Genomic DNA, 72,089 nt, shown 5'->3' on the forward strand with positions numbered 1-72,089 from the left:
AAAAAGATGCAGATGTAGAGAACAGACTTTAGGACATGGGGTGGGGGGTGGCAAAGAGGAAGCTGGGTCTAAGTGAGAGAGTAGCATTGACATGTATGTACTACCAAATGTTAAATAGATAGCTAGTCAATGGATAATCAGGTTGCTTCCATGTCTCGGCTATAGTAAAGAGTGCTGCAATGAACACTGAGGAGGCTGTATCCTTTTGAAGCAGGTTTTTCTCCAGATATATGCCTAGGAGTTGGATTGCCAGATCATATGATAGCTCTATTTTTAGTTTTTTAAGGAACTTCCATACTGTTCTCCATAGTGGCTGTACCAATTTACATTCTTTCCAACAGTGTAAGAGGGTTCTCTTTTCTCCCCACCTTCTCTAGCATTTATTATTTATAGACATTTTAATGATGGCCATGCTGACTGGTGTGAGGTGATGTAGTTTTGATTTGCATTTCCATAATAATTAGCACTGTTCAACATCTTTCCATGTGCCTCTTGGCCATCTGTATGTCTTCTTTGGAGAAATGTCCATTTAGGGCTTCTGACCATTTTTTGATTGGGTTATTTGACTTTTTTGATATTGAGCTGCATGAGCTGTTTGTAAATTTTGAAATTTGAAAAACTTTATCTCTTATCCCCACTCTTGGTCTTACATTATTGTTGCCCAGTGTTTTCATTCCACCTTAATTTCTCCCCCACCAGCAGAATATACATTACATTGTTATAATATTTATATAATTAGTTTTTGTTTAGATTTATCTATATATTTATCTATATATTTATCTTTGCCCATCATTCCTTCTAGTATCTCAGTTCTTCCTGTGGTTTCTTTTTTGTTTGTTTCCTCAAAGAATCTCTTTTAAAATTTATTTATGAAGGACTGAGTAGTAAAATTCTAAGTTCATTTTCATCTGAAAATATTTTTATTTCAACATGTTTTTGTATGATGGATCTACTATTTACACAATTATGTATTGTGAATTCATTTTCTCTTAGTATCATTGTCTCAGTATATTTGGAAGACAACATTATGTTATATTCTGGCTTGCAGAAATATCACTTGACAGTCACATTATCTTCTTTGCAGGTAATCTATCTTTTTTTTTTCTCTAAGGCTTTTGAGATCTTTGTCATTACCCTTAACTATATGTCTACGTATGGATTTATCTATCCTACTTAAAATTTCTATATTTCCTGAATTAGAGGATCCATTCCATTCTTTAATTATGGAAAATTCTCAGTCATTATCTCCTAAAATATTGCTTCCTTACAATTTGTTTCTATTCTCCCCTAGAATTTTCAATAGACTTACAGTTTTTCCTTCATATATTTTATTTTTCTGTCTCTGATTCCCTAGTTACTACATGCTTGGTAATATATAGTTCTTTTATATCCATCTTTCAGTTTAGTAATTCTCTTTCATCTGTTCCCAATCTGCTCTTTGAACCATGTATTAAGCTTTCTGATTCCAATGTTTCAATTGTAGAATTTCTATTATTTTTCTGTTTGCTTATTCTAATCTGACTGTTCTAATTTTACATAGTGCTTAACTTTTGAGTTTTTTAATCTTTCTTATGTTTTTAATTATTGCAAAAATTTACTGTATCATTCTATCTAATTCTGTTATTTAATGGGTCTGATGAAGCTCTATGTATTTTTTTAGTTAATTAATTAATTAATTTAGTTAGTTGGTTATTGGCTGCATTGGGTCTTTGTTGTTGTGCATGGGCTTTCTGTAGTTGTGGCAAGCAGGGGCTACTCCTCGTTGTGGTGCATGGGCTTCTCATTGCTGTGGCTTCTCTTGTTGAGGAGCATGGGCTCTAGGCATGCAGATTTCAGTAGTTGTGGTGCATGGGCTTAATAGTCATGGCTCATGGGCTCTAGAGTGCAGGCTCAGTAGTTGTGGCACATGGGCTCAGTTGCTCTGTGACATGTGGGATCTTCCTGGACCAGGACTTGAAGCCGTGTGCCCTGCATTGGCAGGTGGATTCTTAACCACTGTGCCACCAGGGAAGCCCCACTATGTATTTTTTAAATGTTTTATTGTAAACTCACATTTGGAGGGACTTCATTTGTGGGACTATTATTTGGTCTTTATTGGAAATATGTGCTTCTAAAGGATAGTTGTATTTGCTACTGTGATACTACCACTACTATATGGCCCTTTATTAGAATGGAATTTCCTATATTCTTCAGAGATTGTAAATCAAAACACAAAGTCCAGGTAAGAGGAGGCATATGCATTCCAACTTCCAAGGGATATGTTTTATTCTGAATGACAGCCTAACTGACAGCCAGGCTTGACATAGTCAAATTTCTATGTGTCTTTCTACTATCAGATAGATATTTTTAATATATATCTTCACAAAAGTTCATGAGTTCTCTCTTATAGGTGTTGGTCCATCCCACACCTTGTACAGGTCTATGGATTTATTTCTTGACACTCTCATAATAACTATAACCAAGCATTTTTTTTTCCTCAAGATAATGAAATGCTGAATAATATTCCACTGTTTGTGTATACTATCTTTTCTTTATTTATCTGTTGATAGAGAAGAATATGTCTATTATCTTGATTACGGTGATATATAACGAGTATTTGCTTATGTCCAAATTCATCAAATTGCACATATGAAATATGCAGAATTCTTTGTATGTCAATTATATCCCTATAAAGCTATTTTTTTGTTTGTTTTATTTTAAGATGGTGATATGCTCCCAGGGAAGCTAACTTATCTCCAACAACTTATCTCTGGATATGGTTTTCTTTATTTCTTTTATATTCTTTTTTTTCCTATTTTTATTTTATCCTTTCTTTCTTTATGTTTAGCCTAAGCTTGTAATTAAAAGAAGTTGCTAAAAAAAAAAAAAAAAAGATGCTGCTTAGCACAGGGAGATCAGCTTGGTGCTTTGTGACAATCTAGAGGCGTGGGATGGGATGGTGGGAGGGAGGCTCAAGAGGGAGGGGATATGGGCATATGTGTATACACATAGCTGATTCACTTTGTTGTACAGCAGAAACTAACACAACATTGTAAAGCAATTATAATCCAATAAAGATGAAAAAAATGGATACTTGTTATAGTTCAACTGGTAATTCTAGATATTTTGCAACAGGAAGTGTTTCAGGAAGTTTTTAATTCTCCATATTGCCATAATGATAATTTATATTTTCATATAAATTATATAACGTTTTAGGACATTTTAGGGATCAAATAGATGTTAGCAAATACCTGAAAAGAAAAAAAAAAACACATCACTGTCTGGGAGGCATTAGCTCTTTCATTTTATCTCATCTGTAAAATGGAGCTGATGTTGATGCCCATCGCTTTTTTATTTGAGGTAAGATTAACTTATGATATTATAGTAGTTACAGGTGTAAAACATATTGATTCAATTTTTCAAAACTTGAATTTTTCAATTCAAAAATTCAATTTTTATTCATTACAAAGTGATCACCACAAGTCTAATTACCATCTGTCAGCATACAAAGTTATTACAATTCTCTTGACTATATTCCCTATGTTGTACATCGCATCTTCTTGGCTTATTTATTTTATAACTAGAAGTTCGTACCACTTAATCCCCTTCTCCTTTTTTACCGATCCACTGAGAACCCTTCTCTCTGGGAACCACCAATGTGTTCTCTGTATCTATGAGTTTGTTTTATGTTTGCTGGGGTTTTTTTTGTTATTTTTTTATATTCCACATATAATTGAAATAAATCTGGTATATGACTTTTTCAGTTTGACTTTATTCACTTAGCATAAAACCTTCTAGATCTATCCATGTTGTCAAAAAGGCAAGATATTATTCTTTGTATGGCTGAGTAATATTCCATTGTATATGTATATATATATATATAACAATTTCTTCATTAATTTATCAATGGACACTTAGGTTGTTTCCATATGTTGCTGTTATAAATGATGCTGAAATGAATATAAGGCTGCATATATCTTTTTGAATTAGAATTTTTGTTCTCTTCAAGTAAATACCCAGAAGTGAAGTTGGTGGATCATATATATGGAAATTCTATTTTTAATTTTTTAAGGAACCTCTATATTGTTTTCCATAGTGGCTGCACCAATTTAAAATCCTACCAATAGTGCACAAGTCTGCATTTTTCTCCCCATCCTCTCCAGCATGTATTATGTGTTGTCTTTTTGATGATAGCTACTCTGACAGATATGAGGTGGTATCTCTTTTTTTTTTTACTTTTTATTTATTTATTTATTGTCTGCATTGGGTGTTGTTGCTGTGCATTGGGTGTTGTTGCTGTGCACTGACTTTCTGTAGTTGTGGTGAGTGGGGGCTAGCCTTTGTTATGGTTTATGGGCTTCTTATTGTTGTGGCTTCTCTTGTTGCAGAGCATGGGCTCTAGGCATGCAGGCTTGACTAGTTGTGGCACACGGACTCAATAGTTGTGGCTTGTGGACTGTAGAGTGCAGGCTCAGTAGTTGTGGTGAATGGGCTTAGTTGCTTTGCAGTATGTGGGATCTTCCCCAACCAGGGATCAAACCCGTGTCCCCTGAATTGGCAGGCAGATTCTTAATCACTATGCAACCAGGGAAGCCCTGAGGTGGTTTTGATTTTAATTTCCCTGATGATTAGTGATGTTGAGCATATCTTCATGTGTCTGATGGACACCTGTAAGTCTTATTAGCAAAAATTTCTATTTAGGTCCTCTGCCCATTTTTAATTGGGTTGTTAGAATTTTTATGATATTGAATTGTATAAGTTCTTTGTATATTTTGGGTATTGACCCCTTATCAGATATCTCATTAGCAACTATTTTTTCCTATTCAGTAAGCTGCCTTTTTGTTTTATTGATGGTTTCCTTTGGTGTGATAAAGCTTTTCAGTTTGATGTAGTCCACTTGTTTGTTTTTGCTTTTTGTTGCCCATGCCAGAGGAGAAACAGCCAAATAACTGGTGTCAGAGAGCATACTGTCTATGTTTTATTCTAGTTTTATGGTTTCAGTTCTTATAGTTAAGGCTTTAATCCATTTTGACTTTATTTTTGTATACGGTCTAAGAAAGTGGTCTAGTTTCTTTCTTCTGTATACAGGTGTCCAATTTACCCAACACTATTTGTTTATTTATTTTAACATTTACTTATTATTTATTTATTTATTTGTGTGTTTATTGGCTGTGTTGGGTCTTCATTGCTGCACACAGGCTTTCTCTAGTTGCAGTGAGCAGATGCTACTCTTCATTGTGGTGCACAGGCTCCTCATGGAAGTGGCCTCTCTTATAGGGGAGCATGGGGTCTAGGCACACAGGCTTCAGTAGTTGTAGAACACGGGCTTAATAGTTGTGGCTCAAGGGCTCTAGAGTGCAGGCTCAGTAGTTGTGGCACATGGGCTTTGTTGCTCTGTGGCATGTGGGATCTTCTTAGAGCAGGGATCGAACCTGTATAGCCTGAATTGGCAGGCAGATTCTTAACCAATTTGCCACCTAGGAAGTCCCCCCAACACTATTTATTGAAGAGACTCTCTCTTCCCCATTGTTTAATCTTGCCTCCTTCATCCTAAATTAATTGACCATATAAGTGTGGATTTATTTCTGGGCTCTCTATTCTGGTCCATTGTTATGTGGCTCTGCTTTTGTGCCAGTACCATACTATTTTTTACTTTGTAAAGTAAGTATAATTGGCTTTGTAAGTATAATTTGAAATCAAGGGGTGCAATACCTGTAGCTTTATTATTTCTCAAGATTGCTTTGGGTAATCTAGGTCTTTTGTGGTTCCAGACAAATTTTAGGATTATTTTTTTCTAGTCCTATAAAATGCTATGTGGTACTTTGATAGGGATTGAATTGAATTAGTAGATTGCTTTGGGTAGTGTGGACATTTTAACAGTATTAATTCTTCCAATCCATGATCATGCAATATTTTCCCCTTTATTTGTGTCATCTTCAATTTCTTTCATCAATGTTTGATGATACATCAATGTTTTAAGAGTACAGATCTTTCACCATCTTGGTTAAATTTATTCCAAGGCATTCCATTTATTTATTTTTGATGCAATTGTAAGTGGAATTGCTTTCTTAAATTATCAGAGTATTTATCAAGAATGTTGAATATTTTGTAGAATGTTGAATGGATGTTGAATTCTGTCAGATACTTTTTATGAATCTATTGAGATGATCATACAAATTTTATCTCTCATTTCCATAATGTGGTGTATCTCACTGATTAATATGAAGATATAAAAACATCCTTGCATCCCATGAATAAATCCCCCTTTATCATGGCATATCATCCTATTAATGTATTACTGAATTTTGTTTTCTAATATTTTATTGAGGATTTCTGCATCTATGTTCATCAGAGATATTGGCCTGTCTCTAATTCTTTTTTGTAGTGTCTTTGTCTGGCATTAATATTAAGGTAATTCTGGCCTGATAGGATGAATTTGGAAGCATTTCTTCCTCTAAATTTTTTTTGAAATAGACTGAGAAGGATAGGCATTAATTCCTCTTTATATGTTTAGTAGAATTCACCTGTAAAGCTGTGTGGTCCTGGACATTTTTGTTTCTTGGGATTTTTTGGATTACAATTCAGTTTTATTTATAGTAATAAGGTTCTTTGTGCTTTCTATTTCTTCCTGCTTTGGTCTTGGAAGATTGCATATTTCTAATAATTTATCCATTTCTTCTAGGTTGTACAATTTGTTGGAGAATTATTATTCATAGTAGTTTCTTATGATTCCTTGTTTTTCTGTTGTATCAGTTGTAACTTCTCTTTCTTTTATTTATTTTTTAAAGCTCTTTATTGGAATATAATTGCTTTACACTGTTATGCCAATTTTGGAGATACACCAAATTGAATCAACTGTATTTATAGATTTATCCCCATATCCCCTCCCTCCCACAACTCCCTCCCACCCTCCCTATCCTGCCCTTTAAGTCTTCACCCATCATCAAGTTTATCTCCTTATGTTATGCAGGAACTTCCCATGAGCTATCTATTTAACATTTGGTGGTGTATATAAGTCACTGCTACTCTCTCACTTCTTCCTAGCTCCCTGTTTGCACCCCCCAACACCCTGAGAGCCCAGAGATAAATTCACACACATATGGGCACCTTATCTTTCACAAAGGAGGCAAGAATATACAATGGAAAAAAGACAGCCTCTTCAATAAGTGGTGCTGGGAAAATTGGACAGCTGCATGTAAAAGAATGAAATTAGAACACTTCCTAACACCATACAAAAAAATAAACTCAAAACGGATTAAAGAGATGGATGTAAGACCAAGCACTATAAAACTCTTAGAGGAAAACATAGGTAGAACACTCTATGACATAAACCAAAGCAAAATCCTTTTTGACCCTCCACCTAGAATAATGGAAATAAAATGAAAAATAAACAAATGGGACCTAATGAAACTTAAAACCTTTTGCACAGCAAAATAAACCATAAAAAGACAAGAAGACAACCTTCAGAATGGGAGAAAATATATGCCAATGAAGCACCTGACAAAGGATTAATCTCCAAAATATACAAGCAGTTCATGCAGCTTAATACTTAAAAAGCAAATAACTCAATCCACAAATGGGTGGAAGACCTAAATAGACATTTCTCCAAAGAAGACATACACATGGCCAACAAACACATGAAAAGATGTTCAACATCACTAATCATTAGATAAATGCAAGTCCTCTCTCATTTCTGACTTTGAGCTCTTTCACCTTTTCTCTTGCTGAATCTTGCTAAAGGTTTTTTGATTTTGTTTATCTTTTCAAAAACCAGTTCTTAGTTTCATTGACCATTTCTTTTATTATTCAGTTTCTATATTAATTATTTCTGCTATCATCTTTATTATTTCCTTTTTATACTAGTTCTTTTTTCTAGTTCCTTAAGTTTAATGTTAGATTGAGATTTTTCTTGCTTCTTCAGGTAGGCCTTTATCACTATGAACTTCCCTCTTAGAATATTTCTGCTGCATTCTAGAGGTTCTGGGAAGTTGTGTTTCTATTTTCATTTGTCTCAAGGTATTTTTTGAATTACTCTTTGATCTCTTTTTGACTGGTTATTTAGTAACATGCCTTAGTTTCCATGTGCTTGTTTTTTTTTTTTTTTTTTTTTTTTTTTTTCCAATTTTCTTATTGTGATTGATTTCTAGTTTCATGTTATTGTGGCCAGAAAAAAATGCTTGATATGATTCCAGTCTTCTTAAATTTATTGAGACTTGTTTTGTGGCCTAACATATGATCTGTCCTGGACCATGTTCCATGTGCACTTGAAAAGAATGTATATTCTGATATTTTGGGGTAGAATGTTCTTTATATATTAGACTTCTACTTGGTCTAACATTTCTTTGAAAACCAGTGTTTCCTTATTGACTTTCTGTCTGGATGATCTGCCCAACTGATGTAAGTGGTGTGTTAAAGACTCAATAGTTATAAATTTCTTTCTTTCTATTAATAATAGCTTTAAATATTTAGGTGGTTCTATGTTGGATCCATAAATCTTTACAAATTTTATATCTTCTTCTGGCATTGACTCCTTTATCATAAGGTAATGTTCTTCTTTGTTGTTTGTTACAGTCTTTGTTTAAAGTCCATTTTGTCTGATTTGAGTATTGCTACCTTGGATTTCTTTTTGTTTTCATTTCCATTTCTGCATCCTTTGTCTCTGTGTGTCTTTATATCTGAAGTGCTTCTCTTATAGGCAGCATATAGGTGAATCTTCTTTTTTAATCCATTCAACAACCTTGTGTCTTTTGATTGGAACACTTAGTTCATTTACATTTAAAATAGTTATTGATAAGTATGTACATATTGCCATTTTGTTAATTGTTTTCTGGGTGGTTTTGTAGTTCTCCTCTGCTTCTTTCTGTGGGAAGACATTCAGGAGTCTTTCTGAAACCTTATAAATGTTACTAAAAGTAATTAAAGTATGTGGGCCGAGTGACTGGATGCAGAATGTCCTGCTTGAACAGTGGAGGAGCTAAGGGTGCTGGGCAAGGAGACTATGGGGTCATAGGCTACTGTGGAAACAGAACATTGACCTTCTCTGGGGGCACAGCCCCTTTCTCACTTGCACACCTCATATCACCCTGTTTGGCCCTGGAAGATGGCTGGTTAGCCAGAGACAGGTAAGATTCCTCAGGGGAGGAACAACCTAAGACAGGCACAGTCACAGAGGGGCCAACAGGGGTGGGGCACAGACCCCTAATCCTTCTGAGAGAGGTCTCCTGCCCCCAGGGCTGCTTTGCTCTCCACGCCCAGCTCAAATCTGCACCCTGCTCAGATCCACACCTGCTCAAATCGAACCCAGGAGGCAAACAAAGATCATTGCCCCAGTCATGTGAGGCCTTTGTGTGTTTATTTCAAAGATAGCCTTGTTTATGGGACTAAACTGGAAGCGTTAGACCCTTAGGCTATGCCAAGAACTCAATAAAAGCAACGTGGGATCAATCAGCAAGGCTCTTGATCCTAGAGGTCTTGAGTCCCCCAGTCCCATCTTTCTCTTAAATCTGTGTCTGTGTTTTCTTTAAGCTTGTGGCACCTGTCACTCACCTCAAGTTGCTGAGCTGGTCTTGGCGTCTTTCTTTCTTTCTTTCTTTCTTTCTTTCTTTCTTTCTTTCTTTCTTTCTTTCTTCTTTCTTTCTTTCTTTCTTCTTTCTTTCTTTCTTTCTTTCTTTCTTTCTTTCTTTCTTCTTTCTTTCTTTCTTTCTTTCTTTCTTTCTTTCTTTCTTTCTTTCTTTCTTTCTTTCTTTTCTTTCTTTATTGGCTGTGTTGGGTCTTTCTTGTTGCACACAGGCTTTCTCTAGTTGCAGTGAGTGGGGGCTACTCTTCATTGTGGTGTATAGACTCCTCATTTTGGTGGCTTCTCTTGTTGCAGAGCATGGGCTATAGGCACGTGGGCTTCAGTAGTTATGGCACATGGGCTCAATAGTTGTGACTCATGGGCTCTAGAGTGCAGGCTCAGTAGTTGTGGCACGTGGATTTAGTTGCTCTGCAGCACGTGGGATCTTCCTGGAGCAGGGATTGAACCCAAGTCCCCTGCATTGGCAGGCGGATTCTTAACTGCTGTGCCACCTAGGAAGTCCCTCCTTTGCTCTTTTCTTCCTCTCTTGGTATCTTCCTTGTGGTTTGATGTTTTCCATTAGTGTTATGTTTGGTACTTTATTTTTGTGTATCTGTCATAAGTTTTTGGTTTGTGGTTACCATGTGGGGTGTGTGTGTGTGTGTGGTGTGTGTGTGTGTGTGTTTTAACCTGGCAGTTTCTTAAGTTTGAACACATTCTAAAAACACTGCATTTTTACTCCCCACATCCCATGTTGTGTTTTTTGTTGGGTTTTTTTTTTTTTTTGACATATTTTCAATCTTTTTATTTTATGTGTCCCTTAACTACTTACTGTAGTTATACCCGATTTTTTAAATATTTTGTCCTTTAACCTTCAAACTAGCTTTTTAAGTGGCTGATTCACTGATGTTACTATATATTTGCCTTTACTGGTTAGTTTTTTCATATATTTTCTTATTTCTAGTGATGGCATTTTCTTCCCTTTAACATTTATTCTAAGACTAGTTTAATCTTAATGGACTCCTTTAATTTTTCCTTGTCTGGGAGGCTATCTCTCCTTTTAATTCTGAATGAAAATTTTGCCAGCTAGAGTATTCTCTTGTTAGGTTTTATTTATTTCTTTTTCTTTTCTTTTTTTCTCTTTTTTAATTTTTTCTCAGCACTTTAAATATATAATGTTCTGCAAAGTTTCTAATGAAAAATCATTTGATTTTCTTATGGAGCATCTCTTGTATGTGACTAGCTGTTTTTCTCTTACTGCCTTAAAATTCTCTTTTTCCTTAACTTTTGCCATTTTAATTGTGATATATCTTGGTATGGATCTCTTTGGGTTCAACTTTTTCAGGACTCTCTGTGATTCCTCCACCTGGATATCTGTTTTCTCCTCCAGGTTAGACAGTACTTCAGTCATCATTTCTTCAAATAAGCTTTCTACTCCTTACTTGCTCTCATTCTGGGCCCTCTGTGTGCAAATGTTAGTATGCTTGATATTACCTCAAAGATCCCATAAACGATCCTCATTTAATTTTTTTTTTTCCTTTTGCCATTCTGATTAGGTGATTTCCAGTATTCTGTCTTCCAAATCACTGATCCATTCCTCTGCACCAACTAATTTGCTATTGATTCCCTCTGGTTTATTTTTCACTTCAGTAATTGTATTCCTCAGTGCTGACTGGTTCTTTCTAATATTTTCTAGTTCTTTGTTGAACTTCTCATTGTGTTCCCCCATTCTTCTCCTAAGTTTGGTAAACATTTTTATGATCAATTTTGACCTCTTTATCTGGTTAAAGACTTGTCTTTGCTTATCTATCTGTAATTAGGGATTTTCTTAAGGTTTTATATTATTATTTTAGTCCTCTAGCTTCTCATTCTGTCTAACTTTCTGCATTTATTTCTATGTATATGTGTTTATTTCTACCCCTCCCAGTCTTGAAGGTGTAGCCTTGTGTAGGCAACCCCTGTTTTGACTGTGTGTACCATGGGGCTTGGCAGGCCAGCTGGAGCTGAATTGGATGTGGTCAGGGGCATCCTGGTGTGTGCTGTGTCAAGGCTACCTTACCTGGACAGCTGGAGCTGGAGCAGGTATGGGCTGGGAGGGTCCCAAAGTGTACTGTATCAGGGCTGCCTTAATGGGATGGCTTGAAATAGAGTGGGCATGGGAAAAAGCCAGGGGTACTTGTACATACCATGCCAGGGTGCCTTGGTTGGACTGCTGCAGCAGAGTCAGGTGAGGCTGGGTGTCCCTCCTTGGGGGAGTGGCTGGAGCTGGTGTGGGCCAGGGGCCTGGAATTTGCTGGGTTGGCTCATCAGAGCACCTGGATTATGATATTGCCTGCACTATCAAGGTGGAGAAGAGTATAAAAAATGACACTCTCTCATGCCTCTGACCCCAGAGAGTGTTCCAGCAGTTCCCCACCCATCTGGTAGATGTTCTGGGGTTAGCATATGGATTTTCATCATGTTTTGTCAAGGTACCATTTAAACCACTATTTTTTGCTGTGCTCCTGTGCACATATGTCTGTACATGAGTCCCTCAGTGATATCTCTCCCTAATGTAAGTCACCAGAGGTGGATATCTTGTCTTTGTCTCTCCTACCTGTCTCCATGTGGTGCCTCTATAGTTTGTTGTGCTGAAGCTGTTTAATCAGCCCTCATTTCTTCTTCATGAGGAATTACACTATATGTAGGTGTAGATTGAGTGTGTTTGTGGGAAAAGTTGAGTTCTGGGTCTTCCTACACTTCCATCTTGGACCAGAGCTCTAGCCCTATCATTATTTCTGCCACTATTTCAATATTAAATGAGGTAATACATGGAAAGCACTTAGAATGGTGTCATGTATATTGTAGATACTGAATTAGTGCTGAGTATTATTATTATTATTATTAACATTATTATTTAACTGTCTAGTAACTCAGGGATAACTTCACTAATTAAGTTTAGCTCTGAAAGAGAAGTAAGAGTTAACTTTGTAAATATTGGTTATTATTGCTTTGTAACAAACTTATACCTCCTCCTGACCCTGAATTAAAATAAAATGTAATGGGTTAAAACAATAATAACTTATTATTTTTTTGTAATTCTATAGGTCAAGAATTATGGCTGTGGAGATTATTTGTTATGCATGGTATTTACTGAAGACTATCAATTGATTGCATTTAGTTGGCACCTAGATTGGGATAAATGCTCTAAGTAGCCTTCACTCACAAGTTAGGTGCAGTGGTGTTCCTTCATGTAATCTCTCTCTATTCAATAACCTAGGCCAAGCTTCTTTACAGCATGGTGACTATCTTCCTCAGAGAGTGTTCTATGAGGACAAGTTCTAATGTGCAAGAACTCATTATATCTTAGCTTGCTAATGTCTCATTGGTCAAAGGTAACTACATGACTCATCTAGAATCAGTGTGGGAAGGGGCTACAAAAGGTTGTGTATTTTAGCTCTCTGATTTATGTGTGACCACCAGGTAAGAATTTGTCACAGTGAATAAGCTGAAATAATGTTTCACACACTTAGAAATGTATGTACAAGTGCTTGCAGACAGAGTAAAGATCAAAGAACATGAAAGAAGGCCAACACCCTGAAAAGTGACATTTAGAGAGAGTGTGGGTTATGGAGTGGAGCTAGAATACAAGGTAAGACCCACACTTTGCAAAGCTGTTAAGCATATTAAAGAACTTTGTCTTTATGCTAAGAGCAATGGGAAATCATTAGTGTGTTTTAAACAGGGAAATGATAAAATTATCAATAATAAATATCACTTTTTCTGTGATTTATGAAATATAGTGGAGGAAAGTGAAAAGAGATTTTCTGGTTTATAGAATATTTCAGTATTTCAGGAAAGAGGTAGAATTATCTTGGTGTGGATAGGAATAGATGAATGTAAGATAAATTTTGAAAGCTGTATTGAGAAACCATGGTAAGAAAAAATAAGGTCTTGCTGGTTATTTCTAGCTTCTGTCTGGAGTGACTAGATGGGTAATATTGATATTCAATGAGACAAGAAATATGAGAATAGACCAAGTTTTGGTGTAAAAATGTAAGTTGGATTTTGGACATGCTTATTTTAAGGTGACTTTAAGTCATCTGTGTAGAGATATTAAATAGAAAGTTTGAAATAAGAGTTTTAAATAGATCTCAAAAGAGAAGTTTAGACAATGGATAGAATTTTGTTATACTTTCATATATAAATATTACCTAAAAATGAATATAGGTAAAATTTATTTAGAAGAGAGTATAAAGAAGAAAAAATTTCCTTGAACTGAGTCCTGGCTGAAGCATTGCAACTTTAATTGCTAGGTTGAATTTGTGCAAAACAGTAAAGGAGGGAGGGGTTTGAGTGTTTACAAGGAGAATTAAGAGAGTTTTGTGTTATATTGATAGAAGACAAAGGAAGAGAAAGTTTCATCATTTTTGATGAGAACATAATTCAGCAAAAATAAGCAATACACAGATAGGAAAAAATATATATTTATTTCAATGTCATGAAAGCCTTTGGTGACTTAAACTGAGCTTTTCTGATGATAGCAGTGTTGGAAAGGATTGAAGTTGGAGAAGTAAAAGATTACTCCTTAAATTCTTTTGAGATATTTAGTGGTCGATGAAAATGAATAAAACAATATCTGAAAGGTGTATGGCTTTAAATGAGGATTTTATTTTATTATTAATGAGAGGTAAATGAGAACATTTAAAAACTAACTGAGTTGAGGGAGTGTGTATAATTACATGAGAGATCATGTAAGACTCCTAAAAAAAGTGAAAAGAATGTGGTACACTGTGAGTGCCAAACAGAGTGTATTTATCAACATTGCCATCATCATTGTAAGCATTACATTAAGAAAAAAAAAATCTGTGGATGGAAGCTTACTTTTGCAAGATGACAGAATGAGGGTGGGTGCAGGTATAGGTGCTATGCAGATGAAGAGTTCCAATCAGATGATTTCTATTTTCTGTGTAAATTTGGATACAAGTTTATTTACTAATAATTCATAATAGGAGTATAAATATTTAGGAAAGCATAAGAACATTGTTATCATACATTCATTTAGTAAACATTTACTGGGCACATATTATATATCAAGCATTAGTCACTGGAGATATCAAGATGTGTAAAACCATATCTCTAGTAAAGTTTCATAAACACACATCAGATCAAATTATTTGTGATACATATACTTGAAGGAAGGACTGCTATAAGTGTACATGACAAAAGACCTAACACAATAAGGGACGGTGGTGAAGGCTCTGTAAGTGTGTAACATTTGAATTGAGATAAAATTAGGAATTAGCAAGATGAAAAGATTTATTTAGTATTGATCCATTTTTCTTCAAACAAATGCATATTAAACACCTAATCAGTGCCAGATATAATGCTAGGCATTGGTGATAGAGGAGAGTGGAAAAAACATCACAGTATTCTAAGCTCTCATGCAGATTTTTATATAGTAAGGTGGATGGAACTTTGAATTTACTAGTTCCTCTCCTTGGAATATTTTTCTTCTGAGTATCAACATGGCTTGTTCTCTCACTTCCATCAGGTTTTAACTTAAATGACACCATTTTTAGTAAGTTTTTTCTAAATACTATATACTTTTATTCTCCATCTTTCTTGTGTTTATCCGCATTTACCATTCAATGTATTTTGAGAGGTTGCCTTGTTTATTGTCTGTCTCCCCTTTCAGAATGAAAGACTCATGAGAATAGAACTTTGTTGTTTTACTCACATTTATATATCTAATTTATACAAAAATGGTGGACATAGAGTTGATATCAATGAATGTTTATCGGGTGAATAAAGTAATTGCGAATACACAGTGTATTCTATCAATAAATGGTAGAAGTAATACAAAGAATATCTTCACATGTAATCTTTATTTTAATTATTGTCATCATGATACCATATTAGAATAACTCTAATACTCTTATATTATTATTTTATTTTATTTTTTTTTTGGGGGGGTACACCAGGTTCAATCAACTGTTTTTATACACATATCCCCATATTCCCTCCCTTCCTTGACGCCCCCCCCTCGAGTCCCCCCCACCCTCCCTGCCCCAGTCCTCTAAGGCATCTTCCATCCTCGAGTTGGACTCCCTTTGTAGAATAACTCTAATACTCTTAAAAAATATCTACTGTAGTAAAACTTTGGCTTACCCTTTCCTGCCCTTCCTCTTGCCATTTTATGAGTACTTTAAGTTTAAAGGTGGTAATTTAATTAATGGAAAAAACACATAATGAACTTTACATCTGCAGAATATACATCAAGCCTAAATCATAGAGTCCCATTATTACTCTATTTACACATCTTCATAAAACACATGGTCATTAGAAAGAAAAAGGAGAGATAGACTTCTTATCGTAGGAGCTGCCATGTTGATCCCTAGAGAATTATCAGCTGTAATCACTTATAAATGACAGTGCATTGCCCAAGTACTCTGGTTTCATAGCAGAAAACCTGAATATTTCATGGCAGAACCTCTCTGCTTTGTTCTATGGCTGCTATATTCTGCGTGTTCTGCAAACTTTAGCATTCTCTTAGGAATGCTTCTCTTAGGATGTTCTAGGATCCAAATTTCCAACCTGTGTGGGGAGGTTCCCCCCATCCCAGGCTGGATATCCTGCAATTGAATTCAATTCTACCACTATCTACCCAGGAATAGCCTCAGATCCCACATGTTAATGGTTCAATCCTACAAGACTACCTCCATCCCATGTCAGATGTTAATCACAAGCCCAGATTGTCACCTGTACATCTTTGTTATATATCAGAGGTTCCCATGACACAGTGCTTGGGTTCAGTTAACTCGCAGAACTCAAGAAACCCATTAACTCACTAGATTACTAGTTTATTATAAAAGGCTATAACTTAGGACTATCCAGATGGAAGAAATACATAGAGCAAGATACAGGGAAAAGGTGTCAAGCTTTCATGCTCTCTCCAAGCATTCCACTCTGCAGATCTCCACTTGTTTACCAACCTAGAAGCTCTCCAAACTCTGTCTTCTTTGAGTTTTTATGAAACTTTATTACATAAGCATGGTTGATTAAATCACTCATCACTGATGTTTAAACTAAATCTCTAACCCTGTTCCCCTCTCTGGAGCTCAAGGGGTGGAACTGAAAATTCCAACCCTCATAACACAGTTGTCTCCACTGGCAAACAGGCCCCATCCTTAGGTGAGATCCAAAGGCCACCTCATTAACAAAACAAAATACATATTTTATCACTCTCCACATTTAGGAGACTCCAAGAGTTTTGGGAGCTGTGAATAAGGAACCATGGAGGAAGTCCAAATAAATATGGAAATGTACTTTGGTCATTCGGATGACCAAATATATATTTTTATTATAAATCACAATTTGCAGCTTCTTTTGCCTACTTTTATAGAATTTAAAGTTAAAAAATAAGCAAAAATACAGACTACTTTCAATAGGCAAAGAACATCAAGGACTCTATTTCCATTATGTCCCAAAACACTTCAGTTACTGTAAGGTTTAGGTGCAATATCATATTATTTCCATCTCCTCAGCCCACTCTAGCTCTGGGTGAAATGATCCAATAATCATTTTGTTATTTTTTTCTCTTTAAATTTTATGTCCAGCTATATGTGTTTTGAGTGTATTTTTATAAGTGTACTATGGATGATATCTTGTTTAAAGCCCTTTGTATAATAATAAAAATAATACATTTTTATACAGTTTATAATAGAAAATGTTTGTTATGCTCCTCTTTATTAGCCCATGGAAGCAAGTTGATTCCTCATAATTTTCCTCTGGCCTTGGTCCTTAGGAGTTCCAAAAGTAAGTTTATCTCAAATACAGTAATGGTACAACATTTGATATAACTCAAAAATGTCCTCCCATATATTGTTCAAATTCTCTTTTCAATTTTCTGCTTACAAATGTCTTGCCAATTCACATCTATTCTCTCCAGTCTTTGACATGTATTCTATTATTTAATTCTCTGAGGAAGAGTTTAAGAAAGCTCTTTTTACCAATAAGAACATGTATGCATAAATATTGATAAACATATATACGTCAAACTACATGTGCATGTATATGTGAATGTGAGTACATAGGCATGTTAGAGCACGTGTGTGTATGTAAGTAACTGCCAATGGTGCTTTTTTATGAGTTTGGGGAGATATAAATAAAAATAAATATACAATGGATAATTACTTTTCAATTTTGTCTGAACTGGCCTATTAGCTTGATAGTACATTATTACCCACCTTTAAGTTATAGTTCATGATGCTAATGTATAAACATCTCTCCTTAAAAAAGTGTCTTAAAATGTGGCATTGTTTTCATTTTTAGATTGTTTCTGTGCTAGCCTAGCAAATTCAAGTGGACTTTCTATTCTTCTTTATACACAATTCCAATTTTTTCATTCATAATGTCTTTTGTATAATTACACACTAATTTTATCTTCTTCCTCTCTCTGTATATATTTTTTTTGCTGTTGTTTTCTTCCTGTATTCATATTATTAAGATACAGTCACCTGCTATCACATTTATTCTGCCATCCTGAATATATAAGCTTCAATCATTCTGGAATTTTCATTAATTCAAATTACATACCCAAGTGTAATTGATTTTCAGTTCCCCTCATTTACTCTGAGTTAGAGATTTCTTTAAAATACAGATTTTATGATACATCTCCACCACCTTGTTACATTTTTTAATATGCCAAGGCCCTGAGATACAATTAAATAATTTGGGTAGAAGTTGAATAGTCCCCATGTGGAAGTCTTACTTGGAGTTCTGTGAAGCATTTTAAGTTGAAGGATTTCCTGAAAGCATTTCTCTTTGCTTTACTGTCAATGAAATATGAAGAAAGGAAGAGGAAGAACTGATTACTTGTGTTTGCTATTTCCTTTATATTTAATAATATTCTGTGGAGAGGAAATGGCAGTGAGTATAGCACCCCTTTTAGATGACTTTAATAGTGATATGTAAGAAAAAGTCAAGATTGTGACTGTTATGAATAATACAAAATCTAATGTTTCATAGGAAGAGGCAATGGTATGAGATGGTTCTAGAAATTAGCAAAGTTGTGTTTCATTATTGATAGTATTGTGTGACCTTGTTTAACTCCTTGGCTATCAGTGATTTAACGATTTGTGTGTATGTGTGTTTGTTTTGAGGGAGGTATAATAGTAAAATAAGACCTGGTTTCAAAGTTTCAACACACTTCAGTTTCAAAATCTATGCAATAGGTCTGCTTTCTAATGTATCTCTCATTGTTCTTTTTTATTAGCAAAACTACTGGTTTGGGACTTCTCTTTGAATATTGTTCAAATCCATACCTTTAGTTATCCATTCAGTCTTTTACCTGAACAATCATCTATTCACTTATCTATTAGATTATCTACAAGGCACAAATATGTCAGACAAATAACTTAGATTAGCTTACACCTATATCTGAAATAGGTCTACTCAGACAACATATTGTCTCTTCATATAGCAAGTACAGAAAAACAAAACAAAACAAAACAAAACAAAACTATCCTTTGAACATTATCTATGTACCAGGTTCTGAACCAGGTATTACATATATGTTATCTTCCTCAATTCCTAGACAAATCTGTAACAGTTATTATTTCTTTTATTAAAAAATGCTAAGTTTGACAAATGAAAAGAGTACTGGAGATTTGTTTGGTTGAATAATAACATGAATATACTTAACACGACTAAAATGTACTTTTCAAATATTTTAAAGTGGTAAATTTTATGTTATGTAGATTTACCACAATTAGAAATACAAAAAATACTAATTTAACTATTTAAACATTTGTCTTAATGTCACAGTAAGCAAAAATCTTTGAATTAAAATTCAGTTTAAGTTTCTCTTCTACCTTACTTTACTACTGAATAAGAGTAATGCCATAAAAAGGTTACACTAGCAACTGGATTTGGGACTTATAAGTAATGGATAACATGTTTGCACACTTCTACCATTGGACTTAATCTTTTATGTTGAAGTCATCTCTGTGTGAGTCTCCTCCACCACACTATAGGTTTCCCTAAGGAAAGAACCTTGTCTTATTCACCTTGCTATTTCACACCTTGATACTGTGCCTGGGACACTGCATGCATTCAACAATCCAATAAGAGTGGGATCTTGGAGGACCTGATGTTAGAAATTTACCTTGAAAGATGCATAGAACTTAATGAGGTGAGGAAGACTGGGTTAGGAAAAAAGAAAGAAACCCAATTGATAAGAAGTACTTTGAGAAACAAAGATGTGAATTTGAGGAAGCATGGAACATGTTGAGAGTAAAAATCTGTCTCATTTCTTCATGTGGGGAGTCTAGATGAGTTATAAGGAGTATAGATGTAAGTCAGAATACAATTGATCTTAAATATTACAACTCTGAACTGGATCTGCTAAATCTGGCTACTCACTTCCTGGTATAAGAAAATACCCAGAGTAGATTAAATACAACAACACAGAGTAATTTAGTATTAAAAGATGAACAATCTAAGCATTACTCTAATATAAGCACAGAATTCACTCTATCAAAGAGTATTCCAGACAATTTTACAAAAACGTAATTAATTTTAATGACAAGAAAATTTCCTTAGGGAGAATACATTGCTTCAGTATACAGGGTGAGTAAAAGACAGGATGAGGGTGAGCACTGTGGCCTGCATTACTTCCAAAACAGTACCTTTTATTAACTAGAGTTGATCTGTCAACAAGCATTTATCTAAATCCTCAGAATAATAACCAATGTTTATTGTATGGATCCTGTGGTATCCTCAAGTGTTTGCTGAATCAGCAAAGAAATACTAAATTATTTTACATTACTTAAATGAAAATTATGTTCTAATTCTTTAAAAACTGACATTCTACACATAATACCATGGTGAACATATTAACCAGAACACTTGATTATTGTGAGTGTCTTTCTTCTTAGTTGCTGAATATTAAGGCTATTATTGTGCTCCTTCCATGTCAACCTCTGAGTTATTGAACTTGGGCAACAAATTGTCATCTTCCAGCTCTGGGCAGTATTATCACAAACATCTTTATCTTTCTGGTAAGATTTCTTTCATATGTTCAGATTGATAGATGAATCACATCTGAATTCATCTACAGAACATGCATGGCTGTGATATATGTCATAGTTATTAATTATGTATAGATTGTAGAGGTGGCTACATCTTTAATACTTTACTTCAATGTTTAGTTGACAGGAAGAAGTTTAAAACTTTAAAAAAGGTATTGTAATCTATTATTAACATGATATATCAGTGACCATTCTCTTTATGTATTTCTTTTTGTTCATATTTTTAAAAGTATAACACATTCCAGCTGTTGTCATCTCAGAGCTTCAGGACTTAGAAACTATATACACACACACACATACATATATATATATTTCTTGCATGTATCTAACATTTTGCCTTTATCAGATATTTCTTATCAAACATTTTTAAGATGATCAGAGTGATGAGGTTTAGACTTTAATCAATGGAAGAAGTTAAATATCTACTGGATATAAGAGGCTTATAAGGAAGTTTGAAAATTCAGATAGAATGTTAATGAAATATTGAAGGAACTAAAATCACCTAATGAAAACTAGGAGGTCAAAGGAAACATATGAAAAAGATACAAAGTATTGATCAGTTGGTTTTACTGCCCAATGAATAGCCCTACATAGTTCAGCCTTCTTTTATTTACACAGGACCAATGGGCTAGTCCCAACCAATGGGCCATGAGCAGAAGTGAATGTTTCATTTATGCGCTGAGTCACAGAAAATCAGTGTCAATTTCTTATGTTCTAGGTTCTTCTGGTGAGAATCGCAAAGAAGCTAATGTTTCAGATGGTGCACAACTGTGACATGGCAGAGCTTGTTTACCCTGGTTGACCAAGTAACTCTGTGTAGCAAAGCCCTGCACCAACCTGTTGGGACATGGAGTAGCATGGAACAATTTTAATGTGTTTAATTACTGAATTTTCAGTTGTCATCTCAGAATAGCCTAACTTAACCTGACAAGAAGAGAAATTGGTTCTGGAAGTGGAATACTACAGTAGTAAAATCAAAATATGCAACATTGGCCTAGTAAAAAATAACTAATATCAGAGACTGAAAATATGATGATTCAGATCATACAGTAGCAAAACATTTGATAAAACTTTTGCTGTGGTAGTTTAGAAGGCAGATTGAGCTCTTCCTCAGGCACCAGGGAAGAGGTTAAAAACTAAACCTTAGTAATGTGGTCTAGTTGCTACTGGAAGGATTTAGCAAAGTGTTATATGAAAGAGATAATCTAGGAGAGGATTGGCAGGGATGCATGAAGAAATGAAAAGCCATAGTCATTCTAATAAATTCAAGAGACTGAAATGTTAAAAAAAAAAGTTTTGAGACCTCAAATTATTAAAAATGGTCTAAAAGGGATTGCTTTAGGAAAAAGATCAGACTTGGAATACAGCCCTCTCACCTAGATCTAGTAACTTCAGTGTGATGGCCATTTCACTGGGATAGCAGCTTAAGGGTGAGAAAGCAAATCTGTACAGCAAATCTTTGAACTGTATCCTAAAAAGAACATTCTATAAACCACTCCATAAGACTGCAATAGAAACAAAGCCCCAGAACATGGAATGCATTTCTTGCTTGAATGAATTCTATAATTTCCTCTCCTTGAAACAAGTGAAGCCAGGCCTAACACCCATAGATTAAGGATGCTGTCTAGTTTCCCTAAAATTATTTTGAGAGGAAAGATACTTGGGTGGGGAAACAAAAAGACATTCTACCACAGAGCACTCACATCTGAATATCAAAAGAAATCTCGGTTTTTCACCAAGTTGTTGAAATAGGACATGTCAGGTAGTCTGATATGATCTGGTAAACTATCTTTTCATTCAGCTGTGGAGTTCCTAATTCTATTTTGACAGCCATCATATTGTAGTAACAATAACAATATTTTAATAATTGTTTAATTTTTCCTTTTTGCTAGTAGTAATAGAGATCAGCAACACCATTTTGAAGCTGAGGAGACCAAGGCTCACAGAGATTAGGTAATTTTTCCAAGGTTACTTAACCATTAATGACAAAGGTGAGGATTAGTGCAAGTTTTCTTTGTCTTAGAGTATCTACTTTTACCTGTTAAAATATGGAGGCTTGTCCTCTGAGATCCATGGGCTTCAGTCTTAACTTCTGAATTACATGCACAATTTTGTATATGTGTTCAAGTGCATTTTCCCCCATGGGAAGAGCAGTTATCTTTTACATCAGAGTCTTTAAAGGATGTATCATTTAAAAAATTTAAATGCCCAATGTTCAAAAAAATGGGACTAGTTTCCATCAGTTTGTCCTCTTTATTTATTGTATTATCTGCTATGCTTGTGTGAGACTGTCCACTCACAGTGAACCACTGAAAACTCTCATATCCTCAACAGAAATTTGTATTCTCATTTCCCCAACTCAGTGATGTTTGTCCCACAAACACTGTACAAGTTTCCCTTCTTTTCTTTATATTGTGTGTATTGTCAGTTTTTCTTTGTGCAAATATGAGAGAAATCAAATATATACTCTTATATTCCTCCCTTCTTTACACACAAGTAGAAAACTATGCAATATCATTTAAAAATACTCTAAATAGTTATTGCTACATTCACTTCATTTGAATTTCTATTACCCAGTATCCTTCTTGAATTTCCAACTCATATTTTATTTTAACCTTGTTCTGTCTTTGATAGAGCTTAAAATTATTTGAGATATAAATTCTGAAGACAAACAAACAGTTACTTTTACATTTAGATTTTGTTTTGCTGGTTATTCCTGTTGACTGATATCTAAATCATAAGATGAATGAAAAATTACAGTCAATTAAATAGGTTAGTAGAGTTTTTTGCAAATTGGTTTAAGGAATGGAGGACACATTAAGATATTAATAATACTGATACAAAACTTTATTAAGGAAATATAGAATGAGGATTTTAATATGTACTTTCCTCTGTATATATGAAATAAGTAATGATATAATAAATTTTAGAAATTCTCAGTTCCTTTAATAAGTTAATTTGTATTTGGAATCTGTAAAAGAAAACATCATGTGCAATATTTATCCCAAATTATTTAAAATTCTATTAATATTGCCAAGAACCAGTGCTCCTCAAAACACAATTTGGTTAAGAATGTATAGTCTCAGGAAAACCAGCAGAAAAGGGACTGAGACCCTCAGTTCCACTCAATATTTCAAGCTTTGTAAAACAATTCCTAGCATCACTGCCTGTCAACAGTTTTTGATGGGTTATCTAGGTAGAGAGAATCCCAGGAGAATTTCAGTTCATCAATACATCTTCCTGGAAAAATCTATGCTCTCAATATATCTAATGTATCACATTAATAAGAGATTATAAACAGATTAAATCTATTTTTAATGGATTGCAATTTAGTTTAGATTCTGCATAATCTTCCTATCTACCCAGGACACTGTTATAGAAAAATGACATCAAAGTGAAAAATAAATCTATCAATTGGCAGTTCATTGTCAAAGGTATTTGGTATAAACTCTGCAACTGAATGTTACAAACTTTTCTTAACACACCTGTAATTAAAAATTATTTGGTGTTGAACTGAGGCCATTTACTGTACTCTGATTAATGAAGCCACCTTAAAAGATAAAAATGTCAGTTGTACAAATAAGCATCATGGATACTAAAGGAATTTTATCTGTGTGTAGTGTGTCAAGGGATTAAATTTTATATATAAAAACACTTTCATCTGGAAATTGGTCTTTAAAAATGTAGTAATCCCTGCTGAGTCTTAGGAAGTATGACATTTCCAAGTATAGACTTCAAATGAGTCACTCACTTTAAAAAAGTGTCTCTGTAGTCAAAGATGAGATGAAAATAAGTAAAATCAGTGAAAAATCTCAGTTAAGAAAAATTCTGTAATAAGTGAAGTGTCATTTATTTGGCTCTCTCTAGAAATATAACTACATTTGAAGCCCTTGACCTCATGTAGTATTTAAAGATGACTTTGCCCTCTTTGAGAATGACTCCAAATTCTTTGTTTATGCCATTTGCTGCCAGGAATACAACTTCCTCATCTTATCCCAAGTGGTGAGAATTTATGTTTCAAGTTTCCTTTCACTACTATCTCCCCAATAAAGCCTTTCTTTAAGGTCCTCCAGTTGAATGTGATTTCTAGTTCTTCTGAACTACCACTGAATTGTGTTTGCTCATATTAGAACTCTTGATATACTCAAATATGTACTTATATTTTACTCTCTCTAGGACTCTAAGCTCCTTAAGTACAAGTGCAGCTTTGCATTTAGCACAATAACTTACAAGTATCAGGAGCTCACAAAATGACTAGTAAATGACTATTTGAATATAATTCAACACTGATCAACACTGGGGCAGTAAAAAAAAAGAGAGAATATCTTATATTTGTGTCAATAATGCACACTAGTATAATCTTTAATAAACTTTAAATTTTTTTCATGACTCACTTTTGATATTTGATAAATATACATCAGTTTAATGTCCATGAAATAAGAGGATTGATAAGTATCTTAATACACTTGAAAACATTTGTGAATTTTTTAAATGAAACAAAAATAGTTGGTTAGCATACCATATAAAATTTCCTAATGTGTCACTAATGCTTTGTGAATTGCACTTGGAGAAACAGTGACCTACTCACTCACCTTCTGTTGTTTAAATGCATTCTGGGTGAAAAAATATGTTGTTGAGTGTACATCTCTATGCTTGGCATGTTCTGACTGAGGTAAAGGACAGAATAAGAGCCCACAGCACAGTCATTTATTACAGTGATCATTCATAGACTCAGATCTGTAAGAAAAGTGCCCTAGTCCCAAATTTGTGATTGAAAAAAAAGCTAAAAGAATAGATTTAGTGAAGTTCTGTCCCATAGATTTGTGTTAGGTGACATTTTCTGAAGTACAAGATGATTTAAGTATAATTCTTACCTTCTAGACTATTCTGCCTTTCCTAGCCTGAAGCTATGTAAGCATTATCTTTCCAAAATTTATTTTTCTTATTTTCTACTCATGAACATCAGATACAGGTTGTGTATATTTTTTATTTCTCCCTTTAAGGAGCATGTTTATTTCTATTACAATAACTATGACCATGCAGAGTCATGAAGTGAGAAAACTGGCGTCTAAATGGAGGAAGAAAATGCTTCTGATAAACTTTCATTATTGTTGCTCATATATTAAAACTGGGAAGTTTTGTGGCTATGTATGAATTGCCTTAACCTCACCTTTATGCAGAGATATTTTTGAAAATGTTAGTGATCTAATAATGAGACACCTGACAGTGGAAAGTAATATTCTCTTTATTTGGATTGGAGGCAAATCTAAGAAAGTAATACCCTCATTATTTTTAAACTAAGCATCTACAGATTAAGTGATCCTTGCATCTAGCAGCTGAATCAATATTTAGTGCAATTGCAGAGTAAGATATATTGCTTATGTTCCTGCAGTTTCAAAAGTGGACATATTTTTCATGTCTGCTATTTTGATATGACTCAATTCTAATAGTATTTCAACAAAATATGTTTTGGGGGAATTAGTTTCCAACTTGATATGATTCTGACAATGATTAATGCTTGATACTCCAAATCTTCCATAAGTGTTTCTGTATTTTGATTGCCTTTGGATGAAAAACTAAGACAAAGGAAAAATATTCTTTGAAGCATGGCTCAGGCCTATAACAGCAAAATTCAAATCAATGGAAACATAGCTTAAATATCACAACAAATGAAGCTGTGATAATCATATTTTACCTCATATAAAAATTTGATTCCACAGAATTTACAGCATAATCTGTATTTTTATAATTGTTTCATTATATTGATAATTTTAATGATAATTGATTATACTGATAATTGTGATGCATGCCCCTCAGTTCTTCATGTGATGTTGTGAAGTATGGCAATTAAATATAAATTAATAGGGCTTCCTAAGTGGTGCAGTGGTTAAGACTCTGTCTGCCAATGCAGAGGACATGGGTTCGATCCCTGCTCAAGGAAGATCCCACATGCCGCCGAGCAACTAAGCTCATGTGCCCCCCCCAAAAAAAAAAAAAAAATATATATATATATATATATATATAAATTAATATGAAACTTCTCAGAATAAGACATTATTCTACTCCAATGCCATAATCCTTGCTATTGACTTGGTTTTTTCTTACCTTTCTTGGATAGTCAGAATCGAGCACCATTATTCTTTTAGGTCAAGAACATAGCAATAACAACCAAAAAAAAAAAAAAAACACCCTGATTTTAATTTTTATAAGTTGAGAAGATGGCTCTATTTTAGTGGAGTGGTTTTGGGAAGGTCTCTCTCAAGACAAATACTGGAGCAGTGTTCTGAATATAGGGAGAAAATACATCAATGAATATCTAAGAAAGAACATTTCCAAGAAAGGGAATGCTAAGTTAAAGGGAAGAACTTGGATGTACATGAACAGCAAACATTCCAAAGGGCATGGTGAGCTTAGGGAGAGAGGTTGAAGGTAAGATTGGCTGTTATGTAAAGCATTCACATTTTACCAAAAATATGATTGGAAGCCCTTGGAGAGTTTGAGTAGAAAGGTGACAAGTTCTGGTAGGTGTTTTAAGAAGATTATTCTAGCTACTGGGTAGAGAGTAAAACATAGGGAACTAGGAGTAAAAGTAAGAAAACCAGCAAACTTATCAACTTCAATCACCCAGTTAAGGGATGATGGCAAATTTTACTACTTGAAGGTCATATAGGTGTCAGTAAATGGTCACATCTAGAAAAATTTTAAACTGCAGCCTAAAGCTTGCTAATGGTTTAAACGTGGGTTCTGGGAGAAGAGAAGGATTTGGCCTGGACAACTAGATAAGTGGTGGTGATGTTTTCGAAGATGGGGTAGGTTGGTGGAGAGCAGTTTAGGGGATGAGCAAGGAAGGAATCAACAGTTTTGTTTTGGACATATAGGCTAGAGATTCAGGTTGGTGATGTGCACACCTAAGGATCATCTGAATATATGGTGTTTAAAGCCACAAGAATGGATGAAATAATCTAAAGAATAAATTTGGATCCATAAAATGAGAGTCTGAGGATGAGTTCTAGAGGGAATGCAACATTAAAAAGTTGAGGAAGAAGATCCTGAGAAGAAGTAGCCCTTGCAGTCAGAGGAAACCTAGGAGATTCTGTTGTCCCAGAAGTTAAGTGATTAAACAATTTCAAGGAATATCAGATGCCAGTGAGAGATTGTGTTTGATGGAAATTATGAAAGGATCATTGAATTTAGCATTGTAGAGAGTGCTTCTGATGTTGACAAGGAAAATTTGTGGAGAGATATAGGAGACTGCTTGGTTAGCATGGATTCAAGAGGAATAGAGAGGTAAGGGAATGGAGACAGTCAATCTAGGCAACTCCTTCTGAGTAATTCTATTGTAAAAAGGGACAGAGAAGAGGAAGAGTAGTTAGAGGAGGTCAGAAACCACAGAAGGTATTTATTCTTTTTAAAGTCTGTAAAAAAGGGAACATTTAAAATGAAGAAGAAGGGAGATGATTATGGAAAAATGTTTTTGAGTTGGCAAGAGGAGATGGAATGGAATGCATAGAAGAAGGAGTTGGACTTTGGTAGCTGCAGGGACACTTCAGCAATTGTAAGACAGAAGGCAGAATATGTGAGTGCTGATGCAGGTTGGATGTTGATTTAGGGGGAAAATAGTAGGAGATTCTTTTCCTATTGTTTCAATATTTTATTTAAAAAGATCCAAAGTCACCAGCTGATATTCAGAAAGAGGGGGTGTTGAAGGTTGAAGGGAGAGTAGAAGGTGTGAAATAATAGTTTTATTAGTGGGAAAGTAATTTCACTAAAGTAATACAGTAGGATTGCTAAGCAGTGCTGAGAGTCTCCTTGAGAATTGTGGTGAAAAATCTAAAGTGATATTTATCAGCATGCTGTTTATTCTATTCTAGTCATATTTAGATGTTTGGATAGAGGTATAGTTGTGATTATAGAGAATTATGTTCAATCAGGGTAAAGATTTTTCTGCAGAAGTGCAATGTGAGGATAGAGGGGCAAGGTAGTGGAGAGTGTGTGCAAGGAAGTGTTATGGTGATAGGATACAGGATGCAGAATATAAGGGAGCTCACATAGTAGATAAGTGGGTTGAAAGCCCTAGTGAGATTGAAGAATTAAAGAATTAAAAATGAGCTGGACGTATAGAAAGGCTTAGTTGAGGAACAAGACAGTTGAAATTGGCATGCTTTATACATTGGAAATGATGTAGTGATCAGTGAAGAAAAATTAGTTATATCATCAAGAGAAAGATGACTGGGACTGAGGTTCAGGAAGTGAGAGGACAAAGTGTTAAATATTGAAGTTAAAAATAATAACAGAAGTAGTATAGATACGGGTATAGCAAGGCTCATACTAAAATCTTCGATAAGGGTGACACAAAGGTTAATATAAATCTGCATTAGTGAGGGATGGCTGATACTATAAGTGAGGAATATTTGGTGGTAGGTGCTTCTTAACATTTTTGAGTGGTGAGAAAAATAAATAAGGGTCTGGAAGCATAAACTAAGATGAAGAAATATATTCATAAACTCTTATTTCTAGGCTCTGAGATACACTAGAAATATGAGAAAACTGAGTCATCTCTTGAAAGGCTTTTAAGTAATAGCAATGCCCTGAGAGAAAGAAAGGATTTTTGCTAATGACAAACCAGGGGCCCCAGGAGGCATGGGAGAAAGGTATTGTGAAATAGCAGAAGGATAAAAAGTGAGTCAGAACAATATAAATCTCTCTGTAAAGCCATATAAGGATAATAGTCTGGGTGAATGTGGATGACCACCTGCAGTGACTGAGGTAGAAAGGAATGTAAGGCATTTTGTGTCTAGTCCTGCTGGACTCCTTCCTAGTCAAAATGAATCTTCACTTTCTTGGGATTGATCTGGTAGCTAATTTGTTGATATCAAAGGAAAATCACTAGGGGGAGAGATGCCAAGGAGATGAATTGGAGAGCTTACTGAAAGTACTAGTACCTCTGAAGGACTCAAAAAACAAGGCTCTGGGCAATGTTGGGGCCAAGTTGGCCTCCTTTAAAACTTGCTAGAGGCATGTTTGTGGATAAAAGGGGAATGTCAAGCACAGTCTTCAGTATCACTTGGAGTCCACACTGTGGATGCTGTTAAGGTCTAAGGTTGGGGAAAATCTGACATGGGGAGAGCAAATATTTCCCTACAGAGTCTGTGTCCTTGACTCCCACTGACACCAATGGAAATGTTTTACCTTGTTGGAAGGTGTGTACTACATATCTTCCCTTTGCCCCTGTAGATCTATTTTCATCTTTATCCACCCTGTTCTTTGTCCTGGCTGGCTGACTCATGTGAACTGTATCCTTTGTCCTCCAGCTTCAGGTTGCATTTGGTCAACAGGTGATTGGAGGGGAAGAGAAAAATGAAGTCACAGTATTTACTTCCTCTGTTACTCTTCTGTTGAGTTCTGTGTGAACTACTGTATTCCTTAACTAAAAATCCACTAAAGATCTATTATGTGGTCTTCTACACAGTTCTTTTACTTTCCATGTTTTGTTAACTGCTCTTTGCCTTTGTTATTTCAAGCCCAGGTGTTGTTATGATGTTCTGGTTCTAGGATATTACATTCTACCTTGTGGTTTCCCTATACCCTGTCCACGGCTTTGCAAATAGATTTTTCAAATTGCCAAATTTGAGTAAGCTGCTTCCTTCTACAATAATGACAAAATACAATAAATGGTGCTATTTTTGCCCCCCAAAAGTGGACCCTTAAATGGGATTCTGGAATTGGGTTGCTTGTATATTTGAGAAATGCACAGATAACTCTTTTGCTGTGGAGAAATAGGAGTAACCCAGAGTATGTTGTAGCATGTAACATGTCCTTGGAGATCAAGGTCTGTGCTGATCCTTTAATACAACCACAACAGTAATTATAAGGATAGTAGGATTGACTAGTTTACTATGAAGGCTGTAAAACATAAACAACTTTTGACATATTGATAGCTTCTGATTAGATGGTCAATAATGCATTGAAATAATTACTAGTACACAGCTGTTATTATACAACAATCATTATGTTATAACTGGTTCTATTATATGTTCATTGCTTTGGGTGGGATAAAAGATTTTGTGTTTAAGTCTCCAACTTTTTATATGTACCCTGGGACCTCAGTTAAGCATATTCAATTCTATATTAGAAGTTAAATTAAAGCAACTTATTACTATGCAAATAAAAGTTATCAAATATTCCAAAGATAAATTAAGAAAATGTGGAAGTTACCTTGTTCTGGGCAGTATGAAGCAACATATGAGGTTACTAGCTTTGGTAGGTTATAGCACTGTAGACTTTGCTGAAAAGAAACCACCTATCATGTCATATATAATTTCTTCAACTTCCCTTTACACATTTTCTCTGGTACCAGAGAATTAGAAGGTTGTATGGTAGTCTAAATACTGGCTCATTCATATACCTTTCTAGGACAAGTTAATTTATTATCTCTAGGTCATGTTTTCCTTGTGTACAGAATTTGATTGTTACATCACCTTCTAGTATTTTGGTGGGAAAAAAAAAATAGGATAATGAATGTGGCCAGCACAGTGCTCAGAATATAGAAATGTGCAATTGGAAGCTTTATGCTAATCCCAAGCCCAAAATTCTACCTTGGGAAAATCAATCAAACTTTATCAAGGACATTTATGATTTCTTTTTTTTTAACTTTATTTTACATTGGAGTATAGTTGACTGAAAATACTGTGACATGTATGATGCCTGAATACAAAAATTAAGAACAAGAAGGGTGGTAATGCTGTAATGAGAGCTTGCGTGTGGTGAGGGAGGTGGTGTTACGGTATCTGGCATTGAGGAAATTCTGAAGGCTTTACTAAATACTTGCTTGACAGTAGAAAACATTGCTTTAGCCAGAATATTCTTTGAAATTATGAAATTAGGAGATGGTTCAAGATGGTGGAGTAGAAGGATGTGTGCTCACTGCCTCTTGCAAGAGTACCAGAATTATAACTAACTGCTGAACAATCATTGGCAGAAAGACACAGGAACTCCCCAAAAAAGACACCCCACATCCACAGTCAAAGGAGAAGCTGCAATGAGATGGTAGGAGGGTCACAATCACGATAAAATCAAATTCATAACCACTGGGTGGGCAACTCACAAACTGGAGAAGAGTTATACCGCAGAAGTTCACACACTAAAGTTAGGGTTCTGAGCCCCACATCAGGCTTCCAAACCTGGGGGTCTGGCAATAGGAGGAGGAATTCCCAGAGAATCAGACTTTGAAAGCCAGTGGGATTTGATTGCAGGACCTCCACAGGACTGGGAAAAACACAAACTCTACTCTTGGAGGGCACACAAAAATAGTAGGTGCACCAGGACCCGGGGGAAGGAGAAGTGACCCCATAGGAGACAGAACCAGACATACTTGCTGGTGTTGGAGGTTGGCCTGTGGAGGTGGGGGCAGCTGTGGCCCACTGTGGGGACAGGGACACTGGTGGCAGGGGTTCTGGAAAGAGCTCATTGGCATGAGCCCTCTCAGACTCTGCCATTAGTCACACCAAAGAGCCTGTAAGCTCCAGTGCTGGGTAGCCACTGGCCAAACAATCAACAGGGTGGGGACACAGCCCCACCCATTGGCAGATAAGCAGATTAAAGTTTTACTGAGCTTCACCCAACAAAACAGATTAAAGTTTTGCTGAGATCTGGCCACCCAGCCCTACTCACCATCAGTCCCTTCCAACAGGAAGCATGCAAAAGCCTCTTAGATAGCTTCTGCCACAAGAGGTCAGACAGCAGCATCAAGCAGTATCAGCAGTATTTTGTTCTGTGGAACTGAAAACCACAGTCACAGAAAGATAGAGAAAGCAAAAAAGCAGAGGACTTTGTACCAGATGAAGGGACAAGATAAAACCCCAGAAAAACAACTAAATGAAGAGGAGATAGGCACCCTTCCAGAAAAGGAATTCAGAATAATGATGATGAAGATGATCCAGGAATTTGAAAAAAGACTGAATGAAAAGATTGAAAAGATGCAAGAAAAGTTTAACAAAGACCTAGAAGAATTAAAGAACAAACAAACAGACATAAACAACACAATAACGGAAATGAAAAATACACTGGAAGGAATCAATAGCGGATTAACTGAGGCAGAAGAATGAATAAGTGACCTGGAAGAGGAAATGGTGAAAATCACTGATATGGAAAAGAATAAATAAAAATGAATGAAAAGAAATGAAGAAATGGAGAACTTGAGGTTTGGAAGGGAGCGAGGGGTGAAGGGGAAGCTGAGACAAAGCGAGAGAGTAGCACAGACATATATATACTACCAACTGTAAAATAGATAGCCAGTGGGAAGTTGTTGTATAACAAAGGGTGTTCAACTTGAGGATGGAAGATGCCTTAGAGGACTGGGACGGGGAGGGTGGGGGGGACTTGAGGGAGGGTGGGGGGGAGACAAGGGAGGGAGGGAATACGGGGATATGTGTATAAAAACAGATGATTGAACTTGGTGTACCCCCAAAAAAATAATAAATAAATAAATAAAATTAAAAAAAAAAAAAAACAAAGAAATGAAGACAAACTAAGAGACCTCTGGGACAATGTTAAATGCACCAACATTCACATTATAGGGTCCCAGAAGGAGAAGAGAGAGAGAAGGGACCCAAGAAAATATTGGAAAGGATTATAGTGAAAAAGTTCCATAGCATGGGAAAGGAAATAGCCACCCAAGTCCAGGAAGCTCAGAGAGTCCCAGGCAGGATAAAGCCAAGGAGAAACACACCAAGACACATAGTAGTCAAATTGACAAAAATTAAAAACATAGAAAAAATATTAAAAGCAACAAGGGAAAAAAATGACAAATAACACACAAGGGAACTCCCATAAGGTTAACAGCTGATTTCTCAGCAGAAACTCTGTAAGCCAGAAGGAAGTGGCATGATATATTTACAGTGATGAAAGGGAAGAACCTACAATGAAGAAAATGCAGCAAGAATCTCATTCAGATCTGACAGAGAAATCAAAAGCTTTATAGACAAGCAAAAGTTAAGAGAATCCAGCATCGCTAAAACAGCCCTATAGTAAATGCTAAAGGAACTTCTCTAACTGGAAAATGTAAAAGTAGAAAAGGATCTACAAAAGCAAAAAAAAAAAAAAAAAAATTAAGGAAATGGTAATAGGAACATACATATCAACAATTACCTTGAATGTAAATGGACTAAACATTCCAACCAAAAGACATAGACTAGCTGAATGGATACAAAAACAAGACCCACATATATGCTGTCAACAAGAGACCCAGTTCAGACCTAGGGGCACATCCAGACTGAAAGTGAGGGGGTGGAAAAAAGATATTCCATGCAAAAGGAAATCAAAAGAAAGCTGGAGGACTGATACTCATATCAGAGAAAATTGACTTTAAAATAAAAAGAATGTTACAAGAGACAAGAAAAGACACTACATAAAGATCGAGGGATCAATCCAAGAAGAGGCGATAACAATTATAAATATATATGCAACCAATATAGGAGCATTTCAATATATAATGCAAATAGTAACAACTATAAAAGAGGAAATCAACAGTAACACAAAAATTGTGTGGGACTTTAATACTCCACTTACACCAATGAACAGATCATCCAGACAGAAAATTAATAAGCAAACATGAGCTTTAAATGACATAGTAAACCAGCTAGATTTATGTAGATATCTATAGGACATTACATCCAAAAACAGCAGATACACTTTCTTCTCAAGTGCACATGGAATATTCTCCAGGATAGATCATATTTTGAGTCACAAATTAAGCCTTGGTAAATTCAAGAAAATTGAAATCATATCAAGCATCTTTTCTGATGACAACACTATGAGATTAGAAATAAATTATGGGAAAAAACATGTAAAAAACACAAAAAATGGTGGCTAAACAATACGCTACTAAACAACCAAGAGATCACTGAAGAAATCAAAGAGGAAATAAAAAAAATACCTAGAGACAAATAGCAATGAAAACACATGGATCCAAAACCTATGGTATGCAGCAAAAGCAGTTCTAAGAGGGAAGTTTATAGCAATACAATACTACCACAAGAAACAAGAAAAATCCCAAATAATCAATCTAACCTTACACCTAAGGTAATTAGAGAAAGAAGAGCAAACAAAACCTAAAGTTAGTAGGAGAGAAATCATAATTATCAGAGCAGAAATAAATGAAAAAGAAACAAAGAAAACAATAGCAAAAATCAATTAAAGAAAAACCTGGTTCTTTGAGAATATAAATAAAGTTGATAAACCTCTAGCAAGACTCATCAGAAAAAAGAGGGAGAGGACTCAAATCAATAAATTTAGAAATGAAACAGGAGAAGTTACAACAGACACCACAGAGAGAAAAAAACATCATAAGAGACTACTACAAGCAACTATATGACAATAAAATGGAAAACCTGGATGAAATGGATAGATTCTTAGAAAGGTATAACCTTCCAAGACTGAATCAGGAAGAAATAGAAAATATGAACAGACCAAACATAAGTAATGAAATTGAAACTGTGATTTAAAATATTCCACCAAACAAAAGTCCAGGACCAGATGGCTTCCCAGGTGAATTCTAGCAAACATTTAGAGAAGAGTTAACTCCCATCCTTCTCAAACTCTTCCAGAAAATCTCAGAGAAAGGAATACTTCCAAACTCATTCTATGAGGTTACCATCACCCTGATACCAAAACCATACAAAGGTACTACAAAAAAAGAAAATTATAGACCAATATCACTGATGAACATAGATGCAAAAATCCTTAACAAAATACTAGCTAACAGAATCCAGCAAAATGTTAAAAGGATCATACACCATGATCAAGTAGGGTTTATCCCTGGAATGAGAGGATTCTTCAATATACACAAATCATTCAAGGTGATTCACCATACCAACAAATTGCAGGATAAAATCCACATGATTATCTCAATAGATGCAGAGAAAATTTTTGACAAAATTCAACACTGATTTATGATAAAAACTCTTCAGATGGTGGGCATAGAGGGAACCTAACTCACCATAACAAAGACAATATATGAGAAACCCACAGCAAACATCATTCTCAATGGTGAAAAACTGAAAGCATTCCTCCTAAGATCAAAGACAAGACAAAGGTGTCCACTCTCTCCACTACTATTCAACTTAGATTTGGAAGTCCTTGCCACAGCAATCAGAGAAGAAAAAGAAATAAAAGGAATCCAAATTGGAAAAGAAGTAAAACTGTCACTGTTTACAGATGACATCATATACATACATGGAAAATCCTAGAAGTGCCACCAGAAAAGTATTTGAGCTAATCAATGAATTTGGTAAAATTGCAGGAAGCAAAACTAACACAGAGAAATCTCTTGCATTTCTATATACTAACAATGAAAGCTCAGAGAGAGAAATTAAGGAAACAATCCCATTCATCATTACAACAAAATGAATGAAATACCTAAGAATAAACCTAACTAAGGAGGTAAAAACCTGTACTTAGAAAACTACAAGAAACTAATGAAAGAAATCAAAGATGACACAAATAGATGGAGGGATATACCATGTTCTTGGATTGGAAGAATCAACAGTGTGAAAATGACTATACTACCCAAAGCAATTTACAGATTCAATGCAAACCCTATCAAATTACCAATGGCATTTTTTACAGAACTAGAAAAAAAAAAAAAAAAACTAAGATTTGTATAGAGACACAAAAGACTCTGAGTAGCCAGAGCAACACTGAGGGGAAAAAATGGAGCTAGAGGAATCATATGCCCTGACTTCAAACTATATTACAAAGCTACTGTAATCAAGACAGTATGGTACTGGCACAAAAACACATATATAGATTAATGGAACAGGATAGAAAGCCCAGAGATAAACTGTGGTCAACCAATCTGTGACAAAGGAGGCAAGGATATGCAGTTGAGAAAAGGCAGCCTCTTTAGTAAGTGGTGCTGGGAAAACTGGACAGCTACATGTAAAATAATGAAATTAGAACACTCCCTAACACCATACACAAAAATAAACTCAAAATGGATTCAAGACCTAAATGTAAGGGTAGACACTATAAAACTCCTAGAGGAAAACATAGGAAGAACACTCTTTGACATAAATTACAGCAAAATCTTTTTTGACCTGCCTCCTAGTGTAATGGAAATAAAAACAAAAATAAATAAGTGGGACCTAATGAAACTTCAAAGCTTCTGCACAGCAAAAGAAAGTATAAGCAAGACAAAAAGACAAGCTTCAGAATGGGAGAAAATATTTGCAAACTAATCAACAGAGAAAGGATTAATCTCCATAATATATAAACAGTTAATGCAGCTCAATATCAATAAAGCAAACAACCCCATCAAAAAATGGGCAGAAGACCTAAATAGGCATTTCTCCAAAGAAGACATCTGGATGGCCAAGAGGCACATGAAAAGCTGCTCCACATCACTAATTATTAGTGAAATGCAAATCAAAACTACAATGAGGTATCACCTAACACCATTAGAATGGGCATTGTCAGAAAATCTACAAATGGTAAATGCCGCAGAGGGTGTGGAGAAAAGGGAACTCTCTTGCACTGTTGGTGGGAATGTAAATTGATACAGCCACTATGGAGAACAGTATGGAGCTTCCTTCCAAAACTAAAAATAGAACTACCATATGACCCAGCAATCCCACTACTGGGCATATACCTAGAGAACACCATAATGCAGAAAGACACACACTCCAATTTTCATTGCAGTACTATTTACAATAGCCAGGTGATGGAAGCAGCCTAAATGTTCATCAACAGAGAAATGGATAAAAAAATATGGTACATATATACAATGGAATATTACTCAGCTCTAAAAAGGAATGAAACTGGAACATTTGTAGAGACATGGATGGACCTAGAGACTGTCATACAGAGTGAAGTGAGTCATAAAGAGTGAAACAAATATCATATATTAACACATATATTGAGAATATACGAAAATGGTACAAATCAACCTGTTTGCAAGGCAGAAATAGAGATCCAGATGTACAGATTAAACATATGGACACCAAGTGGGGAAAGCAGGGAGGGTTGGAAGGGAATGGATTGGGAGATTGGGATTGCCATATTTTCATTACTAATAAGAAAAAAGATTGGAATACCAAACTGTACACTCTAAATATATGCAGTTTATTATATGTTAACTGTATCTCAATAAAAGTTCTAAAAAAAGAAAAAAATACCAAATTGTACACTCTAAATATATGCTCTTTATTGTATGTTAACTGTATTTCAATAAAAGTTCTTAAGAAAAGAACTTACAAGAGAAGGGAAATGTAAACTGTTTTCTTTAAAGAATGGATTCATTTTTAAAGCAATAACACATTGCTATACATGCATGTTTTTTTAGGTCAAAACACATTGAAGAGAAACAATTTTGAGATAAATATGACATCTTCCTAATTAGTTAAAGGCATTTCTTTAAATGCCCAGGGATCACTCCTATACCACTTATGGTGATACTAGAGTGATTTTTTTTTATGCTCTTTATGGAAGAATGTCTTCAAGATAAGTGTACTTTAGGGAAGGAGTGATATGGCCAAAATTGCTGAAGTATTAAAGTTTTGACATAATTTCCATAGGAAAGACCTTGTGGAGTACTCCTGGAAAGGTCATTTGGGAAGATAATCAAGCCATGTAGGCAGGCAGATCAGCCAAGAAGGAAATCAGATATAAAATGAGAACTACAAGAATCAGAGAGCTATTTAAATACAGTTGCTTTATTTACAAATGGACTAAGCAAAATATCTCGTTAAATAAAAAGTAATTTTCCAAAGGAAAGATTTAATATCCACAGCTCAGAATAAGAATGAAGATAACAAATGCCAAACATTCAGTTACAACAAACTGTGAAATTAGTTTCCCTCTTCCTAGTGGAGAACAAAAAATGGCTTTCCATGTTTATAACTTATCAAGCACATTCCTCAGGGAATAATTTATTCTCATTAAAGCTTTAAATGGCCATTTTGTATTAGATTTACTTCAACATAAAAGCAGAATTCTAACTTCTACACTTCTATTTCAATAATAATGTGTGGTCTTTACAAAGCAGATGATAAATTAGGCATTAGCAGTGTTTTCTAGAACTATGCAACACGGAGTGGGGTCTGCAGACAGGGCTGCTCTGCAAGGTATTTATTACAAGAATGTAGTAAGAAAAAGATTACAAGTTTTAAACACTTTTCTAGCAATTGACATTGTCATGACGTTTAAGTGTGTAGTTTGTGGAGACTTCTCATTGAACAGTCTACACCAGTGTGGATGTTGTTGAACTTGTAGATGAGTTCCATTGAACAGGGGCTTCATACTAGTCATTCATAGTTGGACCATGCACTGATCTATGACAGAACAAAGACAAAACAAAACAAAACACCCTGAATCACAGATAGTTTGAGAAGCACTGGTATAGCAGCAGCAACATGGAATAGGAATCAGAAAGTCCTAGTTTAAAATCCAAAACCACATTTCTTATTTCATGTGATCTTAAGGATCTTGCTTGACTTCAAAAAATGGAGATGGAAATTTTTATCCCAGAAGATCAGTGAGAAGATCAGTTAAATGTAATACCTTGACCACGAATAACACAGCAACTCATCAGTGCTTCACAGGTATCTAACTAACTTCAGTTCCTGTACTCCTTTTGCCACTGAGGAGGCCACCACCACCAGGATGGGCAAATCTAGTTTTCTAGGAGAAACAATACACTTTCTAATGTGACCATGAAGTAGAACAGTTAGTAACTCTAAGTTGAAATTCTCTGGATAAAATAAAGAAATCATAATATACTATATGTGTATGTGTATATTTTGCATTTAATTATCTTTTAATCAGAGTCTAATAAATCAACTGCCAAACAGGATTTCCTAAACCCTCCCTAACCTGCTTCCATTAACTTGATTTTTCTTTATAATCAAGCTTTAAGTATTGGTGAAGGCACAATCTTATTAATTACGGATACAATTCAAGCCTACTCAGATTGGTAAAAGCAAAATTTTTTTTTTTTTGCAAACATTCCTAGGTGTCTCTGGATAGAGCCTTTACTGTTCACATGCTTAGATGTGTATTCTATGCTACTTCTTACTTTTCCTCTATAGATACACCACTAAAATGAACTGATTGGGACAATAAAAGATGGTGACAAACTTTGTCCATTAAATTTCACATCAAAATTGCAAAATAGAAGTTAAGAAATGTATGACAAATATCCAAAGCTCAATGTGAGGAAGAGAACAAAAAGCTATGGCTAGTATTTAACATTCAGGCTGTTGCACAATCTGAGAAGCAGTATGGCAGCCCCCATAATTCACAGGGCCTATAAACTGTAACTCCCCATCTTGGAACTCCAATCATATTAAATTTACAAAAGCATAACTTAGAAACCTAAAGAAAAAGTAAAATGGAATAATATAGGCTTTAAAAACATCTTTTAGGGTAAAATTAGGAAGGCTCTAAGGTTACATATTTTTTCCACTGTAGACCATACTCTGTCTTGAAAATAAGTATTATAATTGCTATGGGCAAAGCACGTGAATAAGAAGTTCCCAGGAAAAGAAATGCAAGTAGTTAAATAAATACATGAAAAGTTCAATATTGCTCATAATTAAAGAAATAAAAATTAAAATGGTAGTGACATTTCTCATATTTCACATTTGCAAAGATTAAAATGTTTGTTAAAACACAATACTGATGAGTATGCACAGGAGACAGAGATATTCATTCTGATCCAAATTGGTACAACAATTTAAAAGAAAGAAAAATGGTATCTATCAAATTTGAAAATACACATATCCTTTGACAAAGAAACTCTATTGTTAGGAGTTTACTATAAAATAACTTTACAAAAATTTAGCAAACTATGTAAATGGGGTTGTTAATAGCTTCATTGCTAATAGTATGAAAAGAAAATGGAATACTCTAAATATCCATCAAAATGAGACTAGAAAAACAAATTATGGTACATAATAAAAAATGTTTGAGTACTATGCATCATCCATCCTATTTCAGTAATATAAGGGGTGTGTGTGTGTATGAGTGTGTGTTGTGTTGTATAGGGGGGTTGTCAGGAAACAGGTGACACATTCAAATTAGGATAATTTGAGTACTGTTTGATAATAGATCTTTTTAAAGCAGTGAGCACAGTACAGGGACACAAGAGGTGGCAGGCAAGCTACCAGAATCTAGAAGTTAAGAGACTTATAGAGGTGTCTGTCTTGAGAAAGGACCCATAGAAGAACAAAGCCTGCTTCAAGCAAATCAAAAGGGAGGGGACTAGAGAAATAAGTCTTCACCCCTTATTCTCATCCCTCCTTCTGACTTTCTTCTGGAGCTTCTGACTGGCCCAACCTAATTAGAAGCCAGAGCTAGGGAAGTTTATTGAGAGTAGCCTTTTGGGGCAAAGTAGGGATATGGAGAGACACAAAGAGGATATCCAACATAGTGTGTGTATACATGTGTGCACACACATACATAAACAAGAGAAAGGGAGATATCTGCCTGTCCTCATTATATTTATCAAAGTATTAACTATGGTAAAGTGAGATTTGAAATGAATTTCAATTTCATTATATTTTTCAGAGTAGTTTTTTTTTTCTTATTAGATGCATATGATTTTTATGTTTAGAAATAACAATAAAGGTATTTTTGTGGTGAAAACAACAACACAAGATTGGTGGTAGTCCAAAAGAAAAACATAGAGGAAAGAAGACATGATCCAAAATTGGGAACAGGTTTTCCTTAACCCTGCTTAAGCCTACTTGACCGTCCAGTAGCTCATACAGTTTCTAGCACTTTGTAGCAAACAAGGCAAAAGCTTAGTGTTAAAGACATACATTGTGAAAAACCTTCACAAATGATGCAGAAGCAGAAGGGATGAGAATTAAAGACTCAAAAACCTATTTCCACATAACCTCAAGTTGTGAGTCAGAATACAGAGTACACCAGAACTCTATTTTCTCAATATATATAGAGATCATTCACTACCATGATTTTTAGAAAGATCATGGATCCCAGGACAAAAGAGAGTTAGAAATCAGGACAAAGATAGAAAAATTGCATTTGTATTAGCAATGCTTAATATGAATTGCATCTAAATAAAGACCAACATGAAATTCTGACTTGTTTTATAAGAAAATATTTTTGTGTATATAGCAATGATGAAGCAGACATGTGAAATAGTTAAATCTCAGCTCAAATACTTACCTGTATCCATGACCTTGAAAATCCATCATACAATGTCAACAGATCAGAATATTCACAAGCATGAGAGATAGTACGACTCAAGCTCACACAGTCTTCTGATTTTTTTTCATGTAACAGAAGTAAATTGTTAACCTAGTTTTACTTACTATAATTCTAAGAATATCCAAGTGTATCAACAATTTGGCCTTTATAGTGATCAGGTACAGAGGGGGCCTGTAGGCCTCCAGCTGTATATTCTCATTAATGACTTATTTGTACACATAATATCACCTCTAAGTGACATCAGACAGAAAGGCTATAAACAGTCCCTGCCCTTTGACCAAACCTCTTCTTGTGTCTTTGTCTGCCACAACTGCTTCTTTGCGTTATGTGATATTCTGGATTGTGGACCATGTAGCTTCAATCTTCCAAATCATTTTTCAAGAAATACTGGGGCTTTTATATCCCTGGCACTCTGCTAGGCACAGTGTGTAGAGGCAGGAGATTGACCAATGAAGAGTGCAGTTATAATTCTACCCTCACAGAGCTCTAGGATAAGTGGGTGTGATGTTTAATTTTATGTGTCAACTTGGCTAAGCCATAATTTCCAGATATTAGGTCAAACAACTGTTTAGAAATTGGTATGAAGATATTTTTAGGTGAGATTAACATTTAAATCAGTCAACTTTGACTAAAGCAAATTACTCTCCATACTGTGGGTTGGCCTCATCTAATCAGTTGAAGGCCTTTAGAGAAAACAGACTGGGTTGCCCCAAGGAAAAGAGAGTTCTTTCTGAAGGCTGACTTTGGACCCCAACTACAGCAACAACTCTTTTCTGGATTTCCAGAAAGATTTTGTACTTTCCAGCCTTCATAACTGCATAAGGCAATTGTTTAAAATAAATCTCTCTTTCCCTCTTGCTCTCACTCATGTAGAAGAGATAAGGAAGAGAGTTCTCACCAGGAACTGAATCAGCTGGCACTTTGATCTTGGACTGTCCACCTTCAGAACTGTGAGAAACAAGTTTCTATTGTTTAAGCCACCCAGTCTATGGTATTCCATTAAGCAGCTGAAACTGATTAAGACACCAAAAAAATCAAGATCCTTCATTTTCTCAGTCTTCTCCAGGATCAGAAACAATTTTCTGAATAGTTAGATAAGTAGATACCACCTTCTTCCAAACTGTTTTGAAACTGAATATGTGCCTACATTTCTGTCTATGTTATATACTTATTTACTTTATGTCACATGTTCTATAAACCATTGAAGACCTCTAATTTTCATCATTTGAAGGACTCCATGACACCAACTACCTGATCTGTTTCTACTTTGAAACAGTTACCAATTAAAGGCAGATCTTTAGAACTATAGTACACAGGTCAAAATTGCAGCCACACATTACTAACCTCTGTGTGTCAGTGGGTTTTATGGTGACATAAACTTGGTAAGTCAATATATGTAAAAGACATAGACCTGGCCCTGGTTCATGAAAGAACTGAAATAATGATATTAGTTTTAGCATACTCTATGGTTATTGCTGCACCCATAAGCTTTCTTCATAAACAATATACCTGGGTCTACCTAGAAATTGCTGGAATCAATACAGTGGGTACAGAAATTATTTAGAAGTCATACCCTTCACATGCAACATTTCCAACCATGCTACCAAGCCTGCCTTCATATTTTTGTAATGATTTTGGTCTTATATGACTAAGTATTTACTACAAATCACTTAATCATAGACAATTTTAAGAAAAAAGTATATGTACAATTTATCACTTTTTATTTATCATACTCCTATGGCTGTCAACAATGCCTATAGTGGATTCAGGCCTTGTAATTGTTGCTTCATGGATCTTGTTCAGTCAAAATTCATTTAATTATAACTGCTAAATAAATATCATTGGTTTTGAAGGTTAATTATTACTATTTTTCACTATGGTTCTTTTAAATATTTTCAACTTGAGGGTAAGAAATGCTTTCATTCTGCCTTGCTTCAGCAACTTTTGTTATCAAAAACATTTCTCCAGAGTCAGCATTTCTGAATTACTTTTCACTGTGTTCAGTGATCAAGAGCCTTTTAAGTGTAACAATTGGAGTAATCATTCTAGTAAAAAGCACATTTCTGGGTAATAAGTGACCCAACATTTATAGCTGAAAGAGATCTACATGTAGGAAAATACATCTAATGCAATTCTTTATATAATCAAGTGGAAACTGTTCTATATTGTAGCCTATGTTTCCTCAGGCCTCCCAAATGTGAAGCTAAAAATGAGGCCATTGGGAAATGGATTTTGCTTTTACCTGCCCATAAACATCAGCTCCCTACAGTTCCTTCCCTCTTGACTTTTTTATTCAATTTCTATTTATAGGCCCTTGAAGGTCATCTTTGCAAATGCATTAAAAAATATTTATTGGCTATGTTGGGTCTTCTTTACTGCACACAGGCTTTCTCTAGTTGCGGCAAGTGGGGGCTCATTGCAGTGCTCAGGCTCCTCACTGCTGTGACTTCTCTTGTGGTGGAGCACAAGCTCTAGGTGTGTGGGCTTCAATAGTTGCAGCACATGGGCTCAGTAGTTGTGGCTCACAGGCTCTAAAGCTCAGGCTCAGTAGTTGTGGCACACAGGCTTAGTTGCTCTGCGGCATGTGGGATCTTCCTGGGGCAGGGCTCAAACCCAGGTCCCCTGCATTGGCAGGCAGATTCTCAACCACTGCACTACCTAGGAAGCCCCTGCAAATGCATTTTAAATAGTGTGACTAATCGTCTCCTGCCAACAACAGAGTTTTTGTAGATTCTGCTAAGCTCTGCTCTGCTCTTGCCATTTTACCAGGCAACATAGATCCTTCTAGTAGGTGTTTTAACTAAGCACCACTGACTTTGCTAGGTGTTGGCAAAATGCTTTTTTTTTCCCTAGGTGGAGGGGGTCTATGTTAGTTTCTTAGGGCTGACATAAGTTTTCTGCCTAAAAAAACAAACATATATTCTCTTTCAGTTCTGTAGGCCAGAAGTCTGAAATGAAAGTATTAGCAGGGTTATGTTCTCCCTGAAGGCCCTAAGGAAAATCCTTCCATGTGTGTCCCTAGCTTTTGGTAGTTGCTGGCAATCCTTGGCATCCCTTAGTTTAGATGAATCAGTTTAAGCTCAGCTTCTATAATCATGTGGCATCTCCTTTTGTATATGTTTTTGCCCAAATTTCTTCCTTATAAAGATATTAATAATTGGATTAGTGTGCATACTAATCCAGTATGGCCTTACTTTAACTTTATGGCCTTGGCAAAGACCCTATTTCCAAATAAGATCACATTTATAGTTACCAGGGCTTAGGACTTAAACATATCTTTTTGAACACAGTTCAGCCTGAACAGAGATCATGATGACATTAAACAAATATTTCTTGAGAGCATACTATGTGTTTGATGCTCTTAGCATTCATTCTGGTCATTGCCACTGGCTCTCCTATTCCCATCTACCCTTGCCCACCAAGCACCGCAGTCTCTCTGCCACATCCTTGGGGAGTGGTCAGACCATTAATATGTGGTTGCCTTTCAAATGCCAGGGGTGCACAGAGTCAATGGCAAAAGGACAGATCTATGTCTTTCTCCCTTTTATAATTGGTTCTGTAAAGGAGGTACAGAAGCCGTGCCATTTGTGCCTAAGAATCTTAAGGAATTTTATATAACATGGCTACTTCCTTTTTGACCTCTGGTCTTCATTCTACCAAAGGCATAAATATGATTGAATGGGTGGGGACTGAGCCAATGACAAAGTTAAATGAAAGACCTGGGCTATATTCAGGGAAGAAAACAAACAAACAACAACAAAAAATCATTTTCTGACCCTATGGTTTTAAAAACTGGGCCCAGATCCTCTCCCCAGTATCTTTTCTTGAGAAATATTTCTGTGAAGTCTAAGTCTCTCTTCAAATTCATTTTTATCTGTGTTTCTTCTATAAAAATTTCATACTCACTATTTGTGTAATTAGTAATATTCAGCCTTCTGAACAATCAGCTTTATTTCAAACTATCCATACTATTTCTCCTATTTTAAATGCAAGTGACATTCACTATTAAAAGAATATGCTTAATACCATATTGTGAAAATGTAACCCCAGTTTCAAAGAGACCTGTGATCTTAAAATGTCAGTTTTTAGAATAAGATTGAAGATAATGATTATTGAGAGCTTACCATTTGTTAGATTCTGCAATGGGTTTTTTATATACATTATTCTGATTAGATCCTCACAGATACTTATGAAATAAGTAGTAATATCATGTATATTATACACATTAGGAAACTGATGTAACTGCCCTGAAATAAATAAATAAGTAAATCGCTGAGATTTCACAGTTAGAACATAGCACATAGCTAGAACCTTTACTTAGTCTGTTGGTACTTAACAATTTTGCTTTCTGCTTTTGCCATTATTATTCATGTAGCACAGTCTATAGAGCACTTAAAATTATACTCTATTGGGAACATGAAAAGATGCTCAACTTATTATTATCATTAATTATTACAGAAATGCAAATCAAAATGTCAATGAGGTATCACCTTGCACCAGTCAGAATGGTCATCATAAAAAATATAGAAATAATAAATGCTGGAGAGGGTGTGGAGGAAAGGGAACTCTCCTTCACTGTTGGTGGGAATATAAATTGATACAGCCACTATAGAAAACAGTATGGAGATTCCTTGAAAAAACTAAAAACAGAACTACAGTATGACCTAGCTACCCCACTACTGGGCATATACTCTGAGAAAACCATAATTCAGAAAAAACAAACAAACAAAAACAAAAACAAAAAAAAAACAAAAAAACATGTACCACAATGTTCATTGCAGCACTATTTACAACAGCCAGGACATGGAAACAACCTAAATGTTGACTGATAGATGAATGGATAAAGAAGATGTGGCACACATATATAATGGAATATTACTCAGCCATAAAAAGGAATAAAACTGAGTCATTTGTAGTGAGGTGGATGGACTTAGAGTCTGTCATACAGAGTGAAGTAAGCCTGAAAGAGAAAAACAAATACGGTATGCTAACACATGTATATGGAATCTAGGAAAATGGTACTGATGAACCTAGTGACAGGGCAGGAATAAAGATGCAGAAGTAGAGAATGGACTTGAGGATGCAGGGTGGGGGGGAAGGAGAGGCTGGGTCTAAGTGAGAGAGTAGCATTGACATATATACACTACCATTTGTAAAAGAGATAGCTAGTAGGAAGCTGCTACATAGCACAGGGTGATCAGCTTGGTGCTCTGTGAGGATCTAGAAGGGTGGGATGGGAGGGTAGGAGGGAGGCTCAAGAAGGAGGGGATATGGGTATATACATATAAATATAGCTAATTAACTTTGTTATACAGCAGAAATTAACACAAAATTGTACAGCAATTATACTCCAATAAATATGCATGAAAATTCAAACAATAAAAAAAAGGCAAGTAGAATTTGCAGACATGCAGAGCTGTGTGGCAAGAGGGCCAGAAAGGAGAGTAGCAAGAGCACAGAAACAAGAAAGTAAGTGTGGGGCAGGTGGAAGGAACAGTGAGTAGCTGATTTCACTGGAAGAATAGAGTTGAAGAAGCAGCAGAAGTTAGAGATAATATTGGATTGGGTAAGACAGGCCCTTCAAATCCTCTTTTCAGATGTTTGAAATTTAGTATGCAGAGGATTAACAGAATGTTAATCAGAGGATACAATTAACAGAACTTGCTTCAAGCCAATTGATTTTGGTGGTGAGGAGAAGGAAGCAAGGTAGACAAAATCTGAAGGGGAGAATGACAATGAGGTGCTTCTCATATTATTTAAAGCCAAAGCTTCTCAACTGATGACTTGAGTGGGCTATAGGTAGACTTTTCACCCCACTGTGCAGAACAAATATAAATTTTCTGTATCCATGATTTGAAAAACATTAGGAGTCATTGGATCTTAGCTCCTCCTGATGGAAATTTCACGGGGTGAGTCCTGGAGTGTGAACACTTTATGTTTCTCAGATGACTCAGAAGTAATGTATCTTTGTGCTGGCATATGGGAACATCTGGACTGGGAGGAGATAAAGACCTTAAGAAGTGAGATGGTGACTCCAACAGCACATTAAAAAAATCATACACCATGATCAAGTGGGGTTTATCCCTGGGATGCAAGGATTCTTCAATATACGTAAATCAATCAACGTGATACATCATATCAACAAATTGAAGGATAAAAACCATATGATCATTTCAATAGATGCAGAAAAAGCTTTTGACAAAGTTCAACATCCATTTATGATAAAAGCTCTCCAGAACATGGGCATAGAAGGAAATTACCTCAACATAATAAAAGCCATATATGAAAAACCAAAAACCAGCATCGTTCTCAATGGGGAAAAACTGAAAGAATTCCCTCTAAGAACAGGAGCAAGACAAGGGTGTCCACTCTCACCACTATTATTCAACATAGTTTTGGAAGTTTTAGCCACAGCAATCAGAGAAGAAAAAGAAATGAGGGGGGAAAGATGGCGACGAAGTACAGGGATGTGGAGTGCATCGCTCTCCACAGTTGCATTGAGAATGCACGGAAGGATGCAGTAATTCCCACAGAGAACCAGCTGAACACCAGCAGACGGCCTTGGACACCAGAAAGGACTGTGGGGAGCCTGACATAATCGGTAGGGAGGCATCTATGAAGGCTCAAAGAGGGTGAAGTGGCGGAGCTGTGACAGACGGGAGAGAGTGAGAAACAGACTGAGGGTCTGCAGTGCAGCTCAGCGTTCCCGGATCGAGACGTCAATCCGTGGCTGAACGGAGGGTCCGGGAGTGGGAGCGTGGGAACCGGATAGCTGGTTCAGGGTGAGAAACGTTGTTGCTGGTAGGGTGACACACTGAGAGGACAGGAGGGAGGAGGTCCACGGAGAGGAGTGCCCATCCCTGAGAGCTGCTCGGCCATGATGGCGGCTGGAGGCTGCAGGCTCACGGGCGGGGGGGGGGGAGGAGCCGCGCGCATAGCCTCTCTCTCTCTCTTTTGGCGCCTCTGCAACAGGCAGTGGAGAGACGCCCTGTGGGCCAACTAAGGCACTCAGTGATAACAAGCACCCTCAGGCACTTGGGTGGGGCTAGATTAAAACCCCTTGCAACGCCAGCAGCAGGGAGGCTGCCAAGAGAAAAAAAAAAAAAAAAAACAGCATCAAAAAGAAAACAACCCCGAGAGAGGCCCAACTCTAAGACTTTCTGTGTACGCCTGAGCCACCAGCGCCCTCTGCAACAGGCACCTCCAAGCCCCACTGAAACAACAGTGCGCCACTGCTCACTCACTCCCAGGAGAAGGAGCCACTATTGTACCCTCTCCCTCCCCACACACCGACGCTTACAGATGAACAAAAAAGGAACCTCTGCTGGTCACAGAATAATGCAAAAAAACAGAAGTCAAGGAGAAGGACACTTACAGCTGAGACGCTAAGGAAACAGAAATAGTAGTATCAATACCTATTGAACTGGACCATTCTGGGATCAGTTCTGGATTTTTTTTTCTCTCTCTTTTTTTTTCTTTATTAAATATGATCTTAGCCCTAAGAGATCTACAACTTTTATAACATAATTTCTTAATGATATTTTTTATTCTTTTTTTTTGCCTTTTTATATACTTCTATATCTAGCTAAATTTTTGGTAGTATGGACAATAGATCTCTCATACTTTCCTTTCACCCCTATCTTTTATACATTTATATTCCATTCTTTTTATTTGCATATTTCCAACCACACTATGCTCTTCTGTTCCCCTTTCTTCCAGCCTTTTTAAGTTTATCTTAACATACTTATAAGCAACACTACAGGTCTGCTCAGACTCCTTGCTCTATTCTTCAGATGATGCACTGCCTTGGTATTTAATATTAGGCTTTTGTCTTTATCTTAGTTCTTAGTACAGTTGTCTAATTACATTCTGAGAATCTCCATTCTCTCTGGTGGTACTCTGGCTCTTTTCTATATTTGATCCTAGCTTACAAAATCTCCCTGGATTAATGTTTGTATGTGTAAGGTGTTATATGTTTGTTGTTTGCTTTTGCTTTTGTCTCTGATTTGTTTTGTTTCAGTTGTAAATTTCTGTTGTGTTTCTCTTTGAATATCTGATAGCACACTGGGGTTCTGTCAGGTCTTTCTAGAGCCTTATGTCCTAATGGATTCAGTAATTGTGTGTCTTATACAAGTATGTGTTTCCTAGACTTAATATTCGTTTAATCCAATACTTGGACATTAGTCTGAGGCTTGGACAGTCTTCTATAAACACCTCTATCGCCAGGACAAGCAACCCCAAAACTCTGGACAACCATGAGGAAACAAAGAAACATCATGCAGGCAAAGGAGCAGGAAAAAAAACCACAAGACCAAATAAATGAAGAGGAAATAGGAAAAATGCCTGAAAAAGAATTCAGAGTAATGATAGTAAAAATGATACAAAATCTTGATAACAAAATAGAGAAAGTACAAGAAACAGTTCATAAGAACACAGAAAAACAAACAGCAATGGATAACAAAATAACTGAAATTAAAAATACTCTAGATACTATAACCAGCAGAATGATTGAGGCAGAAGAAGGAATAAGTGACTTGGAAGATAGAATGGGAGAAATAAAAGCCACAGAGCTGGAAAAAGAAAAAAGAATAAAAGGAATAGAAGACAGTCACAGAGACCTCAGTGATAACATTAAGCATACCAACATTCAAATTATAGGCATCCCAGAAGAAGAAAACAAGAAAGGGTCTGAGAAAATATTTGAAGAGGTTGTAGTGGAAAACTTCCCCAACATGGGAAAGGAAATAATTAACCAAGTCCAAGAAGCACAGAGAGTCCCACACAGAATAAACCCAAGGAGAAATACACCAAGACACATCTTAATCAAACTAACGACAATTAAACACAAAGAAAAAATATTAAAAGCAGCAAGAGAAAAGCAACAAACAACATATAAGGGAAAACCCATCAGGATAACAGCTGACCTTTCTACAGAAACTCTGCAGGCCAGAAGGGAATGGCAGGATATACTGAAAGTCCTGAAAGAGAGAAACCTACAGCCAAGAATCCTCTACCCAGCAAGAATCTCATTCAGATTTGAGGGAGAAATCAAAAGCTTTCCAGACAAACAAAAGTTAAGAGAATTCAGCACCACCAAACCAGCCTTACAACAAGTGCTAAAGGAACTTCTCTAAGTAGGAAACACAAGAAAAGGAAAACACCTACAAATACAAACCCAAAACAATTCAGAAAATGGTCATTGGAACACACATGTCAATAATCACTTTAAATGTAAATGGATTAAATGCTCCAACCAAAAGACACAGACTGGCTGAATGCATACAAAAACAAGACCCTTCTATATGCTGCCTACAAGAAACCCACTTCAGACCAAGGGATACATATAGACTGAAAGTCAAGGGATGGAAAAAGATATTCCATGCAAATGGAAGTCAAAAGAAAGCTGGAGTAGCAATACTCATATCAGACAAATTAGACTTGAAAGTAAAGACTATGACAAGAGACAAGGAAGGACACTATATAACGATCAAGGGATCCATTCAAGAAGAACATATCACAATGGTAAATATCTATGCCCCCAATATAGGAGCACCTCAATACATAAGGCAAATGCTAACAGCTATAAAAGGGGACATCGACAGGAACTCAATAATAGTGGGAGACTTGAACACCCCACGTACATCAATGGACAGGTCATCCAAACAGAAAATAAATAAGGACACACAAGCTTTAAATGACACATTAGATCATCTTGACTTAATTGATATTTATAGGACATTCCATCCAAAAACGACAGACTACACTTTCTTTTCAAGTGCACACAGAACATTTTCCAGGATAGATCACATCTTGGGTCACAAATCAAACCTCTGCAAATTCAAGAAAATTGAAATCATATCAAGCATCTTCTCAGACCACAACGCCATGAGACTAGATATCAATTACAGGGAAAAAACTGCAAAAATACAAACACATGGAGGCTAAACAATTCACTCTTAAACAACCAAGGAATCACTAAAGAAATCAAAGAGGAAATCAAAAAAAATCTAGAAACAAATGACAATGAAAACACAACAACCCAAAACCTATGGGATGCAGCAAAAGCAGTTCTAAGAGGGAAGTTTATAGCAATACAGTCCTACCTTAAGAAACAAGAAAATGATCGAATAAACAACCTAACCTTACACCTCAAACAACTAGAGAAAGAAGAACAAAGAAACCCCAAAGTGAGCAGAAGGAAAGAAATCATAAAGATCAGAGCAGACATAAATGAAAAAGAAAGGAAGGAAACCAAAGCAGAAATAAATAGAACTAAAAGCTGGTTCTTTGAGAAGATTAACAAAATTGATAAACCATTAGCCAGACTCATCAAGAAAAAGAGGGAGAAGATGTAAATCAACAGAATTAGAAATGCAAAAGGAGAAGTAACAAAGAACATCTCAGAAATACAAAACATCATGAGAGACTACTACAAGCAACTATATGCCAATCAATTGGATAACCTGGAAGAAATGGATACATTCTTAGAAAAATACAATCTTCCAAGACTAAACCAGGAAGAAATAGAAACCATGAACAGACCAATCATAAGTACGGAAATTGAGGCAGTGATTAAAAATCTCCCAACACACAAAAGCCCAGGACCAGATGGGTTCACAGGTGAATTCTATCAAACATTTCAAGAAGAGCTAACAACTATCCTTTTCAAACTCTTCCAAAATATTGCAGAAGGCAGAACACTCCCAAACTCATTCTACAAGGCTACCATCACCCTGATACCAAAACCAGGCAAAGATGTCACAAAAAAAGAAAACTACAGACCATTATCACTGATGAATATAGATGCAAAAATCCTCAACAAAATACTAGCTAACAGACTCCAACAGCACATTAAAAAAAATCATACACCACGATCAAGTGGGGTTTATCCCTGGGATGCAAGGATTCTTCAATATATGCAAATCAATCAATGTGATACAGCATATCAACAAACTGAAGGATAAAAACCATATGATCATTTCAATAGATGCAGAAAAAGCTTTTGACAAAGTTCAACATCCATTTATGATAAAAGCTCTCCAGAACATGGGCATAGAAGGAAATTACCTCAACATAATAAAAGCCATATATGAAAAACCAAAAGCCAGCATCGTTCTCAAAGGGAAAAACTGGAAGAATTCCCTTTAAGAACAGAAACAAGACAAGGGTGTCCACTCTCACCACTATTATTCAACATAGTTTTGGACGTTTTAGCCACAGCAATCAGAGAAGAAAAAGAAATAAAAGGAATCCAAATTGGAAAAGGAGTAAAATTGTCACTCTTTGCAGATGACATGATATTATATATAGAAAACCCTAAGGACTCTACCAGAAAACTGCTAGCACTAATTGATGAGTTTAGTAAAGTAGCAGGATACAAAATTAATGCACATAAATCTCTTGCATTCCTATATACTAACAATGGAAGAGCAGAAAGAGAAATTAAGGAAACTCTCCCATTCACCATTGCAACAAAAAGAATCAAATACCTAGGAATAAACCTGCCTAAGGAGGCAAAAGATCTGTATGCAGAAAACTTTAAGACATTGATGAAAGAAATCAAAGATGACACAAACAGATGGAGAGACATACCATGTTCCTGGATTGGAAGAATCAACATCGTGAAAATGTCTGTACTACCCAAAGCAATTTACAGATTCAATGCAATCCCAATCAAATTACCAATGGCATTTTTCACAGAACTAGAGCAAGAAATCTTACGATTTGTATGGAAATGCAAAAGACCCTGAATAGCCAAAGCAATCTTGAGAAGGAAAATTGGAGTTGGTGGAATCAGGCTTTCTGACTTCAAACTATACTACAAGGCCATAGTGATCAAGACAGTATGGTACTGGCACAAAAATAGAAAGGAAGATCAATGGAATAGAATAGAGAACTCAGAAATAAGCCCACACACATATGGGCACCTTATCTTTGACAAAGGAGACACGAGTATACAATGGAAAAAAGACAGCCTCTTCAATAAGTGGTGCTGGGAAAATTGGACAGCAGCATGTAAAAGAATGAAATTAGAACACTTCCTAACACCATACACAAAAATAAACTCCAAATGGATTAAAGATCTACATGTAAGGCCAGACACGATAAAACTCCTAGAGGAAAACATAGGCAGAACACTCTATGACATCTATCAAAGCAAGATCCTTTTGGACCCACATCCTAGAATCATGGAAATAAAATCAAGAATAAACAAATGGGACCTCATGAAACGTGAAAGCTTTTGCACAGTGAAAGAAACCATAAACAAGACTAAAAGGCAACCCTCAGAATGGGAAAAAATAATTGCCAATGGAACAACAGACAAAGAATTAACCTCCAAAATATACAAGCAGCTCATGAAGCTTAATACCAAAAAAGCAAATAACCCAATCCACAAATGGGCAGAAGACCTAAAGAGACATTTCTCCAAAGAAGACATACAGATGGCCAACACACACATGAAAAGATGTTCAACATCACTCATCATCAGAGAAATGCAAGTCAAAGCCACAATGAGATATCACCTCGCACCGATCAGAATGGCCATCATCACAAATTCTAGAAACCACAAATGTTGGAGAGGGTGTGGAGAAAAGGGAACTCTCCTGCACTGTTGGTGGGACTGTAAGTTGGTACAGCCACTATGGAAAACAATTTGGAGGTTCCTTAAAAAACTACAAATAGAACTACCATATGATCCAGTAATCCCACTACTGGGCATATACACAAAGAAAACCATAATCCCAAAAGAAACTTGTACCATAATGTTTATTGCAGCACCATTTACAATAGCCAGGACATGGAAGCTACTGAAATGCCCATCAAGAAATGAATGGTTAAAGAAGATGTGGCATATATACACAATAAAATATTACTCAGCTATAAAAAGGGATGGGATGGAGCTATATGTAATGAGGTGGATTGAACTACAATCTTTCATACAGAGTGAAGTAAGTCAGAAAGAGAAAGACAAATATTCTATGCTAACTCACATATATGGAACCTAAAAATGGTACTGATGAACTCCATGACAAGAAAAAGGGCGCAGATGCAGAGAATGGACTGGAGAACTCGAGGCTTGGGAGGGGGCGGGGGTTGAAGGGGAAGCTGAGACAAAGCGAGAGAGTAGCACAGACATATATATACTACCAACTGTAAAATAGATAGTCAGTGCGAAGTTGTTGTATAACAAAGAGAGTCCAACTCGAGGATGGAAGATGCCTTAGAGGACTGGGGCGGGGAGGGTGGGGGGAACTCGAGGGGAGTGGAGTCAATGAAGGGAGGGAATACGGGGATATGTGTATAAAAACAGATGATTGAACTTGGTGTATCCCCCAAAAAATAATAAAAAATACATATATATATATATATATATATATATATATATATATAATGTCAAGGCAGAAAAAAAAAAAAAAAGAAGTGAGATGGTGAGTAGGGAAATAGAAAGAAGAAAACAAATGCAAGATGTGCCATGGAGTGAAAAGCTGGCCTACTTTGGTGATTGGCTTAAAGTTGTGGGTAAGGGAAGGAGTGCAATGTAAAATGAAAATGAGTTTGTTTTTAAAAGGAAGAAGCAATTATAAACATGATGTGCCAGAGATAGCTAGGAAGAAAGCAAGGAAGAAAGGAAGGAAGGAAGGAAGGAAGGAAGGAAGGAAGGAAGGAAGGAAGGAAGGAAGAAAGGAAGAAAGAAAGAAAGAAAGAAAGAAAGAAAGAAAGAAAGAAAGAAAGAAAGAAAGAAAGAAAGAAAGAAAGAAGGAAAGAAAAAGAAAGAGAAAGAAAGAAGGAAATGGGGAGGGAGAGGGAAGGAGGGAGAGAGAGAAAGAAATAAAGAGGGAAAAAGAAAGGAGGGAAAGAGGGAAGGAGGGAGGGAGGAAAATAGAAGAAGAAAGAAGGAGAAAAAAAGGAAGAAAGAAAAAAGGAAGAAAAAGGAAAAGTCAGACAAGAATTATCTGTTCCAATAACTAGAAAGTCTCACTGGCAACACTGAGGGGCCAGGGACTCAGGAGGGAACCATCAAAATTCTCAGAAGTCTAAGGACTCTGAATATCTGAGATAGACATTGACAAGTAAATAAGATTATACAAACGGAGAATTTAATATCTGTTTCTGCCTCTAAATTCTTGTGTGATTTGGGACAACTTATTTTACCTCTCTGTTGTTCACCTTCCAACTATGTAAAATGGGGATGATAATAATCCCTTCCTCATATGGTTATTTTTCAGATTAAATTAAATAATCCATGTAAAGCCCCTGGAACAGACCTTGAACATAATTATTACTTCATAAATGTTGACCAGTAAAATAAATAAATAAACTTGTTTATAAATAAATAAATATATAAATAAATAAATAAATAAAATTATACTCTATAATATCTTGTATGGCTTTTATTCTTTTAAATTTGATGAACAATCAATAAATAAAATATACCCTGAGTGCCTTAATAAACTATATGTGAAAATAAACCAGACAGGTGGAAGATTGTGCTGGCAAAGCATAGAAACCCCGTATTCATGTTTAATACTGAATTTAAAGGTGTATCATCCCAGAATGTGTCACTCTTATAATCAGTGGTTGAATTGTTTTACACATAAAGCACATCTTCCAGTGTAATGTGTGCACTGTGATCTTAGCAACTAAGGCTACTCCATCTGGGGCTGCACACACATTATTTTTATTTTTGCACACATAAATTTCCCAAACACGAGTCCAATTTGTGGGTATTAGCATGTGACTTCACCCTCCAATATGCTGAAAGAGGCACTTTATGTTGAAAACTTTGTTAAAACAGAATTAGATGTATATTCAGAGCTAAAAGTGTCTATGTAGGATAACATATTACTTCATTCTGTTCTTTTTTTTCACCTTTAATTTTTCTAAATGGGTCAAATGTGGCTAAAGCATAATACTGGACAGCTTTATTTGCTTGACATAATTACTAATTTGGTAGCAGTCTCTTTTATTCATGATTGGGGATTTTTTTCTTTCCTCTATTATTTTCTTTTCCATTTTGAGGTAACTTCATTTATCCCAGGCAGCATGGTAAAAACAAACAAACACACAAACAAACAAAAAACATAAGTCCTCAGTTTCCAAAGTGATACCCCTCTTCACCAGTTTATAATATAAGGATCCCTCTCTTGGACAAACACATCATGTGACAATAATCCCTAGCGGTGCCTTTGAACAACTTTTATTATCATTCATGAATTTATCACCAAGTTATCCTAGGCATGAGGCACCAAATTATGTGTCAGACACTCTGGTAAATATTTAAGTGATTCTATGACTAGTGGACTTTCCAGGTCAGCATCTCATTCTTACAGTGTAACTGAGCCTTGAACTCAATCAGAATAGAGATGTTTCTAAGCCTGAGTTTAATCATTAAGGTAAGAGATATGTAATTACCTCAAGTAATGTGAATATTTGACAGTAGAAAGTCATTTCACTCAGCCTTGGAACCCATTTTCTTCATCTATAAAATAATAAGGTTAAGACATGATCTCTGAAGCTCCTTTTAGACCTACTATTCCCTGATCTAAATGAATCAGTAGTTCACTTGATTATACCAAACAGTTTATGTTTATGCTTCCTATGGAAAGTTGATTTCTAAAATGAATTTTAAAAGTTATACTCAAATTCTTGATAACTGAGGTAATTTTAGACACTACCAATGCTTACAAAAAGGGATAATAATAGTTATCTTTAATGATATACTCCAGAGATGAGTAATCAACACTTTAGCATTTTTTAGTTTTTTTCCCATAATTTTATAGGAAATGGTATTGATATTTTACAAGATATTTTCACAACAAAATACCTGTTTTTTTTTGGGGGGGGGGATCATACAAATATCTCCATCTGGTCCCCAAGGTTTTGTAGTGGTTTTTAAATTCTTTTCTAGAAGTTCTTTGGCATCTCTCCAGTTTCTGCCATTGGGTGGGAAGAGCAGAAGGAAAACACCAGGTGTCAGATCTCACAGTGGATGAGAAATTCCCACCAGATTCTGGGGAGGTCTAGAATACAGTTATGTGAGTGAGGAACACAGTACTGAAGGATTATCAGGATGAATCCAATGACTACTGCCTGGGGATTTTCACAGAAAGACCATTATACAGTCCACAATGAGAAAAATGACAAGGAAATTTTCTGGAAAAGAAACTTGCTTTTTGAACTCATTTGCACACTTACTGATTCTGGCTCTCTAGGTTAATCAGGAGTCAGGGAAACACAATTTATGCAACAGCGACTTTCAGGAAAATGATTCACAATGAAAATAAATGATGGTCTGTGTTCAATCCAAGAGAAACATTTGCTCAGCAGGAAAGTCAGCCAAGTGGAATATATGCCTGCTCACCTCAGAATTCTGTACTATAGTCAACTTGTATTTAATTATATGATAACGGTGGGGATGCTGATGCATACCTAACTTAGAACATTCTTCCTACACCTTTTAAGTATTCTTTTATATATTTTGTGGAGTTTTACAGTCTTGCATTTTTATTGTTTTTAACCTCCTCTTCCTTCATTACCACCCACAAACTAAATACAAATGTAAAGTATACAGACAGGCATTCTCTGTTAGTCTGGTAAAGGATAGTAGGAAAGATATCTGAAGGATGTAAAGGGATGGAAAAAAACAAATCAAACTTTTGGCCCTTTAGTAAATGTTCCTTTCACTTTTCTTCCTAGTCAAAGAGAATGCTGACTAGTCAAAGTGTTGAAAACAACTCTTGTTTTGAGTCAGATATACATTTGGTATTAGATGTGAATGAGAGTGTTAATTTTCTTGCTGTCTCTCTTTTATTCTTTTTGGTCTTGACCTAAGAAACTCTAAATCTGCAAATAGCATCTCCACTCACCCTGTCAAAGGATCAATAAGAATCAGTTCTCTCAAGAAATTATCAACAAAAACAATAGCCATAGGTAATCATACATTGTTTGTACTTCCTGATGATTCTCTAGGTCATTTCTTCTTGCATCTGTTGTTACTTGGCTTCATCCTCCACCACTGCACAGAAGATGTTCTCTTGAAAGATCTAAAAATCTTTTGTCAATCCTCAATCTTCTTGACTTCATAATATTTGAAACTGATTATCAACTTCAGGAAACTGGTCCTCTCCTAGCCTCCTCAAAACTTTCTGGAAGTTCTTTAGTCTCTTGCTTCCACTTCCTGTGACCACATTCTTTAACTACCTTAGTGTCAACCAGGAAGTTGTCAAGAAAATTACTGAAGTTGGCATAACATCTCCTCAGGAACTTCAGAAAGCTAAGTTAATGTGTATATTGGGTGGGCCAAAAGGTTCATTTGTTTTTTTCCATAAGATGGCTCTAGTAGTGCTTGTCATTAAGTTCATTTTAAACAATTTTGTTAGATTCAATTGTAACAGCTGTCATATCAGGGTGCACTAAAAAAAAATCAAAATTGGTGAATTTTTGTGTAGCCATTTTAATATTGAAGATGGAAGAAAAAAGCAACATTTTTGGCATATTATGCTTTATTATTTTATGAAAGGTGAAAACACAACTGAAACACAAAAAAAGATTTGTACAATGTATGGAGAAAGTGTTCTGAATTATTAAACATCAAAAGTGGTTTGCAAAGTTTCGTGCTGGCGCTGTCATGCTAGACAATGCTCCATGGTTGGGTAGACCAGTTGCAGTTGATAGCAATCAAATTGAGATATTAATTGAGAACAATTGATGTTATACCATGCAGGAGATAGATGACATTCTTAAAATATCCAAATCAAGTGTTGAAAATAATTTGCACCAACTTGGTTATGTGAATTGCTTCGATGTTTGGGTTCCACATCAGTTAAACAGAAAAGAAAAATCTTCTTGACTATACTTCTGCATGTGATTCTCTACTGAAATGTAATAAAAATGTTCCATAATTGTGATAAGTGATGAAAAGTGGATATTGTACAATAATGTGAAATGGAAGAGATTGTGTGGCAAGTGAAATGAACCACCACCAACCACAGCAAAGGCCAGTCTTCGTCCAAAGAGGGTGATGTTGTGTATATGGTGGGATTGGAAGGGAATCCTCTATTATGAGCTCCTTTCAGAAAACCAAATGACTAATTCCAACAAGTACTGCTCCCAATTAAAACAACTGAAAGCAGCATTCAATGAAAATCATCCAGAGTTAATCAACAGAAAATGCATAATCTTCCATCAGGATAGCACAAGATCACATGTTTCTTTGATGATCAGGTAAAGACTCTTACAGCTTGGCTGGGAAGTTCTGATTCATCTGCAGTATTCACCAGGCATTGTACCTTCAGATTTCTATTTATTTTGGTCTTTACAAAATTCTCTTAATGGAAAAAACTTCAATTCCCTGGAAGGCTCTAAAAGGCATCTGGAACAATTGTTTTTTCAAATAGATAAAACGTTTTAGGAAAATGGAATTATGCAGTTGCATGAAAAATGGCAGAAGGTAGTGGAACAAAAGTGTGAATATGTTGTTCAATAAAATTTTTGGTAAAAATGGAAAATGTGTCTTTTATTTTTACTTAAAAAACCGAAGGCATTTTTTGGCCCACCCAATATAAGCCAAGTTTTTATCAGTAGTGGATGAACAACTCTGAACTTGTCATCACAATAGGCTATTTACATTTAAGAGTAAAAACCTAATTGTTGTCTACAGTGTTTCCTAAAAGCTTCAGAAGAATTAAAATTTCTGCAAGGCTCTGCTTCCAAGCCTGATTTTTCCTCACTATGATTTCATCTATAAGCTTTGTGTCCATAATTACAAAGCCTCAAAATTTAACTTAGTTTTTTTTTTTTTTTTTCTGAATTTAAGGTTATCCAATACTGGTTAATGATGTGATGAGTACAATTACACAACAATTTTATTAGTACACTGATCTATTTTTACCTCCTAGGAATTTCATAATGCATATATGATATGATGTTTTTAATGTACAGAGAACTGTGCCAGGTACCTTTCATTAGCATATGATTAGCATTATCCATGATTAATTAATTCTGGATTAATTATTTTCTAGTCTCCTCATATGCAGCCAGCCATTTTCTTAGCAATAATTGGAAATGAGTTGGGAACGGCTATTATTGTACTCTACCTGAGTGTCCTTATCTTCCAAGAGAGTCCATCACCAGGTATACTCTATCTCAGACACAAAAATAATCTTGGTCACTCCCCCGTGAAAGAGCACAAGAATTACAATTAACTGCTGAACAATCATCAACAGAAAGACACGGGAACTCACCAAAAAAGACACTCCACAACCGCAGTCAAAGGAGAAACCGCAATGAGACAGTAGGAACAGTGCAATTGCAAAAAAATCGAATCCCATAACTGCTGGGTGGGCAATTCTCAAACTGGAGAACAGTTATACCACAGAAGTCCACGCACTAGAGTGAGGGTTCTGAGCTTTATGTGATGCTTCCCAACCTGGGGGTCTGGCAATGGGAGGAGAAATTCCCAGAGAATCAGACTTTGAAAGCCAGTGGGATTTGATTGCAGGACCTCCACAGGACTGAGGGAAATAGGGACCCCACTCTTGGAGGGCACACAAAAAGTAGTGTGTGCAGCAGGACCCAGGGGGAAGAAGCAGTGACCCCCATAGGAGACTGAACCAGACCTACCTGCTGGCATTGGAGGATTACCTGCAGAAATGGGGGGCAGCTATGGCTCAGCATGGGGACAGGGACACTGGTGGCAGGGGTTCTGGGAAGTGCTCATTGGCTTGAGCCCTCCTGGAGTTGGAGTCCTTCATTAGTCCTGCCAAAGAGCCTGTAAGATCCAGTGCTGGATAGCCTAAGACCAAAGAGCCAACAGAGTGGGAATGCAGCCCCACCTATTGGTAGATAAACGGATTAAAGTTTTACTGAGATCCACCCACCCAGCTCTACTCACCATCAGTGCCTCCCATGAAGAAGCACAGCACAAGCCTCTTGATAGTTTCCTTCACAAGAGGGCAGACAGCAGTATCAAGCAGTATCAGCAGAATTTTTTTCTGTGGAACTGAAAACCACAGTCACAGAAAGATAGAGAAAATGACAAAGCAGAGGACTTTGTACCAGATGAAAGGACAAGATAAAACCTCAGATAAACAACTAAATGAAGAGGAGATAGGCACCCTTCCAGAGAAAGAATTCAGAATAATGATGGTGAAGATGATCCAGGATTTTGAAAAAAGACTGGATGCAAAGATCGAAAAGATGCAAGAAAAGTTTATGAAAGACCTAGAAGAATTAAAGAACAAACAAACAGAGATATGAAACAAAATAGCCGAAATGAAAAATGCACTAGAAGGAAACAATGGCAGATTAACTGCGGCAGAAAGACAAATAAGTGACCTGGAAGACAGATTGTGAAAATCACCGATGCAGAAAAGAATAAAGAAAAATTAATGAAAAGAAATGAAGACAACCTAAGAGACCTCTGGGACAACGTTAAATGCACCAACATTTGCATCAAAGGGGTCCCAGAAGGAGAAGAGAGAGAGAAAGGACCTGAGAAAATATTGGAAGAGATTATAGTTGAAAACTTCCCTAACATGGGAAAGGAAATAGCCACCTAAGTCCAGGAAGCTCAGAGAGTTCCAGGCAGGATAAACCCAAGGCGAAATGCAACAAGACACATAGTGGTCAAATTGATGAAAATTAAAGACAGAAAAATTATTAAAAGCAACAAGGGAAAAATGACAAATAACATACAAGTGAACTCCCATAAGGTCAAAGACTGATTTCTTAGTGGAAACTCTGCAAGCCAAAAGGGAGGGGCATGAAATATTTAAAGTGATGAAAGAGAAGAACCTACAACCAAGGATACTTTACCCAGCAAGGATCTCATTCAGAAGTGATGGAGAAATCAAAAGCTTTACAAACAAGCAACAGCTAAGAGAATTCAGCACCACCAAATCAGCCCTACAACAAATGCTAAAGGAACTTCTCTAAGTGGGAAACATAAGAAAAGAAAAACAAAACCAAAACAATTAAGAAAATGGTAATAGGAACATACATCTCAATAATTACTTTGAATGTAAATGGACTAAATGTGCCAACCTAAAGACACAGACTGGCTGAATGGAAACAAAAACAAGACCCATATATATGCTGTCTACAAGAGACCCACTTCAGAGCTAGGGACACATACAGACTGAAAGTGAGGGGATGGAAAAAGATATCCCATGCAAATAGAAATCAAAATAAAGCAGGAGTAGTGATACTCATATCAGATAAAATTGACTTTAAAGTAAAAAATGTTACAAGAGACAGGAAAGGACACTACATAATAATTGAGGGAACAATCCAAGAAGAGGAGATAACAGTTATAAATATATGTGCTCCGAATATAGAAGCACCTCAATACATAAGGCAAATGCTAACAACTATGAAAGATGAAATTGACAGTAACAAATAATAGTGAGGGACTTTAACACTCCACTTACACCAATGGTCAGATCATCCACACAAAAAATTACTAAGGAGACACAAGCTTTAAATGATGCAATAAACCAGCCAGACATAATAGATATCCATAGGAAATTACATCCCAAAACAATATATTACACTTTCTTCTCAAGTGCACATGGAACATTCTTCAGGATAGATCACATTTGGGGTCACAAATCAACCTTTGGTAAATTTAAGAAAACTGAAATTGTATAAAGCATCTTTTCTGACCACAATGCTATGAGATTAGAAATCAAATACAGAAAAAAATTGTAAAAAACACAAACAAATGGAGGCTCAACAATATGCTACTAAATAAGCAACAGATCACTGAAGAAATCAAGGAAGAAATAAAAAAAAAATACCTAGAGACAAATGACAATGAAAACACAACAATCCAAAACCTATGGGTTGTCCCAAAGGCAGTTCTAAGAGGGAAGTTTATAGCAACATAATGCTACCTCAAAAAATAAGAAAAATCTCAAATAAACAATCTAACCTTACACCTAAAGAATCTAGAGAAAGAAGAGCAAACAAAACCCAAAGTTAATAGGTGGAGAGAAATCATAAAGATCAGAGCAGAAATAAATGAAAAAGAAACAAAGAAAACAATAGCAAAAATCAATAAAACTAAGACCTGGTTCTTTGAGAAGATAAATAAAATTGATAAACCACTAGCAAGATTCATCAAGAAAAGAGGGAGAGGACTCAAACGAATAAAATCACAAATGAAACAGGAAAAGTTACAATAGACACCACAGAAATAAAAAGCACCAGAAGAGACTACTAGAAGCAAGCATATGCCAATAAAATGGAAAACCTGGATGAAATGGATAGATTCTTAGAAAGGTATAATCTTCCAAAACTGAATCAGGAAGACATAGAAAATATGAACAGACCAATCACAAGGAATGAAATTGAAACTGTGATTTAAAATATTCCACCAAACAAAAGTCCAGGACCAGATGGCTTCCCAGGTGAATTCTATCAAACATTTAGAGAAGAGTTAACATCCATCTTTCTCAAACTCTTCCAAAAAATTTCACAGGAAGGAACACACCCAAACTCATTCTATGAGGCCACCATCACCCTGATACCAAAACCAGACAAAGACAATGCACAAAAAGAAAATTGCAGACCAACATCACTGATGAACATAGATGCAAAAATCTTCAACAAAATACTAGCAAACAGAATCCAGCAAAACATTAAAAGGATCATACACCATGATCAAGTAGGGTTTATCCCTGGAATGAGAGGATTTTTAAATATATGCAAATAAATCAAGGTGATACAGCATATTAACAAATTGCAGGATAAAACCACATGATCATCTCAATAGATGCAGAAAAACTTTTGACAAAATTCAACACTGATTTATGATAAAAACTCTCCAGATGATGGGCATAGAGGGAACCTACCTCAATATAATAAAACTTATATATGAGAAACCCACAGCAAACATCATTCTCGATGGTGAAAAACTGAAAGCATTCCTCCTAAAATCAAAAACAAGACAGGAATGTCCACTCTCTCCACTACTATTCAACTTAGATTTGGAAGTCCTTGCCACAGCAATCAGAGAAGAAAAAGAAATAAAAGGAATCCAAATTGGAAAAGAAGTAAAACTGTCACTGTTTACAGATGACATCATATACATACATAGAAAATCCTAGAAGTGCCACCAGAAAAGTATTTGAGCTAATCAATGAATTTGGTAAAATTGCAGGAAACAAAACTAACACACAGAAATCACTTGCATTTCTATACACTAACAATGAAAGCTCAGAAAGAGAAATTAAGGAAACAATCTTTTACCATTGCAACAAAAAGAATGAAATACCTAAGAATAAACCTAACTAAGGAGGTAAAAACCTGTACTTAGAAAACTACAAGAAACTAATGAAAGAAATCAAAGATGACACAAACAGATAGAGAGATATACCATGTTCTTGGATTGGAAGAATCAACAGTGTGAAAATGACTATACTACCCAAAGCAATTTACAGATTCAATGCAATCCCTATCAAATTACTAATGGCATTTTTTACAGAACTAGAAAAAAAAAAAAAAAAACTAAGATTTGTATGGAGACACAAAAGACTCTGAGTAGCCAGAGCAACACTGATGGAAAAAAAATGGAGCTGGAGGAATCATATGCCCTGACTTCAAACTATATTACAAAGCTACTGTAATCAAGACAGTATGGTACTAGCACAAAAACACATATATAGATTAATGGAACAGGATAGAAAGCCCAGAGATAAACTATGGTCAACCAATCTGTGACAAAGGAGGCAAAGATATACAGTGGAGAAAAGGCAGCCTCTTTAGTAAGTGGTGCTGGGAAAAATGGACAGCTACATGTAAAATAATGAAATTAGAACACTAACACCATACACAAAAATAAACTCAAAATGGATTCAAGACCTAAATGTAAGGGCAGACACTATAAAACTCCTAGAGGAAAACATAGGAAGAACACTCTTTGACATAAATCACAGCAAAATCTTTTTTGACCTGCCTCCTAGTGTAATGGAAATAAAGCAACAATAAATAAGTGGGACCTAGTGAAACTTCAAAGCTTTTGCACAGCAAAGGAAACTATAAGCAGGACGAAAAGACAACCCTCAGAATGGGAGAAAATATTTGCAAACTAATCAACAGAGAAAGGATTAATCTCCAAAATATATAAACAGCTCATCCAGCTCAATATCAAAAAAAAAAAAAAAAAAAAAAAAAAAAACAACCCAATCAAATAATGGGCAGAAGACCTATAGAGGCATTTCTTGGAAGAAGACATCCAGATGGCCAAGAGGCACATGAAAAGCTGCTCCACATCACTAATTATTAGTGAAATGCAAATCAAAATTACATGAGTTATCACCTCACACCAGTTAGATTGGGTATTATCAGAAAATCTAAAAACAGTAAATGCCACAGAGGGTGTGTAGAAAAGGGAACTCTCTTGCACTGTTGGTGGGAATGTAAAATGATACAGCCACTATGCAGAACAGTATGGAGGTTCCTTGAAAAATGAAAAATAGAACTACCATATGACCCAGCAATCCCACTACTGGGCTTATACCCAGAGAACACCATAATGCAAAAAGACACATGCACTCAAATGTTCATTGCAGTACTACTTCAATAGCCAGGTGATGCAAGCAACCTAAATGTTCATTAACAGATGAATGGATAAAGAAGATGTGGTATACATATACAATGGAATACTACTCAGCTATAAAAAGGAATGAAATTGTGAATTTTGTAGAGTTTTGGATGGACCTAGAAACTATCATACAGAATGATGTGTGTCTAAAAGATAAAAACAAATATCGTATATTAACACATATCTGCAGAATATATAAAAATGGTATAAATTAACCAGTTTGCAAGGCAGAAATATAGATCCAGATGTAGAGAAAAAGCATATGGACACCAAGTGGGGAAAGCATGGGGGAGGGGGGTTGGGGTGGGATGAATTGGGAGATTGGGATTGCCATACATACATTACTAATAAGAAAAAAATTATCAAATTGTATGCTTTCAATATATGCAGTTTATTGTATGTCAATTGTATCTCAATAAAAGTTCTTAAAAAAAAAAAAGGCAGGGGATAACAAACCCAAATAAGTGTTCCTATCTCTTTCCCAGAGGACCTGTGATAGAGTCCCTCTAAATTGAGGGGTGCGTGCACACCCAGGTGAGGGGCCAGAGACAAATTATCCCTGGAGTCAAAGAGTATGATTGGCCAAGAAGGAGACAATGACCCCGAAGACTACTCCTTTATAAAGAATTTAAACTTCCCAAAGGCAGGACCCTGGAGACTCTCCTTGAGCTGGCCCTTGAGTGTTTCTGCATTTAATTTTGTTTTCCAATAAACTGTTTTACTTTTCTCTTTAAAAAAAATTCTTCACAGCCTAATTTAAACAAAACAGAGTCTCTGGCCTATAACTCCTCAGCCAGGACCCTCCTTTGCCTTCCATTTTCCATTAAGTCCTCGTTATTAAGTGTCTCACACCAGTTTACTACTTATTTTACTTGCCTTGGCAACTCATAATAGATAGAAATTTTCTCTCTCAGTAAGTAGGGTCCAGTTGAGACTTCTGGCTTATTTCCCACTTATCATAATGGTGTTGGCACTCTTTTATCTGGTTTTTATGTGTCCACTAATGCCTATCAGTCTTCCTTGATCTTAGTTTAATTCTGTTTTTTTTTTTTTTTCTTTCCAAGATGACCTGGCTTATTCACAATTGTTTGCATTCATCTTTCCCATTTTATACAGATAAAATGCATGATTATATGTTATAGACATATATATTTATTAAAATAAATGATGCCCTGTCATTATTATACTCATCCAACATACACCTTCTGTGTTTTTTGTTTGACCATTTTCATCCAAGTTACAAGGTTTAAAAATTTTCAGTGTCACTGTAGATTCTAATGCTCCATCACACCCTAAACTTAGTTGAAGCATCAAATTCTGTTCACTTCATTATACCTTTTTCATTCCCAAAGGCATTTTCAGGATCAGTTCCTCATTATCTCTCTTCCTGATTTGTGAAATAGTGTCTGAAATGTTTCTCAAAATCTTTTCTTTTATTTTTTTCCCCCCATCATTTGTAATTCCATGAGAGATACCATTATACAATATAAAGAAGATTTATGTTTGGTTGTGTCACAGGTACCTTTTTTTTTTTAAGCTCTTTATTGGAATATAATTTCTTTACACTGCTGTGCCAGTTTTTTGCTGTACAACAAAGTGAATCAGGTGTATTTATACATATATCCCCATATATGCTCCCTCCCATGACTCCTTCCCATCCTCCCTATCCCAGTCCTCTAAGTCATCACCCATCATTAAGTTGATCTCCCTGTTTTATGCAGCAGCTACCCACTAGCTATCTATTTTACATTTGGTAGTGGATATACATCAATGCTATTGTCTCACTTTGTCCCAAATCCACCTTCAACTCCAACCCTGTGTCCTCAAGTCCATTCTCTACATCTGCATCTTTATTCTTACTCTGCCAGTGGGTTCATCACTACCATATTTTTAGATTCCATATATATGAGTTTGCATACGGTATTTGTTTTTCTCTTTCTCACTTACTTCGCTCTGTATAACAGACTCTAGGTCCATCCACCTCACTACAAATATATCAATTTCATTCCTATTTATGGCTGAGTAATATTCCATTGTATATATGTGCCACATCTTCTTTATCCATTCATCTGTTGATGGACATTTAGATTGCTTCCATGTGCTGGCTATTGTAAACAGTGCTGCAATGCACATTGTGGTACATGTTTCCTTTTGGATTATGGTTTTCTCTGGGTATATGCCCAGTAGTGGGATTACTGGGTCATATAGTAGTTCTATTTTTAGTTTTTTAAGGAAACTCCATACTGTTTTCCATAGTGGCTGTACCAATTTACAGTCCCACCAACAGTGTAGGAGGGTTCCCTTTTCTTCACACCCTCTCCAGCATTTATTGTTTCTAGATTTTTTGATGATGGCCATTCTGGCCAGTGTGAGGTGATATCTCATTGTGGCTTTGATGTGTATTTCTCTAATGATTAGTGATGTTGAACATCTTTTCATGTGTTTGCTACACATCTGTATGTCTTCTTTGGAGAAATATCTTTTTAGGTCTTCTGCACATTTTTGGATTGGCTTGTTTTCTTTTTGGTATTAAGCTGCATGAACTGTTTTATATTATGGAGATTAATCCTTTGTCATTTACTTCATTGGCAAATATTTTCTTCCATTCTGAGGGTTGCCTTCTTGTCTTGTTAATGGTTTCTTTTGCTATGCAAAATCTTTTGTTTCATGACGTCTGATTTGTTTATTCTTGATTTTATTTCCATGATTCTAGGAGGTGGGTCAAGAAGGGGAAGTGAGAAAAGATGGCAGCGAAGTAGAGAGACGTGGAGTGCATCCCTCTCCACAGATGCATTGGGAATGCACGGAAGGATGCAGTAATTCCCACAGAGAACCAGCTGAACACCAGCAGACGGCCTCGGACACCGGAAAGGGCTGCAGGGAGCCTGACATAACCGGTAGGGAGGCATCTACGAGGGCTCAAAGAGGGTGAAGCGGTGGAGCTGTGGCAGACAGGAGGGAGTGAGAAACATACAGAGGGTCTGCAGCGCAGCTCAGCGTTCCTGGACCGAGACATTGATCCGCAGCTGAACTGAGGGTCCAGGAGTGGGAGCGTGGGAACAGGATAGCTGGTTCAGGGTGAGAAACATTGTTGCCCGTAGGGTGACACACCGAGAGGACAGGAGGGAGGAGGTCCGCGGAGAGGAGTGCCCGTCCCTGAGAGCTGCCCGGCCATGATGGCGGCTGGAGGCTGCAGGCTCACGGGCGGGGGGGAGGAGCCACACGCATAGCCTCTCCCTCTCTTTTGGTGACTATGCAACATGCAGTGGAGAGACGCCCTGTGGGCCACCTAAGGCGCTCAGGGATAACAAGCACCCTCAGGCACTCGGGCGGGGCTAGATTAAAACCCCTTGCAATGCCAGCAGCAGGGAGGCTGCTGAGAGAAAAAAAAAAAAAAAAAAAAAACAACAGCATCAAAAAGAAAAAAACCCCGAGAGGCCCAACTCTAAGACTTTCTGTTTATGCCTGAGCCACCAGCGCCCTCTGCAACAGGCACCTCCAAGCCTGACTGAAACAACAGTGCACCACTGCTCACTCACTCCCAGGAGAAGGAGCCACTATTGTACCCTCTACCTCCCCACACACCAATGCTTACAGACGAACAATAAAGGAACCTCTGCTGGTCACAGAATAACGCAAAAAAAAAACCCAAGGCAAGGAGAAGGACACAGCTGAGACACTAAGGAAACAGAAATAGTAGTATCAATATCTATTCAACTGGTCCATTCTGGGATCAGTTCTGGATTTTTTTTTTCTTTCTCTCTCTCTCTCTCTCTTTTTTTTTTTTTTTTTGGATTTATAAAATACGATCTTAGCCCTAAGGGATCTACAAGTTTTATAACATAATTTTTTTAATGATATTTTTTATTCTTTTTTTTTTTGCCTTTTTATATATTTCTATATCTAGCTATGTTTTTGGTAGTACAGACAAAATATCTCTCATACTTTCATTTCATCCCTATCTTTTATACATTTCTATTCTTTTCTTTTTATTTGCATATTTCCAACCACATTACGCTTTTTGTTCCCCTTTCTTCCAGCCTTTTTAAGTTTATTTTATCTTAACATATTATAAGCAACACTATCGGTCTGCTCAGAATCCTTGCTCTATTCTCCAGATGACGCACTGCCTTGGTATTTAATATTAGGCTTTTGTCTTTATCTTAGTTCTTAGTACAGTTGTCTAATTACATTCTGAGAATTTCCATTCTCTCTGGTGGTACTCTGGCTCTTTTCTATATTTGATCCTAGCTTACAAAATCTCCCTGGATTGATGTTTGTATGTGTAGGGTGTTATTTGTTGTTTGTTTGCTTTTGTTTGTGTCTCTGATTTGTTTTGTTTCAGTTGTAAATTTCTGTTGTGTTTCTTTTTGAATATCTGATAGCACACTGGGGTTCTGTCAGGTCTTTCTAGAGCCTTATGTCCTAACGGATTCAGTAATTGTCTGTCTTATATATGTATGTGTTTCCTAGACTTAATATTCGTTTAATCCAATACTTGGACATTAGTCTGAGGCTTGGACAGTCTTCTATAAACACCTCTATCGCCAGGACAAGCAACCCCAAAAGTCTGGACAACCATGAGGAAACAAAGAAACACCATGCAGGCAAAGGAGCAGGAAAAAAACCCATAAGACCAAATAAATGAAGAGGAAATAGGAAAAATGCCTGAAAAAGAATTTAGAGTAATGATAGTAAAAATGATACAAAATCTCGATAACAAAATAGAGAAAGTACAAGAAACAGTACATAAGAACTCAAAAAAACAAACAGCAATGGATAACAAAATAACTGAAATTAAAAATACTCTAGATGCTATAACCAGCAGAATGACTGAGGCAGAAGAAAGAATAAGTGAGTTGGAAGATAGAATGGAAGAAATAACTGCCACAGAGCAGGAAAAAGAAAAAAGAATAAAAAGATTAGAAGACAATCTCAGAGACCTCAGTGATAACCTTAAACATACTAACATTTGAATTATAGGCATCCCAGAAGAAGAAGAAAACAAGAAAGGGTCTGAGAAAATATTTGAAGAAGTTATAGTGGAAAACTTCCCCAACATGGGAAAGGAAATAATGAACCAAGTCCAAGAAGCACAGAGAGTCCCATACAGAATAAACCCAAGGAGAAATACAGCAAGACACATATTAATCAAACTAATGACAATTAAACACAAAGAAAAAATATTAAAAGCAGCAAGAGAAAAGCAAAAAACAACATATAAGGGAAAACCCATCAGGATAACAGCTGACCTTTCTACAGAAACTCTGCAGGCCAGAAGGGAATGGCAGGATATACTGAAAGTCCTGAAAGAGAGAAACCTACAGCCAAGAATCCTCTACCCAGCAAGAATCTCATTCAGATTTGAGGGAGAAATCAAAAGCTTTCCAGACAAGCAAAAGTTAAGAGAATTCAGCACCACCAAACCAGCCTTACAACAAGTGCTAAAGGAACTTCTCTAAGTAGGAAACACAAGAAAAGGAAAACACCTACAAATACAAACCCAAAACAATTCAGAAAATGGTCATTGGAACACACATGTCAATAATCACTTTAAATGTAAATGGATTAAATGCTCCAACCAAAAGACACAGACTGGCTGAATGCATACAAAAACAAGACCCTTCTATATGCTGCCTACAAGAAA

This window comes from Hippopotamus amphibius, chromosome 17 (assembly GCF_030028045.1).
Source record: "Hippopotamus amphibius kiboko isolate mHipAmp2 chromosome 17, mHipAmp2.hap2, whole genome shotgun sequence".
Classification (NCBI taxonomy): domain Eukaryota; kingdom Metazoa; phylum Chordata; class Mammalia; order Artiodactyla; family Hippopotamidae; genus Hippopotamus; species Hippopotamus amphibius.